The 72,089-nt window shown below is 40.9% G+C and overlaps 1 protein-coding gene across 8 annotated transcripts; it reads left to right on the top strand.

The window, feature by feature from the left end:
• Nucleotides 1-7,184: 7,184 nt before the first annotated feature.
• On the top strand, nucleotides 7,185-33,847 carry LOC109794222 (beta-glucuronosyltransferase GlcAT14A). 8 transcript variants are annotated; one of them, XR_014428320.1, is made up of 6 exons: nucleotides 7,264-7,900; nucleotides 8,413-8,488; nucleotides 8,575-8,690; nucleotides 22,983-23,487; nucleotides 31,937-32,257; nucleotides 32,419-33,847. XR_014428320.1 is itself a non-coding variant. In XM_083061252.1 (5 exons), the coding sequence occupies exons 1-5, from the start codon at nucleotides 7,405-7,407 to the stop codon at nucleotides 26,336-26,338; spliced, it is 1,257 nt and encodes a 418-aa protein (XP_082917378.1). In that variant the 5' UTR covers nucleotides 7,260-7,404; the 3' UTR covers nucleotides 26,339-29,415. The 8 variants fall into 8 exon arrangements, 5 of the variants coding, with proteins under 5 accessions (XP_082917380.1, XP_082917381.1, XP_082917382.1 ...); XM_083061252.1 differs by lacking the exons at nucleotides 31,937-32,257; nucleotides 32,419-33,847 and adding an exon at nucleotides 26,275-29,415 and having other exon boundaries at nucleotides 7,260-7,900; XM_083061253.1 differs by having other exon boundaries at nucleotides 31,937-33,847.
• The last annotated feature ends 38,242 nt before the right edge of the window (nucleotides 33,848-72,089 follow it).

A 72,089-nucleotide genomic window follows, 5' to 3' on the forward strand; every position in this document is an offset into this window, starting at 1 on the left:
AAGCCTAGGCTACCATTTAGGGTATTTTAGGCAAGATATTGTAGTGTTTAAAAATCATTCTTTTCATTGTCTTAGTCATAGTGTTATTACATTCTTAGGTTTTACTTCTAGGTTATGCTTAGGAGAGGAGCCTATTTCTACTTTTAGGGAGTCTAATTTTGATAGTTTATTTTTTCTTAGGCTAGATATAAGGACTCCTCTTAGGATCCATAATCCATTTTCTCATCATAAACATGTCACCTCTTATACATGGTTTGTTGTGTATGTAGGTGATGTTTCTTATTCCATGCATCCTCGTGATTTGAGGACAAATCCTTTTCAAGAGGGAGGGGATGATGGAATCATGCCTAGGAAGGCAAGAGGTGACATATTGAAGGAGCCAAGAGGAGTTGGCTAGACATGAAGGTTTGGGCCAGTCAGGGCCCAATGGGCCTGATGGGCCTGGGAAGGCCCAAGTTTTACTTTTCATGGGCCATATTTTGTTATAGCTATTTTCATATGTTTTGTATACATCATGTTAGTATAGGTATCATATATTTTGGTCTTGTATTTTGGACCACATAGAGTAGCATTTTAGGTTTTAGGCTTGTTGGGCCTAGTTTTGGGCTTCATGGGCCTTTGGGCTTTTGGTACCCAATATTGGGCTCATTTTCATTCTTGTAATTTTTCCTTTCCATTGTATTTGTTTTACCATTGTATTTAGGTCATTAGATTAGGAATATACAAGAATTACTTAAATAGGTAAAATAGGTTAAACTAGGTTTAATTTGGAAGTCATTTAAGTTACATTTGAGTCACATGTTTAGCACCATGGGTGGCTGAACATGTGCCACTCAAATTAACCCTAAATAACTCTCAAATCAAACCTAAATGCATCTAGGCACCTAAATTTTCGGACTAGCACATGGGAGCCAAAATTTGAATTCAAATTTCAAGTTTGAATTCAAATTTTGGGCGCCACATGTAGCCTTGGATTTAGGCGCCCAAAGTTGCACACTTGGAACCCTACTTAAGTGATTCTTCCACTCTTTGTATTCACTTTTGAGAATAATGAAATTTGAGAGCTTATTCAGCCAAATTTCGTTCAAGAGTCACCATGAGAGAAAGCTTCACCTTAGGAACCCTTCTAGGATTTCCTCCTCTTTGAAGTGAGCTTTCCCTTGCACCTTAAGCTTGAATGCTTCCATCCAAGGCTTAAGCCTATTCCAACCGAGAATCATCCTTCTTCAAGTGTTCATAGCTGCGGATTCAAGTCTCCTTTGAAGAGATCCAAGCCTAGGCAAATTCAAGGAGAAGAACATCCTTCACTCCTCCTTACTATTTCCATCACCTGGAGAGGGCAAACTCACGCTACCAAAGTGACCAGAAGCACGGAGGTATGCAACCCTGGGGAGGGCAAACCGCAGACCCTGGAGAGGGCAAACTCACGCTACTGAGGTTGTCAGAAACACCAAAGTATGCACGATCCTGGAGAGGCGACGACTAATACTCAGCTACCCCGTCGTCAGAAACACGGAGGTATGCAGCTGCCGAGGTTGTCAGAAACACCAAGGTATGCAACGAGCCTGGAGAGGCGACGACTAATACTCAGCTACCGACGTCGTCAGAAACACGGAGGTATGCAGCTGCCGAGGTTGTCAGAAACACCAAGGTATGCAACGAGCCTGGAGAGGCGACGACTAATACTCAGCTACCGACGTCGTCAGAAACACGGAGGTATGCAGCTGCCGAGGTTGTCAGAAACACCAAGGTATGCAACGAGCCTGGAGAGGCGACGACTAATACTCAGCTACCGACGTCGTCAGAAACACGGAGGTATGCAGCTGCCGAGGTTGTCAGAAACACCAAGGTATGCAACGAGCCTGGAGAGGCGACGACTAATACTCAGCTACCCCGTCGTCAGAAACACGGAGGTATGCAGCTGCCGAGGTTGTCAGAAACACCAAGGTATGCAACGAGCCTGGAGAGGCGACGACTAATACTCAGCTACCCCGTCGTCAGAAACACGGAGGTATGCAGCTGCCAACGTCGTCAGAAACACGGAGGCATGCGGACCCTGGAGAGGGCAAACTCACGCTACTGAGGTCGTCAGAAACACCGAAGTATGCACGAGCCTGGAGAGGCGACGACTAATACTCAACCTGGAGAGGCTACTCAACAGTTTTCCCACCTGAAGACACTACAAGTTGGAAGGGTGGCTCACTCCCCGGACAATTGGGTCAACTCCTTTACTTGTCAACCGGTACACCAAAAAGCCATTCGACTAAGTAAAGGGGGGGCAGCTATAGACCCCTAAAATTGTCCGGGTCGGAAATAAAGCTCCAAGACTCTCAAAGACCGAAGGAAAGTCAGCCGGAAGGACTCTTGGAAGACCCTAGGATGATTCTTTGTAGGTCTAGAAGTCTTAGAATAGCTTAGAATAAGGGTGTGCAAGGATTGGAGCTCAATACACCCTCCCAGAGGTTCAGTACGGCCGTACTGGGCCATTTGAATTGCAATACGGCCGTACTGAACTCAATACGGCCGTACTGAAGTTTTTGAACTTCAGTACGGCCGTACCAAATTCAATACGGCCGTACTGTAGTTCAAAAACCCAGTACGGGCCGTATTGACCTCCCAGGCCGTATTGCGCCTTCAATCCTATAAATAGGACGTCATTGGCACGTCCTTCCACACTTTTTACACATTCCTCAACCCTCCTACTGAGTATTCTTGGGTTTTTGAGCTTTTCTCTGCCCTAGATATCTCTCCGGGAGCCGATCCGACGAAGTTCTTGAGTCATGAGCCATTAGCTTGAGATTCGAACAAGTCGAAGGGAAATCTCTTTGATTTCCATAGTAAAAATTTGTCTTTAGGGGAAAGGAGCGAGCGGACGTGTAGTGGGAAGGAGCGCCAAAAAGCCTCTTAACGTTGTTCTGATATATATAAAAGCCCGCTTCGGAGGTTTCTTTCTAAATCCTTTCTTTTACCGCTTTTATTGATTTTTGATTGTCGCATTGCATGTTTAGAGCTTTCATCATGTAAATATTTAATCTATAATCATTTCTAATAAATAGGGGTAATTTAGTAACTTTATACTATTATTTATGAAATAATCCGTCATAGGGAACCCGAAAGGGGCGTTGTGGGGTGCTAACACCTTCCTCGCACGTAACCGACTCCCTTACCCGACTCTGGTTGTAGTGGCCAAAGTTGATTTATGAAAATCAATTGCCTTGTATCTTTTTCCAATGTTTTGAGTAAAATATTGGTGGCGACTCCAAGAACCCTTCTTTTTACGAAAACCGCTAATCTATGGAGGGTCCCGTTTGGGATTAACATAGGTCGGTGAGAATCATTTAATAAATATTGTTAGTTCGATGAGGTCTCAGTTTGAGAATAAGTCGTTCTAACAATCCAACATTTCTAAAACTAAAAAGAGTCCAACCATCGTCGCGAATGCCAACGTCCGTTTCGGCGGGTGGCGACAATCTGCAGGTAATACCTTCGTGGATAATATATTTTTGCGAATTTTAAAATTCGCAAGAAATTTTCCTGCGAAATTTCTTGCGAAAAAAATTCGCAAAAAAAAAAATTGCAGGAAAGTTTCCTGAAAAATAAAATTCACAGGAAACTTTCCTGCGAATTTTTTCGCAAGAAATTCTGCAGGAATATTTTTTACGAAAAAAATTAAAGAAATTACTATAAATTCTATCAATAATTCTTCAACTTTCAAATGTTCACATTGAATTCATCCGAAGCATTTGTTTCCATGCCTCCAACATGTGATACATAATCTTTTTAAATTCTAAGGTTGTAGATTATAAGCCTAACACTCAACCATACAAATCAACTTGTAAGGTAAGTGTTGCAAATTTTGCAAATTTTTACCATGAAAAAAAAAATTTCTATGATTATTCGTAAAAAAATTGCAAATATTTTTTTGCAGGAAAATTCGCAAAAAAAATTTACAAATATTTTTTTGCAAGAAAATTTGCAAATAATTTCTGTAAATAATTTTTTACAGAAAAATTTGCAAGAAAATAATACTTTTCTAGTAGTGATTAATTATTTCGAGTATGGTCTTCTGTGAAAGGAACAAACATCTTCGTTAGTTTAACCTAAAAAATTTACTGGATATTTTTGCTTCTATATATAAAATCAATTCAAACAAAATATCATATTTGGCTAACAAAGCAATGTATGCAATTAGAAAACACGAGTCTAATTTTAGTGGTGTTATTATTCAAAAAATGAAAATTTCACTTCCATAACTCATATAATAAAGGCTAGCATTTATGATTGGCATAAACTAATGAAAAAAATAAAAACTGTAATTTTATTTTAAGAAACACTTAAAGTAACTTAGGTATCAAACATTTCTTTAGGTAAGTATTTTCTATTAAAGAAGAGTATCGATCGTTTTATAAAAGTTTTTTGTAGTTCTTACATAGCTTTTCCGGAGTGGGATTTTGTGGAAGCTAGCTAGTTGGTGTGACATAACCTCATTAAAGAAGATCACACTACTTGCCATGGTACACCAGCTCTAACTGTGAGTGATAATGACGACCAACACAAGGGCAATGGATCAAAATCAAGGGTCATTTTAGTAACTATACCACAAAGAGCTAAAAATCTGGATATTTCTTTTTCAAGTTACAGACATCATAATTCCATCAGAATATGAGTCTCAACCTCCTTTTGGTAAGGCATAACTCTAGGAGAAAGACACTAGGAAGAGCAATATCATTTTGGAGTTTAATTAGAAAATATATGTAAAAAAAAATTTACACGGTTACTTAATGATTGATAGTATGTATGATAGAATTATTGATTTTTATAATAAATATATTTGAAGTAAATTCTAACTAGCTAATAATATATATATATATATATATATATATATATATATTTTTATACAAAAGTGTGTGAAAATTAAACTCATAATTTAGAACATAAAAAAATGATAGGGATGATTTGTGTGGTAAATATGCAAGAGTTTGTGAATATAAACGTTTAGGATTTAGGGTTTAGGCATAACTTTAAGATAAAAAATACTTGGAAGAGCAATATTATTTTGGAGTTTAATTAGAATATATATGTTAAAAAAAAATTTACACCATTACTTAATCATTGATAGTATGTATGATAGAATTATTAATTTTTATAATAAATATATTTGAAGTAAATTCTAACTAGCTAATAATATATATTTTTTTATACAAAAGTGTGTGAAAATTAAACTCATAATTTAGAACATAAAAAATATGATAGGTCTGATTGCATATTGCTTAATGATTTGTGTGGTAAATATGCAAGAGTTTGTGAATATAAACGTTTTTTACGTATAAATATCATGCTTGTTTGTTTAATTTTTTTCTTTTTTAATATAATAAATAATTTTGTTATTTATATATTTGTCTAAGTTTATACTGTTTATTTTAATATAAAAAAATTGTTTTTTTATTTTTTTAAAAATATTTTTTTATCATGTACTTTTCTTTGCTCTATCTTTAAGTTTTTAGCGTTAATTTTTTCGCAACGTTATTTTCGTATTAGTGGTGTGAATTTATTAAATTCATGTGAAGGTAATATTTTTGCTTTTTTAGACGGCTATGTGCCACTTAATCCATGTTTTACTTAATGATTTGCTATGCAATTATCAATACAATTTAAATGTTCATTTATATAACATTTTGTTATAGTAAATATTGATTATTTAAAAAATTATCTAGACTTTTCATTTTTTTTCCTCTCAACCCACTAAGTGACACATCACCATTCATAAAACTAAATAAATTACCCTTATAAGTCCATGTCATTCACATTGAACGTTACAAAAAATTAATGACAAAGATTAAAAATAATTAAAAAAATGTAAATATATGAACTAAAAAAGTTTATCATAAGCTATATATAGGAACTTAAAGATAAAATAAGTAAAATTGTAGATATTAAAAAAGTATTTTAATTTTTTTTAAGTAAATCTTGTGTATTTCTTAAATAATTACTTTTTTAAAAAGTATATCATTTAGGAATAACATTTTAATTTTAAATAAACTGGCCAATAGAAGTGATATAATTGCTTGTCGCATAGGATTTGTTCGTTTAAATTAAAAATAATTGATTAAAAACATTAATTTATTTTTTAGCGATTTTTAATTAAGCTAAAATTGATAAGTGTTTGTTTACAATCATTAAAAAAAACACTTTTTAACTAAAATTACTTTCCTTATTTTTTTTACATTCTTCTCTCTCTTATGCCATAGTTGATTTTTTTTTATAAAAAAAAAAAAGAAAAACAATAACTAGATGTTTATTAAAAAAAATGCAGGTTTTTTTTTTTTTTGCTTTTTGTTTTCCTGCTTCTGCTGTTTTAAAAAAAGTTTACATGTAAAAATTTCCAATAAGCGGTTGTTTCATTAAAAAGATTTCTAAACCAAATTGAAACAGACATACCCAAGATGCAATGTACATACTTCTGTCATTGTGACTAGGGGTGGGTATGCGGACCGGTCCGGCCCGTTTAAGGCCCGGTTCACGAAGTCCGCATTTTTAACGGGCCGGATAAATCCGGTCCGCGAAATAAATGGACTTAAATGTCCGTATCCGGCCCGTGAAACCCGCGGATAAACGGATAAGTCCGCGGGCCCAAAATCTAAATTGTTTAAATGAATATTGACTCAGATTTTAAATTTCTTTTCCTTTATTTAACTTATGAAAACATGAGGAAAAAAAAAAAATAAAATGATATAAATATACTTCTAATAATAACATCAAATATTGTAAATAATAAATAAAAATATTAAATAACAAAGTTTACACATTCTAAATTTCTAATAGAAATATTTAAGTCTCAATGCCTTTAAAATTTAAAGTCCAAGCATACCAACTATTAACCAAATATTAAAGCCTTACTACCTTAAAACTTTAAAAGTCTTAATACACAACCAAACAAATATAAAACATTTGTAAGTCCAAGTACATCAAAGTCTAAATACCTTAAAACATCAAAGTCTTAATTAATATCTTAAAAACAAACATAAAATATTTGTAAGTCCAATTACATCTATCAAATATAATCAAGCATCTTCAATAATAAAATTTGAGTCCACATTTAAACGGGTAATCCGCGGGCTCGCGGATTAAATCCGCAAAATCCGCGGACTAAACGGGCCGGACCTAAAAAGTCCGTATGATTATACGGATTAAAAAAAATGGGTCCATTATCCGTGAAGTCCGCGGACTTACGGACCGGTCCGCGGTCCATATACCCACCCTTAATTGTGACAAGTTTCAACCTTGTTTTCAAAGAAAAGAATCCAAAACTATGTTAACCACACACTTCCCGGTTTCCACTCCCATATATATATACACTCTCCACACAAGCCCCAGGTGTTAACCATTTAACTACCCCTTCATAAAATGTCCATCAAAATTTTCCTTGTTTCTTTCATTCTAACCTCACTATTGTTCTTTCTTATTTTCATTCCCACAAGATTAACCATAACCATACCCAACTCCACTTTCAAGCCTTCTATGAGCTTCTTCAACACCACCAATGCCACCAATTCATACCCAGTTACATTTGCCTACTTGATATCTGCTTCCAAAGGAGATTCTGGGAAGCTCAAAAGGTTGATGAAGGCTTTGTACCATCCTGGGAACTACTATTTGATTCATTTGGATTATGGGGCACCAGAGGCTGAGCATAGGGATGTGGTTGAATATGTGGCCAAGGACCCTGTTTTTGGTCAATTGGGGAATGTTTGGGTTGTGGGGAAACGTAATTTGGTCACTTATAGAGGACCAACCATGATTTCTACCACTCTACATGCTATGGCCATGCTTCTTAGGACTTGTCAATGGGATTGGTTCATTAATCTTAGTGCCTCTGATTATCCCTTGGTTACACAAGATGGTATGGTGAGTGGCCTTTAATGTTTATGCCAATTGGATTTGGATCATTCGATTTGTTCTTACTTTCCATAAAACATTTCAATTATTCTAATTATTATTACTAGTAGCACACAATGTCTCAGTTTCAAATTGTTATTGTCGTTATAGTTTTTATAGATTTGAAGAAAAAAAAAATAACACATCTCTCTTAACACATTCATTTATTGATTTAAATTTATTGAAAATTACAGGATCAGAATAAATAAAAGGTCATTAAAATATGACACGAGACATATCAAATTTATGATTTTGATTAAATTTTAACTTATCAGGTGAAGTGTATTCATAAGAGTATGTGAAGGGCATATGGCTAGCATTTTTCTTTATTGTTGTAATGATTTTATGGCATCAAATTTTTTGATGTGGAGTGAAATTCAAAATTATGATTGAGTTTGTGAAACAATGTTGCCAATGGTGATTTCATATCATGATGATTGACTCAAAGTTAAATGAATGAAAATTTCCAATTTGCAGATATGATCCAAGCTTTTTCTCATGTTCCAAGGCATATCAATTTCATCCACCATAGCAGTCAATTGGGTTGGAAACTGTAAGCACCAAGTTGTATATATATTTGTTTAGGTACAAGATTTTCTGTCTTAACCCAAAATTTTAACCTTTTATACCCATTTTCAGGTACAAGAGAGGGAAGCCAATAATTATAGATCCAGGGCTGTATAGCCTCAAGAAATCACATATTTGGATGGCCACCAAGCAAAGGAGTATCCCAACATCTTTTAAACTCTATACAGGTGTGTTTTCCTCCTTCAAACCTTTAACATTATTTTTATGACTCTGCTGCTTTTGTGTTGCATGTATCCAATTACCATGCATTTTTAGTTTACCTTTCTTGTAAAATATTTAAGTACTAAATGTCTTATACAGAGCATGTGATCCTCTGAATTAATCTGCATAGGATACTCGTTTTCCCATGGTTCGTCCATCAAGGTCATAGTTTATTTTGATCTGTTGGGTCTATTTTATATTTAGGCAAATCTAAGGTACACTATCTCAGTAATTTTTTTGTGATGATTTTTTTTTTAACTAAAATTAAGATTTTGGCATTAACTATGGATTGATGCCAAATTCTAATCATTTGATTTAATTATTTAATTGATTGATCTAGATATAGTTTATTTCTACTTCAAAAAACTACTTATTTTTACTTTTTTCTATACATATAATTTTAATCCGTGTTAGTTTTTGGTATCCAAAATATTTAGAACTAAAATGAATTAAAAACTGTACACATAGAACTAAAGTAAGTTAAAAAAAATGTATGTATAAAAATTTGGACGAATAATATATTTTAAAATATAAGAATTAAATTAGTAATTAAATCTTCGGATTTTTATTAGAGTATATACAAGAGATATAACACTTACTTTATTTTCCTTCTGTACCCGGTGAGATTAATATTGTAACCTATAGAAGAATCTAGTTAGCGTTCTATATAATTGGGTTTAACATTTGAACCCCTCAAATTAGATAATGTTATAACAAATAAAACAATTTTTTTATAAGATCAATATCAAATTTGTGCCGAATAATAAAATAGAAACCAGGAGTCTAACACTCGTCAAAAACTACGTGAGAGGTCAAGGGTTCCATCATGAATTCTCTAGATTCAATTAATTACTTCCAAAATGTCCAATTTTTTTGGTTAGGGGTCATTTGTCTCGAAGGTAAATTATTTTGGTTGTGCTAGCGTGAGAATATATAATGAGCGTGTTTAAATACAAATTTTAAAATATCTCTAAAATAAATATTTTCTATTTTTAATAAAGAAACTCTAAAGACACACCTAATTTGTATTTAAACATATTCGGAATATGCATAATGTGCTTCTAGAACTTTGCCTAATGTTATGGTTCGCTGAGTGAAAGAAATATCACAACTTCTTTGATACACATATACCTACCAAAATCACGAATCTAGTCAGTGGCATGATGATTATTACATGGATGACGCTGAAATTGAAGTGAACTAGAAGGAAAATTTTACAGAAGACCTGAATACATGGTAAAGAAATGAGTGAGAATTCAAAGGTGGCACAGAAAATACCAAGTTTTTCTTTCTATTTTTTTTTTAATGTGATCGTGTGGCACATAAACTAGGATTCAAACTGTCTTGATTTTAATTTATATTAAATAGAATTTAATTAATATAATTTTATAATTACTATTTATATTAAAATTTTTATTTTTATATTTAAAAAAATATTTAATTAATGTTAAAACAAATATAAAATAGATATAAGTATATTCAATATTGAAAAGATAAAAAAATAAGAACACATATCTCACACCCACCAAATATAATAGTATAAATAAATATATAAAGAAACTCATATGCACCCGGAAACCTTGTTACCTCGGAAAATTTGGAAATTCGAAATGTCAATTCCCGAAGACATGTGATGCTGTACGGTTTGCACATGGACATTATGTTAATGATGATAATATGATATAAATGATGCACATTTCCTATCTCTTCCTTCACACTACTTTCATTTTTTTTATAATACTCATTTAAAGATATTGTATACAGATAAAAATATAATAAATGTTCATTTTTTTTATAAAATGATTTTAATATTTTTAGTATAATTTTTCTTTATTTTTTTATTTCATAATGAATGCATTAGTTGTCATGTGTAAATTATTTAAAAATTAAAAAATACATAAAAATATAATTAATATTTAAATTTTAAAAAATAAATAAATAGAAAAAAAAAATACTTAAAAAATCAATCCATAAAAAAGAACTGAGGAAGTATTGCTTTCTTGGCCTTGCAATTCGCGTGTTTTGGGCTCGTAGAGAGGGTGCTATCAGTATTTGTCGTTTAGGCAATGCGTGTCTTCGATAATTCCATATTTTACGCTCTTTCGTGAAAGAGCTTGTGGATCATAGATGAATAGTTTGGGAGAGAATTCGTTTGGAATAAATTTATCAAGAAGTGCTTTTATAGTAGAAAATAATTAAAAGAAAAATTAAAATAATTTTTTTATAAAATAAAATTAGTTTATGATAAATTAATTTGTAAAAAATCTTTAGTATTATTTAAAAAAAAAGTAATTTGTGTATAAACTAAAGTTTATTTACTTGTTTATTTTGAAAATATTTTTAATGAAACTTATCCAGAATAATTCTCAGTGTACTGGACCTATTTTTTTTTATTTTTTTTTGTGTGGAACCTTATATGCATTATATGTTCACATAAGTTGTAAAATTTTTATATATGATCAAAGTTATTTTTCCTTTAACTGTATTTGTTCTTTAAATTCCGACCCACGTGATTTCTCATCCAAACAATTTAATCATGTTATATGTTGTCACTGTCGGTAAGTATTATTAGAGAGCTGCAGAACAAGATGTGCCCTAGGTCCCTGCCATCATGACTGTAATAAAATAATGACATATTTGATTGCCATTGTAAGAAAACATAAATGTTGGCTTAAAAGAAGCTAGTGATGGGCTCCATTTGTGATCTGTAAAGTAACTAATTAATGTATGAGGATTAAATAAGGATGTTTAATTATCCAACCTTTTAGCATCTATCTTACTCATCACCATTCACCAGTGGCACTTTAGTGTAGTTTGTTTGCTCTGCCATATGCTGTGTTTTTCACGCAGTGTATGAGTTCAATTATTACCATGTTAGTGAGTTTAAGCTTAAAAGTTTAAAATCACTTTGTTCACTTATATACTTCATTTTTATATTTTACTAGTGTACTAGTAAGCACCCTTTCGGTCATGCAATAGGTCGAAAGGGGCGCCCAAACTAATGAAACGCACCAATTGGCACCCCTTCGATCGGACGATGGGCCGAGAGGGGGGCCCGAACCAAGGAACCACACCAACTGCCCCCTCAGGACAGGAAATAGACCGAAAGGAATGCCTTAGCCGAATGAAACACAACACCCCTTCGGCCCCACGCTTGGACGAACACCCCTTCGGCCCCAAGCTTGGCCGAGCACTCCCTCGGTCTCGTGAGTAGCCAAAAACCCAGAGAAGGGGTATGAAACTATTCAAAACACCCCTTCGGCCCCAAGCTTTGCCGAACACCCCTTCGGCCCTAAGCTTGGCCGAACACCCCTTCGGCCCTAAGCTTGGCCGAACACCCCTTCGGCCCCAAGCTTGGCCGAATACCCCTTCGGCCCCAAGCCTGGCCGAACACCCCTTCGGCCCCAAGTCTGGCCGAGAACCTGAAGAAAGAGCCTATGATAAACACGTGGCAAACCAACTGCCTACTTGGCATTAATTACCATACTAGATTAAGACAGGATTAAGGTTAAATCATGTATTACCCATTTCCCAAGGATGAAGGCCCATCAGGCCCACATATGTCACTATAAATATACAGGTGGTGTGACATAAATGAGGTACGTTACTATTCCCACTAGCACATTTATTGCTCTAAACCGAACACTGACTTGATCGTCGGAGTGCCTTTGCAGGTACCCTCCCCACCATTCGGAGTTAGTAATTCGGTCGGCACGGAAGACTCGGAAAGACTCGAAGGCAGCTAAGAAAGAAGTAAGGAGACAAGTGTTCTCACGCAGGAACATTTTGGCGCCCACCGTGGGGCCGAAGCTAGAACGGTTTTCGACCCCGAAGTTAGAACGGTCTTCGACCCCGGAGCGAGATGGTACTTACGAGAAGTCAGCAAGAGAACGTTGCCACAGAATACCCCTACGGGATGCCCCGGGACAATCCTAGGCAACAAGCTAATCAGAACGAAGATGGAATGGAAGAGTCATACGTGGACCGGTCTCAACAGCCTAATCCGTCATCGGCCATCGAGCAACTGAAGGCCGAAATGATGGAACTCAGGAGGCTTCGAGAAAAAGATGCTCACGAATTATCGGCCCTGAGAAGAGAAAATGCCGAGCTCAGGAGCGATAATCGGACATGGCACCCGTCGCACGATACACGCAACCAGTCGACCCGGGACCAAGGTGAATCGTCTGGATGGTATAAGGAAGTCAATGTTCCTCGCCCATCAGGTGGACCAGCGACAACGCAAGACCAACAACGAAGACAGGGAAGGACTCCATTCACGCCAGAAATTGCCGGGGCTCGTTTGCCCGACAATTGGAAAAACCTGACCCTGGAAAAATACGACGGAACCACCGACCCTGAAGAGCATTTGGATGTTTTCGTCACCCAGGTCGGCTTATACACAGACGAGGACGCTATTCTTTGCAAAGTCTTCCCCACATCCTTAAAGGGACCGGCACTCAACTGGTTTACCAGGCTTCCACCCGGGACCGTGGACTCTTTCACGTCCTTGTCTTCCCGCTTCGTGATACAATTCGCTACGAGCCGTCCGCACCAACTCACCTTGATCGCGTTGGTCAACATTCGCCAAGAGAAGAAGGAACCTCTTAGAACTTTCATGGAGAGGTTTGGAAAAATGACACTATCTATTCGCGATTTGGACCCAGCCGTTGCCATGCATCACTTAACCACAGCATTACGACCTGGCCCATTCGTCAATAGCTTGTGTAAAAAACCACCCCGAGACCTTGACGACCTGAGACAAAGAGCCACGAAATACATGCAGATGGAGGAATTGGCTGAATTTAGAAGTCAAAACCGACCCGACTTGTTTCTCGCCAAAAAAGAAAGTGACAAGGAGCTCCCCAGACCTCGTCCCCGAGACACCACCAACCGAGAGAAGAATAACAGAGGTCCAAGGTACATGCAATACACACCGCTTAACACGAGTAGGGCCAAGGTGTTGGAACAGGCGTTAGCTACGGAAGTACTAGCTGTTCCCCGAAGAGCCATGACCCCGCCTCACGCCGACACATCCAAGGCGTGTCAATTCCACAGGAATAGAGGACACACTACTGAAGAGTGCTCCGCCCTTCGGGATCGTATTGAGGATCTCGTTAAAGCCGGACATCTCCAAAATTTTGTTCGAGGAGATAACATGAGAAACAGTTATCGTACAGGCAGGGAGGAGGACCGAAGAGAGAATCGAGAACGAGCACCCCCAAGGCACCGATCCCGTGAATGCAGCAGGTCTCAAGAAAGAAACACTCAACAGCGAGACCGAAACCAACCCAGGCGAGTTATAAACACCATTGCGGGAGGCTTCGCCGGAGGAGGGAGTTCTTCCTCGGCCCGGAAAAGACACCTAAGGGCAATCAAATCGGTTAACACCATAGGACGGGCAGCTGCTATTCGTATGCCCCCTATCACATTCACTGATCAGGATTTTCAAGGCGTCGACCCAGTGCAAGACGACCCCATGGTCATCAGTGTGGAAATTAATAACTGCATTGTAAGAAAAACTCTTGTCGATCAGGGAAGCTCGGCTGATATCTTATACTGGAAAACTTTTGAACAGCTCGGCATCCCCGAACAGGAATTGACGCCTTACGATGAACCTTTGGTGGGATTCTCCGGTGAACGAGTGGACACAAGGGGAACAATAGATCTGTACACCTATTTCGGAGACGACCAACAGAGACGAAGGATAAAAATACGGTACGTTGTGGTAAGCGCTAACACGTCGTATAATATCCTCTTAGGTCGACCTTTCCTGAACAGGCTTAGAGCCATCGTCTCTACCCCTCACTTAGCAATGAAATTTCCGTTGGAAGAAGGCAAGATCATTACATTGCACGCCGATCAAAAGACAGCCCGCGAATGTTACCTGGCCAGTCTAAAGGTACAACCGACTCCGAAGACGACCCGACGCCGAGACGTCAATGTCATTGGAGATATTGGTCAATGCAAAATTGAGGACTTAGAACTTGATCCCAGAATAGAAGACGAACATAGGGTTGAGCCGACGGAAACGACAGTCCCTTTCCAGCTCGGGAAGGTGGAGGACCAAGTTACATACCTAAGTTCCCAATTAACAGATGACGACGCGGAAAACATTAAACGAGTCTTGTTGATGTATTCAGATTTGTTCGCTTGGACAGCAGCCGATATGCCGGGCATCGACCCTAGCTTCCACTGCCACAGACTCTCGGTTTGCCGAGATGCCAAGCCTATCGCCCAGAAAAAGAGAAAAATGGGGGGAGATAGATCTCAAGCGATAAAAGAAGAGACTGCCAAATTACTTCAAGCCGGATTCATAAGGGAGGTTAAGTACTCCACATGGTTGGCCAACGTGGTGATGGTTAAAAAATCCAATGGGAAGTGGCGAATGTGCACAGACTACACGGATCTGAACAAAGCATGCCCAAAAGATGCTTACCCCCCTGCCCCACATCGACGCATTGGTCGATGGAGCGGCCGGTCATCAGAGATTAAGTTTCCTAGATGCATATTCGGGGTATAATCAGATACCGATGTACCCCCCAGACGAAACCAAGACCGCATTCATCACAGACTCAGCTAATTTCTGTTACAAGGTAATGCCATTCGGCTTGAAGAATGCAGGGGCCACATACCAGCGCCTCATGGACAAAATTTTTTCTCAACAAATTGGGGGGTGTTTGGAGGTCTACGTGGATGATATGGTGATCAAATCCAACTCCGCCGCTGATCATTTAAGAGATCTGAAAGTGATTTTCGACGAGGTAAGGCGGCACAACATGCGATTGAACCCAGCTAAATGCACCTTCGGAGTAGCAGGGGGAAAATTTCTCGGCTTCATGTTGTCAAAGAGAGGCATAGAAGCCAACCCGGATAAGTGTCAGGCCGTTATCAATATGAGAAGCCCTCTTAATGTAAAGGAAGTGCAACGCTTAGCCGGACGAATCGCCTCCCTAGCCCGATTCCTGCCCTGCATGGCTGACCGATCCAGACCCATTATGTCCCTACTAAAGAAAGCCACCAAGTTTAAGTGGACCGATGAATGTGAATCCGCTTTCCAAAACTTCAAGACGATACTAACTGCTCCACCGTTGCTTGCCAAACCCGACCCTCAGCTGGACATGATAGTGTACCTTTCGGTCTCAGATAAAGCCATCAGCACTGTATTAGTGCAAGAAAAAACAGAGCAAAGGCCGGTATACTTCATCAGCAGGGTCTTACAAGAGGCCGAAACGAGGTATCAACATCTCGAAAGGACCGTTCTCGCCCTTGTGCATACAGCCCGGCGTCTCCGACACTACTTCCAAAGTCACAGGATACTGGTCCGAACAGATAGCCCCATTGCAAAAGTCCTACGAAAGCCCGAATTGGCCGGAAGGATGGTTGCTTGGTCCATCGAATTGTCGCAATTTGATATTCGTTTTGAGCCAAGGGGACCCATCAAGGCGCAATGTATGGCCGACTTCATCAACGAATTCACTTCGCCGGTAACCCCAGAGCCACACTCATGGACACTACACGTGGACGGATCGTCCAACCAACACGGCAGCGGCGCCGGTATCATTTTGGAAGGACCGGGGACAATAATAATAGAACAATCATTGCAGTTTGGATTCAAAGCCTCTAATAACCAAGCAAAATACGAGGCCCTTCTCGCGGGACTAAGGTTGGCCGCCGAACTCGACATCACTAAGCTCCAGTGCTTTAGCGATTCACAAGTGGTAACCGGGCAAGTTAACGGCACTTTCCAGATCAAAGATCCGACTTTGCTATTATACTTTCATGCTTTCCATAAGCTAAAAAGCAACTTCGAAGAGGTCCGAGTCACGCACACTCCCCGGGAACACAACCTTAGGGCTGACCAACTAGCTAAACTCGCTAGTAGCAAGAAAACCAGCCATTTGCGTAGCGTGATACAACAACAGTTACTTAGCCCGAGCATCAATGAAACTGAATGCCTGAAGATTGATCAGGGAAGCCCGTGTTGGATGGATGCCATAGTAAACCACCTTCGGACAGGGGAAGTGCCCGAAGACCCCCTAGAAGCGAAGAAAATGAGGACCACAGCCGCGCGGTATACGTTGATTGCCGGAGAAATGTATAAGCGAGGCATTTCCTCCCCCTTGTTGAAATGCCTCACTCCCGAGCAGGCAAGCTATGTTCTCCGAGAAATTCATGAAGGAGTGTGCGGAACTCATTCGGGAAGCCGGACTCTCGCAACAAAAGTGATTCGGGCCGGTTACTACTGGCCCACCTTGAAAACCGATTGTGCTAAGTTTGTACAACATTGCAGGCAGTGTCAACAACATGGACCTCTGACGCATCAACCTCCAGAGGAGCTCCATCCTATAACCACTCCATGGCCATTCTCTGTTTGGGGCATGGACATTCTCGGACCATTCCCGCCGGGTAGGGGACAAGTGAAATTCCTGGTAGTGGCTGTAGATCACTTCACTAAGTGGATCGAAGCAGAAGCGTTGGCTACTATTACGGCCAACAATGTCCAAAAGTTCTTCTAGAAGAATGTCCTCACACGTTTCGGAATCCCATACGCCTTGATAACAGATAATGGTCTACAATTCACCGATCGACGCTTCAATGAATTTTTGACCGAGTTAGGTGTCAAACATAAGATGACCTCGGTCGAACATCCCCAATCCAACGGGCAGGCTGAAGCGGCAAACAAAGTCATCTTAAAGGAGTTAAAACGACGACTTGGACAAGCTAAGGGATCCTGGCCGGATCACTTACCGGACATCCTATGGGCATACCGGTGCACCCCACAGAGTTCAACCAGAGAGACCCCTTTCCGGCTGACCTACGGCACAGATGCAATGATCCCGGTTGAGGTGGGGGAACCTTCACTAAGGCGAACACAGTTCGATGAAGACACCAACCGGGAGGCACTCAACATTGAGATGGATTTGGTGGAAGAGATCCGAGACCGAGCTCTCATCAATATGGAGGCATGTCGCACCAGGTTAGCAAAGAAAGTTCGAACCAAAGTAAAACCAAGGGAATTTCAGGCTGGGGATCTCGTGTGGCGAACTACCGGAGAAGCAAGAAAAGACAAGGCTCAGGGCAAACTTGCACCTAATTGGGACGGCCCGTTTCGCATAATGCATAACTTGAAAAACGGAGCCTACAAGTTGGAAGAGCTCTCGGGAAAAGCTATTCCCCGAACATGGAACGCAACGCATTTGAAACATTATTTCAGTTAAATAGTATGTAATTGTTTCGGTGTACTCTTTTCCTTCCTCAGGTTTTGCCCTCTATAAAAATGTGAAAGAGGTTTTCCTGGGAAAGGTTTTTAACGAGGCACCATATCAATGAAACAAGCTCTTTCGAATCATTCATTTGCCCAATTTAATTACAAGTTAAATCATGCATGCCCTCCCGAACTACCTCGTTCGGCCAAGGATGAACAATCACTTCCCTCCCGAGTACCTTAACTCGGCCAAGGATGAAGTAACATTCCCTCCCGAACTACCTCGTTCGGCCAAGGATGAACAATCACTTCCCTCCCGAGTACCTTAACTCGGCCAAGGACGAAGTAACATTCCCTCCCGAACTACCTCGTTCGGCCAAGGATGAACAATCACTTCCCTCCCGAGTACCTTAACTCGGCCAAGGACGAAGTAACATTCCCTCCCGAACTACCTCGTTCGGCCCAGGATGAACAATCAATTCCCTCCCGAGTACCTTAACTCGGCCAAGGACGAAGTAACATTCCCTCCCGAACTACCTCGTTCGGCCAAGGATGAACAATCAATTCCCTCCCGAGTACCTTAACTCGGTCAAGGACGAAAGCTTATTCCCTCCCGAGTACCTTAACTCGGGCAAGGACGAAGTAACATTCCCTCCTGAACTACCTCGTTCGGCCAAGGATGAACACTTGTCCCCTCCCAAGTACCTTAACTCGGTTAAGGACGAACACGTGTTCCCTCACGAACCATGTGGATCGGTTAAGGATGATTCAATAATTCCCTCCCAAGCAAACCTCACCCGGCTGAAAGACATCTCAACTTTATCGTTCAAATGGAAGCAAATCTCCATAGAAAAACCGATTCATTTGAAAGCACAACGTCTACTTAAATGCGCAAGTATAAAAAAGTCCAAATAAGAACTAAAACTTCATTCAATTCAAAAGCGGCGCTCATGGCCGGGGGGGTACAATCGAGTATGGCTCATCCGGCCCAAGGAATCAAAAAAGAAACAAAAAATATACCCTATCCATATACACCATCAACAAAACAGATGTATGAATCCAAAACAGAGGCTGCCTAGTCAGCATTGGTGGTCTGCTCGGTCTCGTCATCATCATTCAGAGTGGTTCCAGGATCCTCTGCCGGGGCCGATCGGGGTGGGGCCGCATCATCCGGCTCAAGGTTATCCGGCGCCTCGGCAAAATCCATGAATTCCCCCTGAAAGAAGTCCTTGCTCAATTCGAAAGAAAAGTCAGGGGGAAAAGCGCCGAAGTGGGTTGCCTGCCGAACGGCATGCCAAAACCCCTCCTCGTGCTCCTTCACGATCTTGCCTTCGCACTCGGCCCGGAAGGCGGCCATTGCAGCTTCTGCCTCGGCCTTGGATTGTTCCTCCCGAGCAGCAACCTCTTCCGCCTCTCGGACTCTTGCTTCTTCAGCCGCCAAGGCCCGAGCCTCCATCTCCGATAAAGCCCCTTTCAACCGGGCAATTTCAGCATCAGATGCAGCCTTGTCACTTGTGAGCGCCTCTTGGGCCGAGAGGGATTCTTGAAGGGCCGCCTTAGAGTCCTCCAAACTCTTCTGGAGACTATGCAGCTCGCCCATCGGCTCCAAAGCCATCTTTCTAAAAATAGTCGTCGCTCGGACATGTAACTCACATGCCATGGCCCATTGCGCCGAGGGAGTGGCCGCGTCCAGCATCATGTGACCTTGGGCCGACAGAAGATCTGATGACATCACCCTTGCCGGCCGGATCTCCTCGGACAAAAAGTCCTTAGCCACAATGGCCGAAGGGACCGCCAAATCCGACGAAGGACCTTCGACCCTGCGTTGCTTTGGCCGCGAGCCTTCCGGACCAGCCGCATCAGGTTTCTTCTTCCCCTTGTCTTTTCTCTTCCTGCTCTTTGGATCGGGAAGAGCAATGACAGGGGGCGTCGGTCGGGGGGCCTCCATGACCTGCGGCTGAGGATCAATCGAGACACTACGATGATCTTCGGCGGAGGACCCAGCCGGAGCCTTGTTCCTCATCAGCTGCCGATAAGACAAGCCTAACCCTTGCTGCGCCATCCAACCTGCAAAAATACAACAAGTCACAAATCAACCTAACAAGCACGAGCAACAGCAAATAAAAACAACACATACCCTCTAGCTCAAAACGAGGCCGAGGCGACTTGGGAAGCAGCACCAGGAACCGAGACGGGATGCACTTCGGCAATCCCTTAAGAACGCTTAAAGCCGACAGCTCGGCGTCGGTCATCATATCCTCAGGAAAGTCATCATACTTCCGAGGTTGACGAGTCCAATAGAAGGGAAAAAGAGGCTTCCCGTCGGCATCGTAAAAATAATTTCTACCGACTACAGGGTCTATGATCACCTTCACAAACCCTGCTTTAAAGTCCTTAAAGGACGATGTGAAGGGCGTCAACAACGGTCGGTCAGGATTCCGAATCAACGACAACCACTTCACGGTTTTATTAGACGGACGCGTACAGAAAAAATGTAAAAATAAACCTACAGTCGGCTCTACATAATGATATTTACATAACACCCGAAACGCTTGCATATAAGCCCACGCGTTCGGGTGCAACTGGGTCGGAGCTACGTTTAATACACGGAGGACCCCCATCTGAAAATCATCAAAAGGGAGCGACATCCCTAACTCCCGGAAGAAACACTCGTACATATAAAAGAAATCCCCCTGACCTTCCCGCTTCGCAAGGAAAACCAGATCGAGCTCCCCAGGGCCTTCGGCCCGGCATCGTCGAAGCATGATCGGATAAGGGTCCCAACCTTCCCATCGGCCCAACGTGCAAAGGCCAAGGAGGCGTATCACGGCAGCCCTCTCATGAAAACGGGAGAAGTAGGCCGCCACTTCACCATCAACCCAGTCGTACCCGGGGACCTCACAGGGGGGAAATTTTTGCCTATAATCCCCGGGACTCATTTCGGCATCGGGCAATTCCGACCCAGAGGAACTCCCCGATTCCCCACTTCGCTCGGGGCCCGACTCACTAAGACCCCCAATCGCCTCTACTTCGGCGTTAAACGCCAACATCTCGGCATCCGGATTTTGGGCCGAACCCCCATCGCTGGCCGAGGACCCTGATGACAAGGTGACACCTTCGGTGGCCATTATCACACAATAGATAAAAAACAAAAACCAACCTTTTGGGAGTATTCGGCTCAGTGAAGAAAATATACAGAGGCCGTGTAGAGAAAGCTTGAAAAATGAAACCCCACTTCAACACTTTATATAGACTACTCGAGGCCACCCAAAAGGCTCACAATAAATGCCCCTGAGCCCCAAAGGACACAACCCTAGGCACGAAACCCAAAGGCGGCGGTAACATGCAACGGTCACTATCTTGACGACACAACTCCCCAAAAATGCATAACCCCCTACGTTCTAAACCCTAAATCTCCCCGAGCCTCTAAGTGTAAAACCCCTTCGTCTTGCATCCTTGGGCTTGGGGGGGGTAGTGTACTAGTAAGCACCCTTTCGGTCATGCAATAGGTCGAAAGGGGCGCCCAAACTAATGAAACGCACCAATTGGCACCCCTTCGGTCGGACGATGGGCCGAGAGGGGGGGCCCGAACCAAGGAACCACACCAACTGCCCCCTCAGGACAGGAAATAGACCGAAAGGAATGCCTTAGCCGAATGAAACACAACACCCCTTCGGCCCCACGCTTGGACGAACACCCCTTCGGCCCCAAGCTTGGCCGAGCACTCCCTCGGTCTCGTGAGTAGCCAAAAACCCAGAGAAGGGGTATGAAACTATTCAAAACACCCCTTCGGCCCCAAGCTTTGCCGAACACCCCTTCGGCCCTAAGCTTGGCCGAACACCCCTTCGGCCCTAAGCTTGGCCGAACACCCCTTCGGCCCCAAGCTTGGCCGAATACCCCTTCGGCCCCAAGCCTGGCCGAACACCCCTTCGGCCCTAAGTCTGGCCGAGAACCTGAAGAAAGAGCCTATGATAAACACGTGGCAAACCAACTGCCTACTTGGCATTAATTACCATACTAGATTAAGACAGGATTAAGGTTAAATCATGTATTACCCATTTCCCAAGGATGAAGGCCCATCAGGCCCACATATGTCACTATAAATATACAGGTGGTGTGACATAAATGAGGTACGTTACTATTCCCACTAGCACATTTATTGCTCTAAACCGAACACTGACTTGATCGTCGGAGTGCCTTTGCAGGTACCCTCCCCACCATTCGGAGTTAGTAATTCGGTCGGCACGGAAGACTCGGAAAGACTCGAAGGCAGCTAAGAAAGAAGTAAGGAGACAAGTGTTCTCACGCAGGAACAACTAGTTAACAAGAAATCTTTAACACACTCGATTTATGTTTAAGACTGCAGATGACTTGTTAAGCTTAATAATAATGATTAATTACTAGGACAAATTCTCATGAGTTGAAATCTAATTCAATTTTATGAAATTAGTTTATTTGGTAATAATTGTTTTCTATTTATTTTATTCATACCACTAATTAATATAAAATTTTCAACATATATGAATTAGATATTTTGAACGTAAATTTGTATGATTAAACATTTGTAAATAATATGATAATTCTGAGTAATTTATAAATTTAACAATAATTATATATCATCTTAAGAAAATAAGTTGTAAATCTAACTTAATATTAAAAAAATTATTATAAAATGATGATCATTTTCTATTTATATATTATATTTTAGTCATATATATTTTTAGTCAATGTGAGAATGTGAGATGTTTAATACAATATGTTATATTAGTAGATTCCTTTAACATTTCAAAGCTTTTAAAATATGTTTAAATATATTAAATACTTCATTTCATATAAATATAATTATATTACATTGTATTATACATTCTAACGCAGCATGCATTATTACCTTTCTTGGTAACATTTTAAATATTAGTATATTAAATACTTTATTTCCTATAAATATGATTATTACATTGTATTATACTTCTAACCAAGCATGCATAACCTTTCTTGGTAAAATTTTAAATATTAGTTAACTAACTTGATGCTATCACTAATCTTCCAAATTCAGGTTCAGCTTGGACAATACTATCAAGATCATTCGCAGAGTATTGCATCATTGGGTGGGAAAATTTGCCAAGGACCCTTCTCCTCTACTACACAAACTTCGTGTCATCCCCAGAAGGGTATTTCCAAACGGTTATATGCAACTCCAAGGACTACAAGAACACCACAGCAAATAGTGACCTACACTTCGTTGCTTGGGATTACCCTCCAAGACAACACCCAAGGACACTAGGGCTCAAAGATTATAGGAAAATGGTGTTGAGCAACCGTCCATTTGCAAGAAAATTCAAGAAAAATGACCCTGTTCTAGACAAAATTGATAGAGAACTTTTGAAGAGGCATCGTGGGCAATTTTCTTTTGGGGGATGGTGCTCAAAGGGTGGAAGAGAATGCCCTAGTTTGAAAAGTGAGCATTATGGTGTTCTAAAACCTGGTCCAGCCTCCAAAAAATTGAAAGCTCTCCTTTCGTATACTCTCTCTCGTGAGGTTTTTCGCAAGAAACAATGCCGGTAACTTTTACTTCATTTTCCGTACTTGATCACTCTCAAAGATTGTCCTAATATTAGAAGTGTACAATTTTTAACGTGTGGTTATTACATGTTGAATTTTATTAAATTAAAAAATATATTAAGTAAAGCCTATAACATTTTAAAATTACTTGATACTTTATTAAATAAATTTTATTTAACGTATGGGACCCTCTTAGATTTGAGGCAAATATTAAATAATCTGAAACCACCCATAATAAGAATTTATTATAGAATCACAATTATATTTTTTATTTAAATAAAATAAATATGTTTTAATTTTAATTTTTATAATTTTTTATTTTTATCTCTTTAAAAATTTAAAGTTATTATTATTTATTTATAATGTTTATTTTAATGTAGATAAGTAATATATGTTTTTACGATTTATAAATTTTTTTAAAGTCTCGCACACTAACTTAATATAAAATATAATTGTAAGTGCCACGATCACACACCATAAGATGAACACAAAAAATGTTAAAAATTATTACATGATACTAGAAATTAAAAAAAAAATCAATCCTAAAAGAAAAAAAAAATAACTTATAGAAACTAAATTAAAAATAACTCATTTTACAAATACTAAAAGTATATATAACTCATTATTAACCTATTTATGATACATATATTATCCTTATTTGTTTATGTATCAAATAATATATATGTATTACTAATAAATAAAAAATTTATATATATTATTTATATATATATATATATATATATATATAAACTAATAATTTGACAAATATAAATTAGTATACATTATAGTATACTTTATAAAAATATAAATATATTAGGTAAGATTTAAATACGTTAAATAAAGTTAGTTTAAAAGTATATGATATAAATATAAATTTTAGTAACTAAAATATATAAGTTAGATGCTCAATACTTATATTTTATATTTCTAATTAACATTCTTCTAAGATATTTATATTGATAAAAAAAATTATGCACCGACTATATAAAATAGTTTTTCATTGTTATTTAATCACAAATTATAACTTATTGTAAGTTATTAACTTGCACACTAATAATCTCAAAAGTTATATAAATAGTAATTTTTTAATTAGTTAACAGTATAAAAATTTCACACTGATTAGTGATGATGCATTACAATTCTACCCATATGTATATTCAATATATATTTATATTTATTAAATTATTCATTTTTCTATTAATATATTATTAGTATTAATTTATCAATTATATTATTAATGTTAATAATAATATGTTTGTGGAGAAAAGATAAATACTAGAAGGGAAGCTGAATAGTGAATATCAAAAACTCGTACTTTTCACAAGAGTGTGAAGTAGTATCCGCAACACATGAAGTGTTGAAAAAGTAATCAAAAGAACGATGAAAAATTATACTGGTTCTTCTCAAACATAGAGACTACGTACATCCAATTTTCAATCCAATTATATTGAATTCCACTAACTTTCTTAAAGTTACAAGTATTTTTTTCCAAGCCACTTCTAGCTCTATTACAAGTGTTCTTTGACTAGCCTTTTCAAGTCAAGCCTTTTCAAGCTTTACAAAAAGTATTCTTTGACTGGTTTCTTCAAGCTATTATCCAAGTATTCTTTTACAGTCAAACCTTTCCAAGCTCTACAACAAGTGTTTTTTCACTAGTCCTTTCAAGCCACTATCCAAGTATTCTTTTACAGTCAAACCTCTCTAGGCTCTACAACAAGTGTTCTATGATTGGCCTCTTCAAGCCACTACCCAAATATTATTTTACATTCAAGCCTCTCTGAACTCTACCTTATTGTAGGCACCCAATTTCGTCTAGGGTACCCAAACCAAGGACAAAGGTCTACTAGAGCGAAACAAAAAACCCTTAAGGGGTCTAACGCGTTGGGCAGTAGTTTTGTTATGATAATATCTCTTGTTAAATAAATAATTTTGACGATCTGACCATTGAAATTAAAGGTCAATGTATTGAGAAAATATCATCCAAAATGGTGAAAGACCCTTCTTTTGAGTTACATCAACCCTCATCAGGAAATAATCATCATAATGACCAAGGGCTTCTACAATTCTATGGAACACGTGCCTTTACATTCGAAATCTTCGTCGAAATTGAGCATCTGTCTAAACTGAATTCTCAAAGAAGTGATCATTGAACAATCGATTGTGCCCTTCTTCAGGACATCGATCAATCATCATTCTTTTTTTTCCTTCGACGAGTAGTGTTGTCAGATTGTTGTTGCATCTCAAGTGCTATTCTCATTATTTGTTCGTCGGTGTTGTCTTCAAGTTCCTCATCTATAACTTGCTCAAACAAAGCATCAAAGTCTCTATCGAAATCCATTTTGTGGTAAACTAAAGTGTTAACTTTGGGAGAGAATAGGAAGAAACAAATAGATTTTGAGGAAAAAAGACAAGTAGGTTTTGATAATGAGATACAACAAATGTGTATCAATTATATAGTGTCATAAAAAATGGCTAGTTTGCAATGGCTAGTTATAACAACTAGTTTCATAAGCATAAGTGAGAAAATAGTTGCAACAAATTAAATTCAATTACAATAAAACTAGTCTAATTTGCGATAATTAAAATTACAATTGTATTTATTCTCCTAATTTACGCCTAATAAAATTACAAGCCAATTCGTGATCTTTGAGTTGCTTCTTAGTCATCCTAGATGTGTCCTTCATGAGAATGTCATACATTGCACTAAAGTTAGTCGTCTCCTTCGCTTCAACCTATTTCTTTACTGTAGCACTTCTTTCTAACATTGCTTTTGTCATATTATCCAGCTCCTTTTTGTTGGAAGATGTTTCGTCAACCTTTACTTTACTCTTTCTTTTCAATGCCTTTTGACCTATTGGATGAGAAATTGGTGTTGTTGGGTCATATTCTTCACAATCATTGATGGAGGAGGCCCATGGACTAAGGGCCCAACTACTAGAGCCATGACAAGGATGATGCATGAAGAGTGGGCCCAAGCCCAAGGAAAGCCCACTACTTTATTTTGTTGGGCTTTGTTTCAAGCCCATTAGATTAGGGTTAGCATAGGAGTGGGCCTTAGTGCCATGTATTTCTTTTGGGCCTTGTATTTTCGGCCTAGTAGTGTAGGAATGTCATTTAGAGGTCATGTGAATTTAGGGTTAATTAGGTTACATGTGAATCTCCATTAGCATGTAATTAGAAGCACATTTGGAGTGCATTTCGGCCATGTGCTACACATGCACAAGGTGTGATCCGAAATGCAACTCAAATAGCTTCCTAATTACATGCCAAATGAGTGCACATGGGGAGGTGGCCGGTTGGCACCAAAATTTGAATTTTAGAATTCAAATTTTGGCGCCTAGAGTTAAGTTAACCATACCATGGTTTTACTTAACTCTAGGTGAACCCAACTTAAACCCTTAACCTAATTTCTATTATAAATACTTGTATGACCGGATTGTAGGATACTTTTGGATGATATATTGATGAGATTTCTTACCATAGAAATTGCCTATCCGAAAGTCACTCTCCTAAACTCTACCCTACTTGAGATCCTCTCCTTGTAGAGTTAGGAAAGCATTCCTTCTTCCGGACTTAGCTAGACGCAAGCTAGAGTCACATTGGAGCTTCTTGGAGCCTCCATTCCTTGTCAATCTTCCAAGGAACCGAGGAGCATTGAGGGAATTCTTGAGGATTTCCAAGTGGAACCTCATCAAGTGGTATCAAGAGCTTCGGTCTTCAAGAGATAAGTCATCTTCTTGAATTTTGATCCGTGGTTCAACTTGTCATCTTGTGTTCTTATTGTTCAATGTTTGAGTTCATGTCATTTTAGAGTTGATTCTTTCCTAGATCTATTTTCTTGTCTTAAAATTGATGGATCTAGTTTTGGATTTGCTTGAGTGATTCATATATGCATTTTACTTTGAATTGCTTCCATGAATCATGCTCCATTCTCTTGTGCTTAATTAGGAATTTTCTGCCTAATAGCCTTTGAATTTGTTTGAGTCATCTTTGCATCTTATTCGGTCATTTAAATGCTTGAGTCTTTTATTTTTAAATCCATGTCTAGTAGGTTTGTGTAGTTCTTTTATGTTCATCTATCTTAGCTATGCTTGTTGATCCTTGATTTTTGATTTGCACCTTGAAACCATTTTCTGGATTTGGCCGAGATCCATTTCTTTTCTTTGGTATAAGCTCATGAATTTTTGTTTCATTTTTGAGTTCATAAACTACTATTAGATCATTAGTAGTTTTCTTAGAATTTTAGGCTTCCAAAATTTTGAAAAAAATGTCTTACACAAAAATTCTTCAATCCGTGAGTGTTTGATCTTGTATCATTGGTGTGTGCTGAAAAATTGTGTTAGGATTGTAATTTGAATTTGAAAATTGGAGCCAAAACCGTGCATGTGCTACATAAACCAACCAAGCAACAAAAGCATGTCACATGTTCATTACATTTTGAACTAATTTGTGTGGCATTTGAATTTCAATTTGAATTCGGTTTTGGTGTTTCACTTAAGGTGTGACCGAGAGTTTGTGAGGTTCTTTTAAAGAAAAAGGCAACTCCTAAGATTTAAAAAAAAAAGAAAAAAAAGAAAAGTTCAAAATCAAAAGTGAATTTAAAAAAAAAAATATGCTAAACCTAATTTGAAAAGTAAAAGCCAAATTAAGGAGTTTAATTTCTCAATTTGTTCTTCTCGGTTTCTACTTGTTTTGGAGTCATTAAAAGGAATTTTCAGCTCACCTATTTTTGAGTGTTTGGTTTTGTGCATCTACTCTAGAACCTTTCTTAGGTTTGTTCTTCCTTGACCTAGTTTAATCTTGTCTTGTGTGTCGCCACCGGCCCAAACGGGCCTCGGCGGTCGCGAAGACGGTCGAGCTCGCTTTTTATTTTAGTTTTGAAAATGTATTGGATTATTAGAACGACTTGTTCTCAAACTGAGACCTTGTCGATCTTATCCAATTTATTTATTAAAAGTCTCACCCATCCATATTAATCCCAAGCGGGACCCTCTATGGATTAGTGGTTTTCGTAAAAGGAGGGTTCGTGGAGTCGCCACCAATGTTTTACTCAAAACATTGGAAAAAGGGATAAGGCAATTGATTTTATAAATCAACTTTGGTCATTACAACCAGAGTTGGGTAAGGGAGTCGATTACGCGTGGGGAAGGTGTTAGCACCCCACAGCGCCCCTTTCGGGTTCCCTATGACAGATTATTTCTAAAATAACAGCGTAAAATTACTAAATTACCCCTATTTATTATAAGCGATTATAAATTAACTATCTACATGATGACAGTTAAATATACAAACAGAAAGCAGTAAAAGGAAGGATTTTAAGAAGAAAACCTTTGAAGCGTGCTTTTATATATTTCGTAAAAATGGGAAGCTTTTTGGCGTTCCCTCGCTCTACAAGCCCGCTCGCTCCCTCCTATAAAATTTTGACTATGGAAATCCGGAGGATTTCCCTTCGACTAGGTTCGATCCTCAAGCAAAATGGCTCGGGGCTCAAGAACTTTGTCGGATCAACTCTCCGAGTGATTTCTAGGGCAGAACACTGCTCAAAAACCCCAGAATACTCAAGGAGAGGGTTGAAACTCTGTGAAAAAGTGTGGAATGACGTCCAATTGACGTCATATTTATAGGGAATAGGCGCAATACGGCCTACAGAAGCAATACGGCCGTATTGAAATTTTTGAACTTCAATACGGCCGTATTGAGTTCAATACGGCCGTATTGAAATTCAGAAATTTCAATACGGCCGTATTAAGTTCAATACGGCTGTATTGAAGCTTCAATACGGCCGTATTGATTTCAGTACGGCCGTATTGAAGTTTCAGAAACTTCAATACACCGTATTGAGTTCACGGCGGCCGTATTGAAGCTTCAATACGGCCGTATTAAGTTCAGTACGGCCGTATTGGGCTTCATTCCCTCCACTTCCTTATTTTGAGCTATTCTAAGACCTCTAGACCTACAGAGAACCCTCCTAGGGCCTTCTAGGAGTCCTTCTGGCTGATCTTCCTTCAGTCTTCGAGAGTCTTCAAGCTTTATTTCCGACCCGGACAATTTTAGGGGTCTACAGCTGCCCCCCCTTTACTTAGTCGGACGGCCTTTTGGTGTACCGGCTGACAAGTAAAGGAGTTGACCCAATTGTCCGGGTGATGCGCCGACCTTCTGACTTGTAGCGTCTTCCGGTGGAAAATTGTTGAGTAACCTCTCCAGGTTGTTGCATACCTCGGCGCTCCTGACAACCTCGGTAGCTAAGTTTACCCTCTTCAGGTCCTGCCTCTTAACATTCAGCAGTGTGAGTTTACCCTCTCCAGGTCCTGCCTCTTAACATTCAGCAGTGTGAGTTTACCCTCTCCAGGTCCTGCCTCTTAACATTCAGCAGTGTGAGTTTACCCTCTCCAGATCCTGCCTCTTAACATTCAGCAGTTGAGTTTACCCTCTCCAGGTCCTGCCTCTTAACATTCAGCAGTGTGAGTTTACCCTCTCCAGGTCCTGCCTCTTAACATTCAGCAGTTGAGTTTACCCTCTCCAGGTCCTGCCTCTTAACATTCAGCAGTGTGAGTTTACCCTCTCCAGGTCCTGCCTCTTAACATTCAGCAGTGTGAGTTTACCCTCTCCAGGTCCTGCCTCTTAACATTCAGCAGTTGAGTTTACCCTCTCCAGGTCCTGCCTATTAACATTCAGCAGTTGAGTTTACCCTCTCCAGGTCCTGCCTCTTAACATTCAGCAGTGTGAGTTTACCCTCTCCAGGTCCTGCCTCTTAACATTCAGCAGTTGAGTTTACCCTCTCCAGGTCCTGCCTCTTAACATTCAGCAGTGTGAGTTTACCCTCTCCAGGTCCTGCCTCTTAACATTCAGCAGTTGAGTTTACCCTCTCCAGGTCCTGCCTCTTAACATTCAGCAGTGTGAGTTTACCCTCTCCAGGTCCTGCCTCTTAACATTCAGCAGTTGAGTTTACCCTCTCCAGGTCCTGCCTCTTAACATTCAGCAGTTGAGTTTACCCTCTCCAGGTCCTGCCTCTTAACATTCAGCAGTGTGAGTTTACCCTCTCCAGGTCCTGCCTCTTAACATTCAGCAGTTGAGTTTACCCTCTCCAGGTCCTGCCTCTTAACATTCAGCAGTGTGAGTTTACTCTCTCCAGGTCCTGCCTCTTAACATTCAGCAGTTGAGTTTACCCTCTCCAGGTCCTGCCTCTTAACATTCAGCAGTGTGAGTTTACCCTTTCCAGGTCCTGCCTCTTAACATTCAGCAGTGTGAGTTTACCCTCTCCAGGTCCTGCCTCTTAACATTCAGCAGTGTGAGTTTACCCTCTCCAGGTCCTGCCTCTTAACATTCAGCAGTTGAGTTTACCCTCTCCAGGTCCTGCCTCTTAACATTCAGCAGTTGAGTTTACCCTCTCCAGGTCCTGCCTCTTAACATTCAGCAGTGTGAGTTTACCCTCTCCAGGTCCTGCCTCTTAACATTCAGCAGTTGAGTTTACCCTCTCCAGGTCCTGCCTCTTAACATTCAGCAGTGTGAGTTTACCCTCTCCAGGTCCTGCCTCTTAACATTCAGCAGTTGAGTTTACCCTCTCCAGGTCCTGCCTCTTAACATTCAGCAGTGTGAGTTTACCCTCTCCAGGTCCTGCCTCTTAACATTCAGCAGTTGAGTTTACCCTCTCCAGGTCCTGCCTCTTAACATTCAGCAGTTGAGTTTACCCTCTCCAGGTCCTGCCTCTTAACATTCAGCAGTGTGAGTTTACCCTCTCCAGGTCCTGCCTCTTAACATTCAGCAGTTGAGTTTACCCTCTCCAGGTCCTGCCTCTTAACATTCAGCAGTGTGAGTTTACCCTCTCCAGGTCCTGCCTCTTAACATTCAGCAGTTGAGTTTACCCTCTCCAGGTCCTGCCTCTTAACATTCAGCAGTGTGAGTTTACCCTCTCCAGGTCCTGCCTCTTAACATTCAGCAGTGTGAGTTTACCCTCTCCAGGTCCTGCCTCTTAACATTCAGCAGTTGAGTATAGTTTGTCTCCACAGTCCACAATGCTGCTTCGACGGTTTGTTTTTCTGATTTTGTGCCGCTGAGGGCTGGATAACGCAGGGATCCGTCTAGGGGATGTGCAGTCATTCATAGGTTTCTGTGCCCCAACTTGCATTGCATTGTTGGTACCCATGGGGAATTTTTGACTCCTTGAGGTGTAGACACAGATGCTCTCTCTTTGAGCGATGCCTTATGTTTGGCTGACGTCCTTTTGACGTAGGTGGAGTATCCCGGTTGTCCTTATTCGGGTATCTCTTTTGGATTTTCTGATTTTTGCTGCCTCTGTGTAGGCTGTTATCCACTGGGGATTTTGTCATTCATTTCTTGACTGGCCTCTTCTGTTAGGCAAATAACCTTGATGTTTGGTGCTTGGCTGGATGCCGCATTCCGCTTGGGGAATATTTATTGATATTTTTTTTGATTTTTCTCCTTTTGCAGGGATGCCTCTGAGTAGGCGATTGGGGAATGAGGGATCTTATGTATCCCAGAGTATTATTTATGAAGCCTCTGCAGGCTTAGCCTCACTCAACACTTGAGTTGGAGAGCTATCATCACTGAGGAAGTTTAAGTCCTTTGACTTGGATATTCTGCTTGGGAGATCGTACTTCCATTGGGAATTTTGTCGATTTTGCTTTGATAGCTCTCGCTGGGATTTTTCCGTGAGCTTGAGCTGAGGTTCCCTCTGGGGAGTATTATTTCTGCGAGCCTCTCCAGGCTCAGTTATTCTGCATACTATGGAGGATGTGGAGTATTATTTTGGTAAGCCTCTCCAGGCTTAGTTATTCTGTACAAACTGTTTGTTGGATTTTCTATATCCTTGCCTTTTTTCATTTTCGGCTTTTTCTGTATTTTGCCTTTTCTTCTGATTTGGCTTTTTCTGTATTTTGCCTTTTTTTATGTTTTTGGCTTTTGCTGTACAGAAATTAAAAGTGCTAAAGAAATTAAATTCAGTTATTATGAGAGAGTATTATTTCGGCGAGCCTCTCCAGGCTCAATTATTTTGTAGGAGTATTATTTCGGCAAGCCTCTCCAGGCTCAATTATTCTGAAGGAGTATTATTTCGACAAGCCTCTCCAGGCTCAATTATTCTGTATGACGAGGGAGTATTATTTCGGCGAGCCTCTCCAGGCTCAGTTATTCTGAGAGTATTCTTTCGGCAAGCCTCTCCAAGCTCAGTTATTCTGAGAGAGTATTATTTCGACAAGCCTCTCCAGGCTCAGTTATTCTGTGGGAGTATTGTTTCGGCAAGCCTCTCCAGGCTCAGTTATTCTGTGGGAGTATTGTTTCGGCAAGCCTCTCCAGGCTCAATTATTCTGTGGGAGTATTGTTTCGGCAAGCCTCTCCAGGCTCAGTTATTTTGAGAGTATTCTTTCGGCAAGCCTCTCCAGGCTCAGTTATTCTGTATGATGCTGTTGATTTTCTGAATCTTTGCATTTTGCTTGCTGCTGTCATACACAAGCAATTTTCTATTTTTCTATTTTATGTAATTGCCTCATGATAAGGTCTTTGAATGTGCAACTAATATGTGTGATGCATGCAATACAATTTTTTATTTTTGTTCATTTATTTAGAAAAGTGAGTGGCTCTCCCTATCCTCTTCTTCTTGGAGGACTTTCTGTCATTGACGCGAGGGAGTATTTTTATGAGCCTTTATGCAGGAGATCTATGGATTTTATAGGAACCCCTCCAATTTTCTTTATTTGACCGATTATTAAGAGAGTTTCGTACAATTTTTGAAACATCAATTTAGAGGCATAATCACATGGTCAAGAGAGAAAAGAAATGAATAGATATTTTATTGATATTCGCAAGTGTTTTTACAGAAAGATATACAGAAGGAAATTTATGAAGAATGGCTGGCCAGGGTAGGCTATATACATTGGGCTTAACAATTATATCTGTAATTGTTGCTCTTTACGTTCCCCTAATTGCTTCGGCCTGAGCCAGGAGTGTAAATGCTGCAAGATGCTTGCTTCTAGAAGATAATCACTTGAATCGCCTTTCGGTTTTCGATTCAAGCGATCGTTGCTTGCTTTGCTTTTACATCTTATTCTTTTGCCCCTAACTTTTGCCTAGGACGTATCCTAGCGGGGATGATTTTGCCGTTGTTTTGCCTAGTACCCTTGTACTGGCGGGCTTTTTATTTTACCCTAACTTTTGCCTAGGACGCCCTTTTTGGGTTTTCATCCTAGCGGGCCTATGCAAGCAACGTCTTCAAGCATAGTACTTCTTTACCACGTCAGTGTTGACTAAGTATCGAAGTTCTTTTCCATCCATGTTTGTGAGGATCAATGCTCCTCCTGAGAAAGCTCGTTTTACCATGTACGGTCCTTCGTGATTTAGGGCCCACTTTCCGATTTTGTCCTTTTGAGTTGGTAGTAATTTCTTCATTGCCAACTCTCCCTCATGGTAGACTCGAGGGTGGACTTTCTTGTCAAAAGCCTTTTTGATCTTCCTCTGATAGGCTTGACCATGGCATATGGCGTTCAGCCGTTTCTCTTCAATGAGGTTCAACTGGTCATACCGGCTTTGAACCCATTCTACCTCGGAAAGTTTTGCTTCCATGATTACTCTCAGAGAAGGTATTTCGACTTCAACAGGCAGAACTGCCTCCATTCCATAAACAAGGGAAAATGGAGTAGCTCCTGTGGATGTACGTGCTGAAGTCCTATAACCATGGAGAGCGAAGGGTAGCATCTCATGCCAGTCTTTGAATGAGACAACCATCTTTTGTACTATCTTCTTGATATTCTTATTGGCTGCCTCGACTGCCCCATTCATTTTTGGTCGGTATGGGGAAGAGTTGTGGTGTTGGATCTTGAACTCTTGGCACAGTTCTTCCACCATCTTGTTATTTAGATTGGATCCATTATCAGTGATGATTTATTTCTCCATGCTTCCACTAGATTATTCTAAAATCTTTTGGGACAAGAGAGAAAAGAAGGGAAAGATATTTTTGTTTTGAAGTTTGTGTTTTAGAAGGGATTTATTTTTCAAAAATGGTTTTTGTAAGAATGTTTGGCCAAGGTAGGCTTATGTGTTTAGGCTTGTTTGATTAAACATTTATGAAGTTAAGAAAATCTTTGTTTATTGACGTTGTGATTTGACAACTTAGATAACTTCCCTTGAACCTTTCTTTTTGAATTCGGTTCATGGTACCATCATGGATTTATTTTGTTTTTTGATTGTCCTTATTTTTGCCTAAAACACCCTTTTGTGGCGTTTTAGCGGACCTTTATTTTTGTTTATTTTTTGTAACCCTAACTTTTGCCTAGGTCACCCTTTCGTGGGATTCCTAGCGGGTCTTTTGCTCTTATTTTTGCGCAGTCCCCTTTTTTTGAGTTTCCTGCCGAGCTTCTTTTATTTTGAAAGGTTTCTTTTTACCCATGATGGCACTTGTCAAGGCCAAGGGAAGGTGCTCCAAGTTGTCACACACACCTCCACATAAAAATGATGTGGGCTTATTATTATTAAGATGATTTTAACCTCATTCATGTTTATTCAAACAGGGTTAAAAATAATGTGGTTTAGAATTTTATTATAAGCAAGAAAAGAAGCAATGAAGAATGATTTTATTATAATCATAGTGGAAACATTAGTCTTTATTTCATCACTGATATGGGTCCCAATGTTGACCTCTTCTATCTCTCGGCCTTGCCCCAAATTCACGGTCTCTAATTTCTCTTGACACGGTTGGAGTAGACGAGTTTCTTGATCTAGCAGTCTTTGCAGATCCGGAGAGATGGTCTCCTCATCACTGTCCAACTCAACCCGTTTATCCTCAACTTTCGGATCCCGGTCAGAGCGAACAATTACAGACATAATTATTTTATTGGTTCTGTTTAGGTTTAGAATTATTAATGTTAATGAGAGAGAGAGAAAAGAACAAAATAAGAGAATAATGTGTGAAATATGCCTCTTTATTGATATATGTATGTAGAACTGTACAAAACCCTTATTTACATGAAAAGGTTCTCATGATCTCGGGTACAGATCATGAGTCCCTAAAAGAAAAAAGTGGAGGGGCCCTATCATGGCTTGTTATTCTCTCTAGTCCTGTTTTGGCCGAGGATTCTTGCTCACGTCGGGCGCTATCGAATCAAAAGTGATCCACCCGGCATCAATAAGGTCTTGGACCTTATATTTGAGAGCTCTGCAGTTCTCCGTTGAATGCCCTGATGTCCCCGAATGGTATAAACATTTGTCTTGTGGTTTGTACCAACTGGGATGAGGTGGATCAATCTTCTTTAGTGGAACGTAAGCTAGAAGACGTGCTTCCACTAGCTTCGGCAGGATGTCGCTATATGTGGTCGGAAGTTTATCAAACTTCTTCACAGGTTTGAATTGCGATTTTCCTGACTTCGAAGTGGAAGAAGACGAAGAGATGGTTATGGCACTGACTTCTCTCTCCTTCTTCTTCCCAAAGGTCTTCTTAGCTTTAAATGATTGGGAAGGTTTAGCTAGCTTCCCGCTTTTCAGCTCTTGTTCCACTCTTCCTCCAACATGATGGGACTCATGGTCACTGTGCTCAGCCCCTTGTATGTTGTGGTGACGCATGAGTTCCATCATTTGCGCCATTTGCTCTTTGAGCTGTGAGAGCTCGGCTGTAAGCTCCTTATTTCGTTCCTCCAACGCGTCCATTTTCTTGTTGAGCTGAGAGAGCTCGGTTGTGAGCTTCTTATTTTGCTCCCCCAGCGCTTCCATCTTCTTGATTTTCTGCGCGCGTGTGAGGACAGAGAGATGACCAGCCACTTTCTAAAATGAATGTTTATTCTAATTAGCTTATTTATGATATGAATACACTCTCGATGTGAGCTTGATAATCTTTCATCTTTAAGGCGCTGCCTTTTTAAGATGAAAGTTTATCACCCTCCCTAGCCTATGATTTCTCCACAACGGAGAATCTCAATAGTCACGGGTCTCTTTCACTTACATCGAGAGGGTATTAGTGAACCTATAAATAATGATGAGGATGCATGAGGTATTATTGATAATGATGCCTATGCTCCTTACTTTTATTATATTTTCACACATGGTTTTTCCTCTCATGTCATGGTATTTTCATGCATGGGTATTATTCTTAGACCTTATTACGAGGTTTTTTATTAATGCACAAACAATTGCACATAAGCATTCACACAAACAATTCACTCATCCACGAACAGTCACGAGCGAATCACGAGGTAGGGGTATCCTGCAGAAATGGTGCATATTCAAGGTGGTTCTAACTGTTCTCACCAGTCCAAGGCCCCCAAGGTGCCCCCATTATAGGGACCCAATTCCTCTCATCGTAGGTCGATGGAAAGCTCCAACGCACCGTCGGACTCAAGTTCATGGTTATCACCTTGAGTGATGTTTTCCGACAACGGTCTACGGGCACCTATAGACCCATTCGACAACCGGCCGTACTAACATCCACTCCCTATGGTTAATCACTCATGCCCCCGGGTATAGAGGGAACTGTTGTGTGCAAAGGTTTGTGTGCAGTTTTTATTTCAAACAATTGCGTAAATTTAAAAATACAACAGTTATTAAAGCCATATAATAAATCATGTTATCATACAAACAAGGGGTAATGAAGTAATTTTAACTATTATTTGTTAAAAATAATCTGTCACTAAATGGGACTGACTCTCGAGACTTCCCCAGTGGAGTCGCCATCTGTCGCCACCGGCCCAAACGGGCCTCGGCGGTCGCGAAGACGGTCGAGCTCGCTTTTTATTTTAGTTTTGAAAATGTATTGGATTATTAGAACGACTTGTTCTCAAACTGAGACCTTGTCGATCTTATCCAATTTATTTATTAAAAGTCTCACCCATCCATATTAATCCCAAGCGGGACCCTCTATGGATTAGTGGTTTTCGTAAAAGGAGGGTTCGTGGAGTCGCCACCAATGTTTTACTCAAAACATTGGAAAAAGGGATAAGGCAATTGATTTTATAAATCAACTTTGGTCATTACAACCAGAGTTGGGTAAGGGAGTCGATTACGCGTGGGGAAGGTGTTAGCACCCCACAGCGCCCCTTTCGGGTTCCCTATGACAGATTATTTCTAAAATAACAGCGTAAAATTACTAAATTACCCCTATTTATTATAAGCGATTATAAATTAACTATCTACATGATGACAGTTAAATATACAAACAGAAAGCAGTAAAAGGAAGGATTTTAAGAAGAAAACCTTTGAAGCGTGCTTTTATATATTTCGTAAAAATGGGAAGCTTTTTGGCGTTCCCTCGCTCTACAAGCCCGCTCGCTCCCTCCTATAAAATTTTGACTATGGAAATCCGGAGGATTTCCCTTCGACTAGGTTCGATCCTCAAGCAAAATGGCTCGGGGCTCAAGAACTTTGTCGGATCAACTCTCCGAGTCATTTCTAGGGCAGAACACTGCTCAAAAACCCCAGAATACTCAAGGAGAGGGTTGAAACTCTGTGAAAAAGTGTGGAATGACGTCCAATTGACGTCATATTTATAGGGAATAGGCGCAATACGGCCTACAGAAGCAATACGGCCGTATTGAAATTTTTGAACTTCAATACGGCCGTATTGAGTTCAATACGGCCGTATTGAAATTCAGAAATTTCAATACGGCCGTATTAAGTTCAATACGGCTGTATTGAAGCTTCAATACGGCCGTATTGATTTCAGTACGGCCGTATTGAAGTTTCAGAAACTTCAATACACCGTATTGAGTTCACGGCGGCCGTATTGAAGCTTCAATACGGCCGTATTAAGTTCAGTACGGCCGTATTGGGCTTCATTCCCTCCACTTCCTTATTTTGAGCTATTCTAAGACCTCTAGACCTACAGAGAACCCTCCTAGGGCCTTCCAGGAGTCCTTCTGGCTGATCTTCCTTCAGTCTTCGAGAGTCTTCAAGCTTTATTTCCGACCCGGACAATTTTAGGGGTCTACATTGTGTCATCTATATTCACTTCTTCTATTCTAATCTTCTTTCCTATAACTCTTCCATACTTGTCTTTGTTTGAATTCATCATGGAACTCAAATGTGACTTATGCTTGACCTAGTTTATCTCCTTAGAAGCTAGTTCTACAAGGGTCATCAAAAGAGGACTAAGAAAATGAGGAGGAAAGGGAAAAGGAGGCTTTCGGATTTGGCTATCAAACACCAAACACTTGTGGCTGGAAATTTGAAGTGGCTGGCCTAGCAATTCCATGAAGACTTCTTGGAGATTCAATTGAAGATTGTACTTAAATTTTAAAAAAAAAATTGTATAAGCATTAGTGACGGATTTTAGTGACCGATTTTACCTTACTAATTTGAATTTTGTTGCAAAATTTGGTCACTAATCCATCACTAATTCTTTGTGGCTGTTTTTAATACTTTATTTTAGCCACTTGTTCTTAGTTGTTTATACTTTGTATTTGGCCATTTCAAGGAGTGTCTTGGAAGTGTCTTTGGTACACAACCATCTCTCCTTAGGAATAGAATTTTCGTTAGTACTTGGTGGGAGTGGTCCTTGATTGATCTTTGGTATCTCTCAAGCTCTCACCTTAGGACACGTTTAGGTAGTTTAATTTTTGTTGCTTAATCCTTGTTTTACTTGCTTTTATACGGCTAGCTTATCATAGTTCATAAAAAAAAACATCCAAAATAATTTTCATTGAAAAGAATTTGGTAAAGATTAACTACAAAGGGGATTAGTAATTTTTACTTGAAGAGGCTTGGTTTTTAAGTGGCTCTTAGTAGCTCACCTCCCTCCAAAGTTCAATTTGTATACATAATCCTCTAAGTACTTAGTCTTAACCTTGCATAAAAGCAATTGCTTTTCAAAGTTCATTCATAAAAAATAATCTTTCACCTATAATGGAAGAATTTTCTACTCCTCATAGTGATACTAATTCAAGTGACAACAAAAGTTTTACTAAATTGTCACGTGAATTAAGATCACTAAAACTATGGAAAGAGCAAGAATTACAACAAAAACTTGAAAAAGAAGCTCAATTTGCTCTAATGGAGGAGGAAATTCGTTTATTAAAGGAGAAAGATAAAAGAAAACATCACCATGGTCAACATAGTTCCTATGCTCATAGTTCCACACTAGGAGAGTCAATGTATAATAGCCTAGCCTTAGGAGATCATTATCAACCACCTCCTAGGTGAATCCATAGGAACTCCACAACAAGGGAATCTAGGGTAGATCTCCCTTATTTTCATGGAAAAGATGATGTGGAGGGATACCTAGACTGGGAAATGAAAGTGGAACAAATCTTTACTTGCCACCAAGTAAGTGAAGAAAGAAAAGTTTCCCTAGCCACTTTGAGTTTTCAAGGTCATGCCATGTATTGGTGGACCTCTCTTGTGAGAGATAGGCGTCTCCATAATGAACCTCCAATTCAATATTGGAATGAATTAAGGAGTGCCTTGAGGAGAAGGCATATACCCTCTTATTACACTAGGGAGCTTATCAACAAGCTCCAAAGACTCCATCAAAAGAATATGACTGTGGAAGAATATAGACAAACAATGGAGTTGTACATCATGAGGGCTGGCATTAGAGAAGAGGAAAATATTACCATTGCTAGATTTTTGAGTGGATTATCCTATGAAATAAGAGATAAGGTTGAGCTTCTCCCTTATAGGGATTTGGATGATTTGGTTCAACTTTGCATAAAGGTTGAACAACAAAATTTACGAAAAGGTTTTAAAGTAAGCTCATACTCATCTTCTTTTTCTAAGGATAACTACAAGAGGGAAAGTAAGAAAAATGATTTTGACAAGAAAAATACTTCTTCCTCCAAAAATCTAGATAAAGGTAAAGAAAAAGATAAAAAAACAAACACCTCATACACTAACACCAAGTCTAGTGACATAAAATGCTTTAAGTGTCTTGGGCGAGGCCACATTGCTTCTCAATGCCCTAACAAAAAAGTGATGATTCTAAGGGGCCAAGACATTTATAGTAGCCATGATGAAGCTACTACTTCTTCATCTTCAAGTGAGGATGAAGAAGAAGCAAGTGAAGAAGAGTCATGTGAGGTTACTTATCCTTATAATGGGGAACTTCTTATGATGAGAAGGGTCCTCAATAACCAACCTAGTGATACACAATCCCAAAGAGAGAACATCTTTCATACAAGATGATGGAAGGTGGCTTAGTTCCATGCACGCCCTTGATCTTGGTTCAACAAGGGAGACTCCAAAAGATGATGAAAAATGAAGGAGATGGTGGCGGAAGCACAAAGGTGAAGGTGAAGAGGGTTTGCTCAAGGTTGTTTCATCCAAGTGTAGGATGAAACCTATTTAGGGTTTTGCTTTTATGGTGGAGATGGGAGGAGGTTAGCCAAAGGCAACCTAGTGCTAAGGAAAAGGTTGGTGTTTAGGGTGATGGAGGTGGCGCACAAGGTGTATGGGAGGTGTTTGGTGGGGTGTTGCTCCTTTTGGCTAGCTCACTTCACTAAGGTTGGTGAAGGCCACCCAAGGTAGGCCAAACTCACTCACTCACGGTGGTGGAAGGAGGAGGAGAAGGGGAGGAGGCCGTGGAGTTCCTAGAGACTAAGGAGAATGACAATGAGGCAAAATGCACACTCAATATCATTAATATCCAAAGTATTTACAAGTGGTGGGGTGTTGGGTATTTATAGGAGGGGAGGCATCTAGGGTTGCATTTGGAGTAGGCAAATGCATTCCAAATGAAATGCAAATGAACCCTAGATGCAACTTGGTGGCCAAGGATGGAATCTTTGGGTTTAGATTGGCTATATCTAGGTGCATGATAAGACCATGCAACCTTTGCCCTCCACTTGGGCCTAAGCCTTTCTATCACCAAAAATAGACCCAATAAGCACCAAAAATGTGTCACCCTCTAATTAACACCCTAGCCCAAAATTAAAAACCCTAATAATCTAGAGCACCCCATAATACAAGGGTAAAATGGGAAATACAAAAGAAAATAAATTCTAAGTCCTAAACACCCCAAAATACAAGGGTAAAATTGGAAATACAAGTAAAATAAATTGTATGACTAAAATACCCCAAAATACAAGGGTAAAATAGGAAATTAAAGACAAGGGCAAAATAGGAATAAAGAAATAAATGCTATAAAACCTAGGAGCTAAGGTCCAAAAATGGCCTTACTATCCCATTCCTCTTGCCTCCTTTAGTATATCACCTCTTGGTCTTCTCGACCTTAGTGTTATTCCATCATTCCCTCCCTCTTGAAAAGGATTTGACCTCAAATCAAGAGGTTCTTTATGGTGGACGTCATGACTAACAAAAACATAAAAGTAAGCATGAGAGGTAATAGTATATGATATAGCTGGAAAGTGCATCCTAAGAGGAGTGCCACTAAAAATGCTAAAAAGATTTTCTAAACTAAAAAGACTAGACTCCCTAATGCTAAGGATAGGATCCTCCCCATGATGAAGTCTAGGTGTATAACTAAAACCTAAAAAGGTAAAAAGACTAAAACTATAGCACACTAATGCATTAGTCCTAAAAACTAGAACATCTTGCCTAAAGTACCCTATGTGGTAACCTAGGCATTTCCTAGAAAACAAAGGAAATACAACTAGAAAATTTCCTAAGCAATTTTGGATTATATTATTTGTTGGATAGTTATGAAAAGAATTTGTCACAAGGAACCTTGAAGGTTCATATGTTATATCCAACAAATAATATATTCCATAAATTGGGTGCATTATTGACACAACTAAGGTAGGAAAAGTCCTACACAAAGGAAGGCTATCTACCTTGGGCACCACCAAGGAAGTAGCACAAGAAGTGGAACTAAGTGAAGTCCATTTCTTCTTCACTAAATCTTGAAGTTGAGATTCTTTTTCTTTAAAAAGGGTTTGTTTTTGAATCTCCACTTCATGACTAGTGGCAACATGGGAGAAAGAGTTGAGGTCTTGATGAATAAAGAGAGTTTCTTTTAAATCATTTTCAATGGGAAAGTGACTCTCTTCAAGCATAAGCCCTTTGGAGGAAACATTATCCTCCTTACTCTTCTCTAAGAGTGTTTGTTGTTTTTCATTTTCTAACCACTCTTGAACTTTTTCTATGCTTTTCTTCATTTTTTCTTTCTTTTCTATTTTCTTTTCTTTTTCTTTTCTTCTAAGTTCTTCCTCTCTTTTTGTATTTTCCTCCTCATGCATACTCCTAGGGACTCTAACTTCTTTTCCTATTTGAGATCTAGTTGGAACAATCCTAGGTTTCGATCCACTAGTTTCTACCAACTTTGCAAGTAAATTTCTTATTTCCTCATTATTCTTTTCAAACTCTTTTTCTTTTTGTCTTAATTCTTCCTCTCTTTTTATATTTTTTTTTAGGTACTCCTTGAGTTGCCTAAGTTCATCCCTAACACTATACCTAGTACTATAAGAATTATGACCATGTACACTAGAATGCTCACTCATCTTTGATCAAAAGGTTTTCACAAAATTTTCACAAAGAGTTAAAAAAAAGGTTTTCACAAAGATTGAGTGATAAAAAGGTTTTCACAAAAAGTTTTAAAGGTGCAAGATAAGTAGAAAAGGCCTAAGTATACAAATTGAACCTTCAAGGGGAGGTGGACTACAAAGAATCACTTAATAACCAAGCCCTTTTCAAGTAAAAATTACTAAGCCCTTTTTACCTTTCTTACAAAAACAATTTTGACACTACCAAGTGTGTGTGTGCATGTAGACCCCTAAAATTGTCCGGGTCGGAAATAAAGCTTGAAGACTCTCGAAGACTGAAGGATAATCAGCCAGAAGGACTCCTCGAAGGCCCTAGGAGGGTTCTCTGTAGGTCTAGAGGTCTTAGAATAGCTAAAAATAAGGAAGTGGAGGGAAAAAGCCCAATACGGCCGTACTGAACTTAATACGGCCGTATTGAAGCTTCAATACGGCCGTACTGAAGTCAGTACAACCGTATTGACACTTCAATACGACCACTGCGAACTCAATACGGGCGTATTGAAATTTCTGACTTTCAATACGACCGTATTGAACTCCAATACGACCGTATTGAAGTTCAAAAATTTCAATACGGCCGTATTGGCCCTGTAGGCCGTACTGCGCCTATTCCCTATAAATATGACGTCAATTGGACGTCATTCCACACTTTTTCACACAGTTTTGACTCCCTCCTTGAGTATTCTGGGGTTTTTGAGCAGTGTTCTGCCCTAGAAATCTCTCTGGGAGTCGATCCGACGAAGTTCTTGAGCCCCGAGCCATTTTGCTTGAGGATCGAACCTAGTCGAGGGGAAATCTTTTTGATTCCCTTAGTAAAAATTTTGTTCTAGGAGAGCGAGGAGCGGGCTTGTAGAGCGAGGGAACGCCAAAACGCTTCCCAGTTCTTTCAATATATAAAAGCACGCTTCAAGAGGTTTCCCTTCAATCCTTCCTTTTACTGCTTTCTGTGTGCATATTTAAACTGTCATCATGTAGATAGTCAATTTATAATTGCTTAGAATAAATAGGGGTAATTTAGTAATTTTATACTGTTCTTTTAAAAATAATCTGTCATAGGGAACCCGAAAGGGGCGCCGTGGGGTGCTAACACCTTCCCCACACGTAACCGACTCCCTTACCCAACTCTGGTTGTAGCGGCCAAAGTTGATTTTTAAATCAATTGCCTTATCCCTTTTTCCAATGTTTTGAGTAAAACATTGGTGGCGACTCCACGAACCCTCCTTTTGCGAAAACCACTAAACCATGGAGGGTCCCGCTTGGGATTAATATGGATTAGTGAGACTTTTAATAAATAAATTGGATAAGATCGACAAGGTCTCAGTTTGAGAACAAGTCATTCTAATAATCCAATACATTTTCAAAACCAAAATAAAAGAGTCCAACCATCCTTCGCGAATGCCGAAAGCCCGTTTCGGGCCGGTGGCGACAGATGGCGACTCCACTGGGGAAGTCTGAAGAGTCCGTCCCATTTAGTGACAGATTATTTTTAACAAATAATAGTTAAAATTACTTTATTACCCCTCACTTGTATGATAACATGTTTATCTATTTGGCTTTAATAACTGTTGTATGTTTAATTTTCCGCAAATGTTTGAAATAAAATTGCACACAAACCTTTGCACACAACAGTTCCCTCTATACCCGGGGGCATGAGTGGTAATCCATAGGGAGTGGATGTTAGTACGGCCGGTTGATGGGTTTATAGGAGCCTATGAGACCGTTGTCGGAAAACATCACTCAAGGTGATAACCATGAACTTGAGTCCGACGGTGCGTTGGAACTTTCCATCGACCTACGACAAGAGGAATTGGGTCCCTATAATGGGGGCACCTTGGGGGCCTTTGACCAAGTGAGAACAGTTAGATCCTCCTTGAATATGCACTTTTCTGCAGGAGACCCCTACCTCGTAATTTGCTCGTGACTGTTCGTGGATGAGTGAATTGTTTGTGTAAATGCTTATGTGCAATTGTTTGTGCATTAATAAATAACCTCGTGATAAGGTCTAAAAATAATCCCCATGCATAAAAAACCATGACATGAGAGGAAAGACCATGTGTGAAAATATAATAAAAGTGAGGAGCATGTACATCATTACCAATAAGACATCATGCATCCTCATGAAAACATACATTTTAGGATCACCAATACCTCTTGACATGAGTGAAAGAGACCCATGACTATAGAGTTTCTCCGTTGGGGAGAAATCATAGATAAAGAAGGGTGGTAAACTTCCGTCTTAAAAAGGCAGCGCCTTAAAGATGGAGGTTTATCAAGCTCATGTTAAAGAGTGTATGCATTCCATAAAATAAACTAACTAAACATTCATTTTAGAAAGTGGCTGGTCATCTCTCTGTCCTTACGCGCGCACGGAAAATCAAGAAAATGGAAGCATTGGAGGAGCAAAACAAGAAGCTCACAACCGAGCTTTCACAGCTTAAAGAGCAGATGGCGCAAATGATGGAACTCATGCGTCATCACAATATCCATGATTCTCATCATAGTGATCATGGGTCCCATCATGAGGGAGAGGAAGAAGAGCATGAAAAAGATCCTCCAAACGCCGTACCCCTTGGGGCAGGAATTATTATAAAAGAGCCCGAGGTCTCAAAGGAACAATTCCATGCCCTCGAGGATCGGCTAAGGGCTATGGAGGGGCATGACTTTGACATTAAGGACGCCGCCGACATGTGTTTAGTGAGGGACATTCAATTCCCTCCTAAATTTAAAGTGCCAGATTTCCCAAAGTACGTGGGATCGACTTGCCCTAAAAGTCATCTCACCATGTACTGTCGCAAGATGGCTGCATATGCCACAAATGAAAAGCTCTTGATCCACTGCTTTCAAGAGAGCTTAGCTGAAACTGCACTTAACTGGTATATGCAACTAGATGGAAATCTAGTTCACACATGGAGGCAGTTGGCCGACGCCTTCCTCAAGCGCTATAAATACAACATCGACCTAACACCCGATAGGTCAGATCTTCAAGCCTTGAGTAAAAAGAACGATGAATCCTTCAAGGCATACGCCCAACGTTGGAGGGAGTTGGCGGCACAGATAGAGCCCCCGCTGTCGGATAAGGAGACGGTGTCCTTATTCATCAACTCGTTGACTGGTCCCTATTACGATAAAATGATAGGGAACACAACGACACTCTTCTCGGACATCATCACCATTGGAGAAAGGGTGGAACAAGGACTTAAAAGTGGAAAGCTGGCTAAGCCTTCCCAACCATATGAAGCTAAGAAGGCCTTTGGGAAGAAGAAAGAAGGAGGAGTCAACGCTGTAACCATTGCTCCGTCTTCTTCCGCTTCGAAGTCAGGAAAATCGCAATACAACTCTGTGAAGAAGTTTGACAAACTTCCGACCACTTATAGCGATCTCCTGCCGAAGCTAGTAGAGGCGCGTCTTATTGCTTACATTCCACCAAAGAAGGTGAATCCACCCTACCCCGATTGGTACAATCCACAAGACAAATGTCTATACCATTCGGGGGCACAGGGGCATTCAACGGAGAACTGCCGAGCTCTCAAGTATAAGGTCCAAGACCTTATCGACGCTGGGTGGGTCACTTTCGATTCGACGGCGCCCGACGTGAGCAAGAATCCTCTACCGCAGCAGGAGTAGAGAGAAGGGCAAGCCATGATAGGGCCCCTCCACATTTTTTCTTTTAGGGACTCATGATCAGTACCCGAGATCATGAGGACCTTTTCATGTAAATAAAGGGTTTTATACAGTTTTACACTCATATATCAATAAAAAGGCATTTTTCACACATTATTCTCTCATTTTGTTCTATTCTCTCTCTCTCATTAATATTAATAAACTCTAAACCTAAACAGAACCAATAAATAATTATGTCTGTGATTGCTCGCTCTGACCGGGATCCGAAAGCCGAAGGTGAATGGGTTGAGCTGGACAGTAATGAGGAGACCATCTCTCCGGATCTGCAAAGACTGCTAGATCAAGAAGCTCTTCTACTCCAACCGAATCAAGAAGAATTGGAGACCGTGAATTTGGGGCAGGGTCAAGAATTGAAAGAGGTCAACATTGGGACCCGTATCAGTGATGGAATAAAAACGCAATTAATTCAATTATTGAGGGAATACAAGGACGTATTTGCATGGTCGTACCATGATATGCCCGGGTTGGACTCCAACATCGTCGAACACAAGTTGCCCTTAAAAGAGGGGTTTCGACCTATTAAGCAAAAGCTTCGACGAATCAAGCCCGAATGGTCCTTAAAGATTAAGGAGGAGGTGGAAAAACAATTGGACGCGGGATTCTTGGTTGTATCCCAGTATCCCGAATGGCTGGCTAACATTGTGCCAGTCGTCAAAAAGAATGGGAAGGTTAGAGTGTGTGTTGATTATAGGGATTTGAATCGTGCCAGTCCAAAGGACGATTTTCCCTTGCCCCACATCGATACACTTGTGGATCACACCGCCACAAACACACTCTATTCCTTTATGGATGGATACTCGGGGTATAATCAAATCAAGATGAATATAGAAGACCGCGAGAAAACTTCTTTCATTACACCCTGGGGAACTTTCTGCTACAGGGTGATGCCTTTCGGACTTAAAAATGCGGGGGCCACCTACCAACGAGCGATGGTGACTCTATTCCACGATATGATCCACAAAGAAATTGAAGTATACGTGGATGACATGATCGCAAAGTCAAAAGACGAAATGGACCACATCCAATATTTGAGAAAATTATTCAATCGGCTTCGTAAGTATCAGCTTAAGCTAAACCCGGCTAAGTGTACTTTCGGAGTTCGGTCGGGTAAGCTTCTTGGGTTCATCGTCAGTGAAAAAGGCATAGAGGTTGACCCCGATAAAGTAAAGGCAATAATGGAAATGCCTCCTCCTAAAACTGAGAAAGAAATTAGAGGATTCCTCGGCAGGGTGAACTACGTCGCAAGGTTCATCGCACAGTTGACTGACACGTGCAAACCAATATTCAAGCTGTTGCGCAAGAATCATTCCGAAACTTGGGATGAGAATTGTCAACGAGCTTTTGACAAGGTCAAACAGTGCTTGGCCAATCCACCAATATTGGTGCCACCTGTCGAGGGAAGGCCATTAATCCTCTATCTGACAGTGCTTGATGAGTCCATGGGAGCCGTGCTAGGGCAACAGGACGAAACTGGAAAGAAAGAACAAGCCATCTACTACCTGAGCAAAAAGTTCCTTGATTATGAAACCCGCTACACGCCATTAGAAAAGACTTGCTGTGCGTTGGCGTGGGCAACACAAAGGCTCAGGCAGTACATGATAAGGCATACTACTTGGTTGGTTTCCAAAATGGACCCAATTAAGTACGTGTTCGACAAGCCAATAATCACTGGGAAGATCGCCCGATGGCAAGTACAATTATCAGAATTCGACATCATACATGTCACACAAAAAGCCATCAAAGGCAGTACCCTAGCTGATTATCTAGCACATGGGCCGACCAATGATTATCAATCCCTTCAGGATGATTTCCCCGATGAACATATAATGAGTATACAACATGAAGATCCCAAGAACGATGCGTGGACCATGTATTTTGATGGAGCCTCCAACATGCTTGGACAGGGGATTGGGACAGTGTTAATCTCCCCACAAGGAAAGCATATCCCTCTAACAGCAAGACTCAATTTCGACTGTACAAATAATATGGCCGAATACGAGGCTTGCGCGTTAGGAATCCAAGCGGCTATCAACAATGGTATCCTCAAACTCAAAGTATTTGGAGATTCGGCTTTAGTCATCCATCAGCTACGAGGTGACTGGGAAGTCCGAAATCCTAAACTGATACCATATGTTGAGCATATCAAAGATTTGACACAATTCTTCCAAAGTATCATCTTTGAATACATTCCAAGGGAGGAGAATCAGTTTGCTGACGCCCTTGCTACGCTCTCATCGATGTTCGCCTTGGATAAGGAGCATGAAATGCCCATCATCAATATCCGGCGGCACGATAAGCAAGCGTTCTGCCTACTGATAGATGAAGCTGTTGACGATCATCCATGGTTCCATGACATCAAACAATATCTGTCAAAAGGGGAATATCCTGATATGGCCAGCGATAATGATAAAAAGCATATCCGAAGAAGGGCCATGGGATTTCTGTTGATTGGAGAAACCCTCTACAAAAAGAATTATGACTCGGTCTTATTGAGATGTATAGACCAAGTCGAAGCTCAAAATGTAATCAAAGAAATACATGAGGGGGTTTTCGGTACCCATATTCCCGGGCCTGCAATGGCTAAGAAAATCCTCAGAGCAGGATATTATTGGTCGACCATTGAAAGGGATTGTTACCAATACGTCCGGAAATGCCACAAGTGTCAAGCATATGCCGACAACATTCATGTCCCACCAACGCCACTTAATGTTTTGGCTTCACCATGGCCATTCGCAATGTGGGGCATGGATGTTATTGGACCCATCGAGCCAAAGGCATCCAATGGACATAGGTTCATCCTTGTGGCCATTGACTATTTCACCAAATGGGTAGAAGCGGCATCGTATGCTCATGTGACCCGAAAGGTGGTAACATCTTTTATCAGAAAGAATATCATATGCAGATACGGTATTCCCGACAAAATCATCACTGATAATGGATCCAATTTGAACAATAAGATGGTGGAAGAACTGTGCAAAGAGTTCAAAATTCAGCACCACAACTCTTCCCCATACCGACCAAAGATGAATGGGGCAGTTGAGGCAGCCAATAAGAATATCAAGAAGATAGTACAAAAGATGGTTGTCTCATTCAAAGACTGGCATGAGATGCTACCCTTCGCTCTCCATGGTTATAGGACTTCAGTACGTACATCCACAGGAGCTACTCCATTCTCCCTTGTTTATGGAATGGAGGCAGTTCTGCCGGTTGAAGTCGAGATACCGTCTCTTAGAGTAATCATGGAAGCAAAACTTTCCGAGGCAGAATGGGTTCAAAGTCGATACAACCAATTGAACCTTATCGAAGAAAAACGACTGAACGCCATATGCCATGGTCAAGCCTACCAAAGGAAGATCAAAAAGGCTTTTGACAAGAAAGTCCATCCTCGAATCTACCATGAGGGAGAGCTGGTGATGAAGAAATTGCTACCAGCTCAAAAGGACAAAATCGGAAAGTGGGCCCCAAATTACGAAGGACCATACGTGGTGAAGCGAGCCTTCTCCGGAGGAGCATTGATTCTCACAGACATGGACGGAGAAGAACTTCGATACCCAGTCAACGCTGACATGGTAAAGAAGTATTATGCTTGAAGACGTTGCTTGCATCAGCCCGCTAGGATGAAAACCCAAAAAGGGCATCCTAGGCAAAAGTTAGGGCAAAACAAAAAGCCCGCCAGTACAAGGGTACTAGGCAAAACAAAGGCAAAATTATCCCCGCTAGGACACGTCCTAGGCAAAAATTAGGGGAAAAAGAATAAGATGCAAAAAGTAAAGCAAGCAACGATCACGTGAACTGAAAACCGAAAGGCGGTTCAAGTGATAATCTTCTAGAAGCAAGCGTCTTGCAGTATCTACACTCCTGGCTCAGGCATCTCACCCGAAACAACTAGGGAAACGGGAAGAGCAGCAATTACAAATATAATTGTTTAAGCCAAAAATGTATAGCCCACCTCGGCCAGCCATTCTTCAGAAATTCCCTTTGTAAATCTTTCTGTGTAAACATTTGTGAATATCAATAAAATATCCATTTGTTTCTTTTCTTTCTTGACCTTGTGATTATGCCTTTAAATTGATGTTTCTAAAAATTGTACGAAACTCTTAATAATCGGTCAATAAAAGAGGGGTTCCTGTAAAATCCATAATCTCCTGCATAAAGGCTCACAAAAATACTCCCTCGCGTCAATGACAGAAAGTCCTCCAAGAAGAAGAGGATAGGGAGAGCCACTCACTTTTCTAAATAAATGAACAAAAATAAAAATTGTATTGCATTTGTGCATCACACACATTAGTTGCACATTCAAAGACCTTATCATGAGGCAACTGCATAAAATAGAAAAATAGAAAATTGCTTGTGTATGACAGCAGCAAGCAAAATACAAGGATACAGAAAATCCAACAATCAGTTTGCACAGAATAACTGAGCCTGGAGAGGCTTACCAAAATACTCCTCATCCTCCACACCAAAGAATAATTGAGCCTGGAGAGGCTCGCAGAAAGAATACTCCCTCAGAATAATTGAGCCTGGAGAGGCTCGCAGAAACAATACTCTTCCTTCAGAATAGTTGGGCCTAGAAAGGCTCGATTCCCCAGAGATATCTCAAGCTTACACTCACGGGCCAAATTCCCCAGTGAAAGCTATCAGAATGCGATCAGCGAAATCCCCAAAGGAGGCCTGATCATCCAAGAAAAATGTCTAAGGACTTTAAACTTCCCCAATGGAGGATAGCTTTCCAACTCAAAAGCGATGGGTGAAGCTAAGCCTGAAGAGGCTTTCTAAATAATACTCTGGGATGAATAAAAACTTCAAATCCCCAATCGCCTACTAAAGAGGCATTTCTACAAAAGGAAGACCAATAAACTATTCCCCAAGTGGAATTTGGCTCTCAGCCTAACAAATGAACGTCAAGATGATCTGCCTAACAAAAGAGGCCAATCAACATCAATCCTCAGTGGATGATCGCCTATCCAAGAGGCATCCCCACAAAAGGGGAAGAAAATCAAAAAGATTAATAAAATTCCCCAAGCGGAATTTGGCATCCCGCCAAAACATCGAACATCAAGACTATCTGCCTAACAGAAGAGGCCAGTCAAAAAAAATCAACATGTCAACATCCCTAGCGGATAACAGCCTACACAGAGGCAACAAAATCCAAAAATTAAAAAGAGTTACCCGAATAAGGATAACCGGGATACTCCACCTACGTCAAAAGGACGTCAGCCAAACATAAGGCATCGCTCAACTCAGAGAGAAAGAGCATCTGTGTCTACACCCCAAGGAGTCAGAAATTCCCCATGGGTACCAACAATGCAACGCAAGTTGGGGCACAGGAACCTGTGAATGACTGCACATCCCGTAGACGGATCCCTGCATTATCCAGCCCTCAGTGGCACCAAAATCAAAATCAACATCCGGAATCCCCAGCGGATAACAGCCTACACAGAGGCAGCGAAAAATCAGAAAATCAAAAAGAGTTACCCGAACAAGGATAACCGGGATACTCCACCAACGTCGAAAGGACGTCAGCCAATCATAAGGCACCGCTCACATCAGAAAGAGCATCTTTGTGTCTATACCCCAAGGAGTCAGAAATTCCCCAAGGGTACCAACAATGCAATGCAAGTTGGGGCACAGGAACCTGTGAATGACTGCACATCCCCTAGACGGATCCCTGCGTTATCCAGCCCTCAGCGGCACAAAAATCAAAAAACAACCGTCGAAGCAGCATCGTGGACTGTGGAGACAAAATCATCACCAAATCCCTGGAAAGGAGATATTCACGCTACCCCGTCGTCACAAACACGGAGGTATGTAGCTTCCGGCTCGGGCAATGAGCGAAGCTATCTCTGGAAAAGGGGTACTCACCGCTTACCGTTGTCACAAAGGTACTTAGTTTCCGGCTCAAACAAAGAGTGAAGCTAAGCCTGGAAGGACGGTACTTACAGCTTCCAGCTTGGGCAACAAGCAAAGCAAGGCCTGGAGAGGCAAAACTCACACTGCTTACCGTTGTCACAAGGGTACTTAGCTTCCGGCTCGAACAAAGAGTGAAGTTAAGCCTGGAGAGACGGTACTCACAGCTTCCAGCTTGGGCAACAAGCAAAGCAAGGCCTGGAGAGGCAAAACTCACACTGCTCACCGTCGTCGCAAAGGTGCTTGGTTTCCGGCTCGAACAAAGAGCGAGACTAAGCCTGGAGAGGCGGTACTCAACCATCAGCGTCATCAGAGGCGCGTTGATGTCCAACTTCCGGCTCGAGCGTCGAGTGAAGTTGACCTTGGAGAAGGTAAACTCAGCTACCGAGGATGTCAAAAGCGCCGAGGTATGCACCCACCTGGAGAGGCTACTCAACATTTTTCCACCGGAAGACGCTACAAGTCAGAAGGTCGGCGCAATACCCGGACAATTGGGTCAACTCCTTTACTTGTCAGCCGATACACCAAAAGGCCGTCCGACTAAGTAAAGGGGGGGCAGCTGTAGACCCCTAAAATTGTCCGGGTCGGAAATAAAGCTTGAAGACTCTCGAAGACTGAAGGATAATCAGCCAGAAGGACTCCTCGAAGGCCCTAGGAGGGTTCTCTGTAGGTCTAGAGGTCTTAGAATAGCTAAAAATAAGGAAGTGGAGGGAAAAAGCCCAATACGGCCGTACTGAACTTAATACGGCCGTATTGAAGCTTCAATACGGCCGTACTGAAGTCAGTACAACCGTATTGACACTTCAATACGACCACTGCGAACTCAATACGGGCGTATTGAAATTTCTGACTTTCAATACGACCGTATTGAACTCCAATACGACCGTATTGAAGTTCAAAAATTTCAATACGGCCGTATTGGCCCTGTAGGCCGTACTGCGCCTATTCCCTATAAATATGACGTCAATTGGACGTCATTCCACACTTTTTCACACAGTTTTGACTCCCTCCTTGAGTATTCTGGGGTTTTTGAGCAGTGTTCTGCCCTAGAAATCTCTCTGGGAGTCGATCCGACGAAGTTCTTGAGCCCCGAGCCATTTTGCTTGAGGATCGAACCTAGTCGAGGGGAAATCTTTTTGATTCCCTTAGTAAAAATTTTGTTCTAGGAGAGCGAGGAGCGGGCTTGTAGAGCGAGGGAACGCCAAAACGCTTCCCAGTTCTTTCAATATATAAAAGCACGCTTCAAGAGGTTTCCCTTCAATCCTTCCTTTTACTGCTTTCTGTGTGCATATTTAAACTGTCATCATGTAGATAGTCAATTTATAATTGCTTAGAATAAATAGGGGTAATTTAGTAATTTTATACTGTTCTTTTAAAAATAATCTGTCATAGGGAACCCGAAAGGGGCGCCGTGGGGTGCTAACACCTTCCCCACACGTAACCGACTCCCTTACCCAACTCTGGTTGTAGCGGCCAAAGTTGATTTTTAAATCAATTGCCTTATCCCTTTTTCCAATGTTTTGAGTAAAACATTGGTGGCGACTCCACGAACCCTCCTTTTGCGAAAACCACTAAACCATGGAGGGTCCCGCTTGGGATTAATATGGATTAGTGAGACTTTTAATAAATAAATTGGATAAGATCGACAAGGTCTCAGTTTGAGAACAAGTCATTCTAATAATCCAATACATTTTCAAAACCAAAATAAAAGAGTCCAACCATCCTTCGCGAATGCCGAAAGCCCGTTTCGGGCCGGTGGCGACAGTGCACGCACCCCTAGTAGGCAAAAGAATTAAGCCTTCTAAACGTTTTGGAAGCAAAAGTAAAAATCCTAGACAATTATACTAGTAAAACTATAAAGCATGCAATGGAAAGCAATTTAGAACATACACTAGTCGAGGTCCTAGTGAAGGTTTTCAAATCACCTTCTCTACACGCTCTAAAACCCAAGTTGAAGAGGTTTAAAATGGCCAATTACAAACCAAGAGAAAGAAAGAGAAGGCGTAAAACAAAGTTGGCCGAAAACAAGAAAGCAAAGTAAAAGATGAAAGCAAGAAATTTAAGTCTTCAAAAACTCCTTCTCTTTGGCTCCTTCACAAATAGCAAACATGTTAGCACCTCTCCAAAGTGTTTACTCTCCTTTTGGTTTAGTGAAAACCCTTCCAAAGGCTAGGTTGGGTTTTGGTTCACTCCTCCACTCAATCCACCAAAGGATTGCTACTTTGCTAGATAGGTGCTTCACCTACAATCAATGAAAACCAACCAAGAGCAAGAGTTCCAAAAAGATAAAACTGAAAAGGCACAATTAGGAAAGCTTAACTCAAAGAGAATTTATGGAGACAAACAAAAGAGGCCAAAAGAAAGACAAGCAAAAAATTAAGACTCAATCAATAAAGGATAGCACTCAAAAGAATAAACCTAGAATGGCACTAGAATGGGTTTGTGTTTAAGTTTCACTTGCTTAAGTCTTTTAATGTTTTCGGTCCAGCCAAGGTATAAGTCCCAAAAATATGTCCAAATTGTCAAATGTCCAACTCCAAATGCAAAGGGAATGGTCCAAGTCCACAAGTCTAGCAACAAGTCCTTTTTGTCCAATATTTTTTTTTGTTCTTGTTCTTTTTGGGTTCACGGCCTTTTGCTTTTTAATTGTCCTTGGGTCAATTTTTTTTTTTTTTTTTTTAACTTTTTCAGCCCAATTAGTTGCTTAGGTTTTGCACTTGTGGTGGCACAAAAATTAGGTCAAAAATATGTAGCATAGGAGCAAGACAAGTGGTGCATCCTTAGAGGTTCTTTAAGGAATATTTTGAGTGGAATTGGTTTTGTACTATTTAGGTCAAGTTGTTTTAGCACAAAATATCCAGCACCTCTTAGATTCTTTTAGGGTTCTTGGAAAACAAGAAAGCAACTTAGACAAGTGAAAATGCAAGGGTAAAGATGGGCGGTTTTTCTAGCATGTGCAAGAAGGTTCACACATGGAAAATCATGGCAACATAGAACATGCTAGAAGCTATTAGCATGCATGAATGACCTAGATAGGAATTCTATATGACACGCCCACTTAAGATGTATGCATCATGGTATTTTTCATGTTTTCATGCAAGGTGTTTGGGCACATACATGGAAAATATGTAAGACAAAATATAGGAAGTAAAAAATGACAAAACAATAGGTAGATTCAAAAAAGAAAAATGCATGAACATGTAATACTCAACCTAGCATAGAAATATGACAACCTAACAATGGAACCTAAAACATGGAAGGTTCAAGGAAAACAAGTATGAACCACACAAAAATATTCGGTTAAGAGAGAAGAAGAAGAGAAATGACCGAATACCAAAAAAAAAAAAGAGAACAAAGAAGACTCAAAGGGAAATAAGGAAGGAAAACATTTACCCTTGAAGAACCATGGCTCTAGATACCACTTGATGGAAGGTGGCTTAGTTCCATGCACGCCCTTGATCTTGGTTCAACAAGGGAGACTCCAAAAGATGATGAAAAATGAAGGAGATGGTGGCGGAAGCACAAAGGTGAAGGTGAAGAGGGTTTGCTCAAGGTTGTTTCATCCAAGTGTAGGATGAAACCTATTTAGGGTTTTGCTTTTATGGTGGAGATGGGAGGAGGTTAGCCAAAGGCAACCTAGTGCTAAGGAAAAGGTTGGTGTTTAGGGTGATGGAGGTGGCGCACAAGGTGTATGGGAGGTGTTTGGTGGGGTGTTGCTCCTTTTGGCTAGCTCACTTCACTAAGGTTGGTGAAGGCCACCCAAGGTAGGCCAAACTCACTCACTCACGGTGGTGGAAGGAGGAGGAGAAGGGGAGGAGGCCGTGGAGTTCCTAGAGACTAAGGAGAATGACAATGAGGCAAAATGCACACTCAATATCATTAATATCCAAAGTATTTACAAGTGGTGGGGTGTTGGGTATTTATAGGAGGGGAGGCATCTAGGGTTGCATTTGGAGTAGGCAAATGCATTCCAAATGAAATGCAAATGAACCCTAGATGCAACTTGGTGGCCAAGGATGGAATCTTTGGGTTTAGATTGGCTATATCTAGGTGCATGATAAGACCATGCAACCTTTGCCCTCCACTTGGGCCTAAGCCTTTCTATCACCAAAAATAGACCCAATAAGCACCAAAAATGTGTCACCCTCTAATTAACACCCTAGCCCAAAATTAAAAACCCTAATAATCTAGAGCACCCCATAATACAAGGGTAAAATGGGAAATACAAAAGAAAATAAATTCTAAGTCCTAAACACCCCAAAATACAAGGGTAAAATTGGAAATACAAGTAAAATAAATTGTATGACTAAAATACCCCAAAATACAAGGGTAAAATAGGAAATTAAAGACAAGGGCAAAATAGGAATAAAGAAATAAATGCTATAAAACCTAGGAGCTAAGGTCCAAAAATGGCCTTACTATCCCATTCCTCTTGCCTCCTTTAGTATATCACCTCTTGGTCTTCTCGACCTTAGTGTTATTCCATCACAAGATGTAACATTTCAAACAAGGCTTGTTCTCTCATAGTGGATAGTGGATCTTGGTGCAATTGTTGTAGCACTAGGATGGTTGAGAAGTTGGGATTGACTACCACACCCCACCCAAAACCTTATCAACTTCATTGGCTTAATGATGATGGGGATATGGTGGTCAACCAACAAGTGGAAGTAGAGTTTTCTATAGGGAACTATCAAGATAAAGTTAAATGTGATGTAGTTCCTATGGAGGCTTGTCATATTTTATTGGGTAGGCCATGGCAATTTGATAAACAAATTCATCATGATGGCCTAACTAATAAAATAACTTTCACTCATAAGGGTAAAAAGTTTGTACTTCATCCTTTGTCACCTTCACAAGTGATAGAAGATCAAGTACAAATGAAAGCCAAACGTGAGCAAGAAAAAGGAAAACCAAAAAAAGTTGAAAAAAAAAAAAAACTTCTAAAAATTGATGAAAAGGAGGATTCTAGAGAGATTAATGTTCCCTCTCTAGAGATAGTTCAAAAAGAGAGTTTTCAATCAAAACCTTTAAATAAAACTTCTCTCTTTATTGAACCATCTTCTCATATCCTCATGTGTAGAGGAACATTAACTTGCACTGCCACATCTTCTTTGAACACTTCTCTACCTCTTGAGGTGAAAAATCTTTTAAATCAATTTGATGATATATTTCCCAAGGAAGGTCCAATGGGACTTCCACCTTTTAGGGGAATAGAGCATCAAATAGATCTTGTGCCTGGGGCTAGTCTTCCAAATAGACCAGCTTATAGGACAAATCCACAAGAGACCAAAGAGATAGAGAAGCAAGTACAAGAGTTGTTGGAGAAGGGTTGGATTCAAAAGAGTCTAAGCCCTTGTGCTGTACCAGTCATCTTGGTGCCAAAAAAAGATGGAAAATGGAGGATGTGTTGTGACTGTCGAGCTATCAACAACATCACCATCAAATATAGGCACCCAATTCCTAGGCTTGATGACATGCTTGATGAATTGCATGGGTCATCCATATTTTCCAAAGTAGATCTTAAGAGTGGCTATCACCAAATTAGAATCAAAGAAGGTGATGAGTGGAAAACCGCTTTTAAGACTAAATTTGGACTATATGAATGGTTAGTAATGCCTTTTGGGCTTACTAATGCACCTAGCACATTCATGAGGTTGATGAATCATGCCCTTAGGGATTGCATTGGGAAGTTTGTAGTTGTTTATTTTGATGATATTTTAATCTATAGCAAAAGTCTAAGTGATCATGTAGATCACCTAAGGCAAGTTTTTCTTGTCCTTAGAGACAATCACTTGTTTGCCAATGTCGACAAGTGCACTTTTTGTGTAGATAATGTTATTTTTCTAGGTTTTGTGGTGAGTAAAAATGGGGTTCATGTGGACCCCGAGAAAATCAAAGCCATCCAAGAATGGCCTATTCCTACTAATGTAAGTGAAGTTAGGAGCTTCCATGGATTGGCAAGCTTTTATAGGAGATTTGTTCCTAACTTCTCTACATTAGCTTCCCCTCTCAATGAGTTGGTGAAAAAGGATGTGGTCTTTGAATGGACGGAAAAACATAACTTAGCTTTTCAAGATCTAAAGCATAAACTTACTCAAGCACCTGTTCTAGCTCTGCCTGATTTTTCTAAAACTTTTGAGCTAGAATGTGATGCTTCTGGACTTGGCATAGGCGCTGTGTTGTTACAAGGTGGTCATCCCATAGCTTATTTCAGTGAAAAACTTCATGGGGCTACCTTGAACTACCCTACCTATGACAAGGAGTTATATGCTTTAGTTCGTGCCCTTCAAACTTGGGAACATTATCTTGTGACCAAGGAATTTGTCATTCATAGTGATCATGAATCACTTAAATATTTGAAGGGTCAGCATAAATTAAATAAAAGGCATGCAAAATGGGTTGAGTACCTTGAACAATTTCCTTATGTCATCAAATATAAAAAAGGCTCTACAAATGTAGTGGCTGATGCTTTGTCTAGACGACATGTGTTATTAAATATCCTAGGTTCTCAAATTCTAGGATTTGATGATATTAAGGATTTGTATGAGAAAGACCTTGATTTTGCTAATTTTTATTCTTTATGTATTCAAAAACCTTACCAAGGTTACTATATTTCTGAGGGGTTTCTTTTTAAAGAAAACAAACTTTGTATACCCCAAGGATCTATTAGGAAACTTTTGGTTAAGGAGAGCCATGAGGGTGGGCTCATGGGGCATTTTGGAATGGAGAAAACTCTTTCACTTTTGAAAGAGAAATTCTTTTGGCCTCACATGAAACGTGTTGTCCAACGGTTTTGTAGTAGTTGCATTGCTTGTTTACAAGCAAAGTCTACCACAAAACCTCATGGATTATACACCCCCTTGCCCATCTCTTCTTCTCCTTGGGTAGACATTTCCATGGATTTTATCCTTGGATTGCCTAGAACTCAAAGAGGGAAATATTCCATCTTTGTGGTAGTGGACCGTTTTAGCAAAATGGCACACTTTATTCCATGCCACAAAGTGGATGATGCAAGTCACATTGCTAAATTATTCTTTCAAGAAATTGTGAGACTTCATGGGTTACCTAAAACTATAGTTTCAGATAGAGATGTTAAGTTCCTAAGCCACTTTTGGAAAACTATTTGGGCTAGGTTAGGAACTAAACTTCTATTTTCTACCACATGTCATCCCCAAACTGATGGGCAAACTGAGGTAGTCAATAGGTCTCTAGGGACTATGTTGAGGGCAATCCTCAAAGGCAATAAAAAGTCATGGGATGACTATCTCCCTCATGTGGAGTTTGCCTATAATAGAGTGGTTCATAAGACCACTAACATGTCTCCTTTTGAGATTGTTTATGGTTTTAATCCTCTCACTCCATTAGATTTATTACCTCTACCCGATGTTGCTTCCTTTATTCATAAAGAAGGCACCTCTAGGGCTGAGTTTGTCAAGAAATTACATGAGAGGGTTCGAACTCATATTCAATCCCAAACTGAAAAATACCAAAAATATAATAATAAGGGTAGGAAAGAGGTTATCTTCAAGGAAGGTGACTGGGTTTGGCTCCACCTTAGGAAGGATCGGTTTCCTTCCAAACGAAAGTCCAAACTTAGTCCTCGAGGGGATGGTCCTTTCCAAATCCTTAAGAAAATCAATAATAATGCCTATGTCCTAGATCTCCCTTCTGAGTATGGTGTTAGTTCTAGTTTCAATGTTGCTGATTTGTCTCTTTTTACAGGACTACCCACACAAGAGGACGATGCTTTGGATTTGAGGACAAATCCTCTTCAAGAGGGAGGGGATGATGGAGGAGGCCCATGGACTAAGGGCCCAACTACTAGAGCCATGGCAAGGATGATGCATGAAGAGTGGGCCCAAGCCCAAGGAAAGCCCACTACTTTATTTTGTTGGGCTTTGTTTCAAGCCCATTAGATTAGGGTTAGCATAGGAGTGGGCCTTAGTGCCATGTATTTCTTTTGGGCCTTGTATTTTCGGCCTAGTAGTGTAGGAATGTCATTTAGAGGTCATGTGAATTTAGGGTTAATTAGGTTACATGTGAATCTCCATTAGCATGTAATTAGAAGCACATTTGGAGTGCATTTCGGCCATGTGCTACACATGCACAAGGTGTGATCCGAAATGCAACTCAAATAGCTTCCTAATTGTAGACCCCTAAAATTGTCCGGGTCGGAAATAAAGCTTGAAGACTCTCGAAGACTGAAGGATAATCAGCCAGAAGGACTCCTCGAAGGCCCTAGGAGGGTTCTCTGTAGGTCTAGAGGTCTTAGAATAGCTAAAAATAAGGAAGTGGAGGGAAAAAGCCCAATACGGCCGTACTGAACTTAATACGGCCGTATTGAAGCTTCAATACGGCCGTACTGAAGTCAGTACAACCGTATTGACACTTCAATACGACCACTGCGAACTCAATACGGGCGTATTGAAATTTCTGACTTTCAATACGACCGTATTGAACTCCAATACGACCGTATTGAAGTTCAAAAATTTCAATACGGCCGTATTGGCCCTGTAGGCCGTACTGCGCCTATTCCCTATAAATATGACGTCAATTGGACGTCATTCCACACTTTTTACTCAGTTTTGACTCCCTCCTTGAGTATTCTGGGGTTTTTTGAGCAGTGTTCTGCCCTAGAAAACTCTCTGGGAGTCGATCCGACGAAGTTCTTGAGCCCCGAGCCATTTTGCTTGAGGATCGAACCTAGTCGAGGGGAAATCTTTTTGATTCCCTTAGTTAAAATTTTGTTCTAGGAGAGCGAGGAGCGGGCTTGTAGAGCGAGGGAACGCCAAAACGCTTCCCAGTTCTTTGCAATATAAAAGCACGCTTCAAGAGGTTTCCCTTCAATCCTTCCTTTTACTGCTTTCTGTGTGCATATTTAAACTATCATCATGTAGATAGTCAATTTATAATTGCTTAGAATAAATAGGGGTAATTTAGTAATTTTATACTGTTCTTTTAAAAATAATCTGTTATAGGGAACCCGAAAGGGGCGCCGTGGGGTGCTAACACCTTCCCCACGCGTAACCGACTCCCTTACCCAACTCTGGTTGTAGTGGCCAAAGTTGATTTTTAAATCAATTGCCTTATCCCTTTTTCCAATGTTTTGAGTAAAACATTGGTGGCGACTCCACGAACCCTCCTTTTGCGAAAACCACTAAACCATGGAGGGTCCCGCTTGGGATTAATATGGATTAGTGAGACTTTTAATAAATAAATTGGATAAAATCGACAAGGCCTCAGTTTGAGAACAAGTCGTTCTAATAATCCAATACATTTTCAAAACCAAAATAAATGAGTCCAACCATCCTTCGCGAATGCCGAAAGCCCGTTTCGGGCCGGTGGCGACAGATGGCGACTTCACTGGGGAAGCCTGAGAGTCAGTCCCATTTAGTGACAGATTATTTTTAACAAATAGTTAAAATTACTTTATTACCCCTCACTTGTATGATAACATGTTTATCTATTTGGCTTTAATAACTGTTGTATGTTTAATTTTCCACAAATGTTTGAAATAAAATTGCACACAAACCTTTGCACACAACAGTTCCCTCTATACCCGGGGGCATGAGTGGTAATCCATAGGGAGTGGATGTTAGTACGGCCGGTTGATGGGTTTATAGGAGCCTATGAGACCGTTGTCGGAAAACATCACTCAAGGTGATAACCATGAACTTGAGTCCGACGGTGCGTTGGAACTTTCCATCGACCTACGACAAGAGGAATTGGGTCCCTATAATGGGGGCACCTTGGGGGCCTTTGACCAAGTGAGAACAGTTAGATCCTCCTTGAATATGCACTTTTCTGCAGGAGACCCCTACCTCGTAATTTGCTCGTGACTGTTCGTGGATGAGTGAATTGTTTGTGTAAATGCTTATGTGCAATTGTTTGTGCATTAATAAATAACCTCGTGATAAGGTCTAAAAATAATCCCCATGCATAAAAAACCATGACATGAGAGGAAAGACCATGTGTGAAAATATAATAAAAGTGAGGAGCATGTACATCATTACCAATAAGACATCATGCATCCTCATGAAAACATACATTTTAGGATCACCAATACCTCTTGACATGAGTGAAAGAGACCCATGACTATAGAGTTTCTCCGTTGGGGAGAAATCATAGATAAAGAAGGGTGGTAAACTTCCGTCTTAAAAAGGCAGCGCCTTAAAGATGGAGGTTTATCAAGCTCATGTTAAAGAGTGTATGCATTCCATAAAATAAACTAACTAAACATTCATTTTAGAAAGTGGCTGGTCATCTCTCTGTCCTTACGCGCGCACGGAAAATCAAGAAAATGGAAGCATTGGAGGAGCAAAACAAGAAGCTCACAACCGAGCTTTCACAGCTTAAAGAGCAGATGGCGCAAATGATGGAACTCATGCGTCATCACAATATCCATGATTCTCATCATAGTGATCATGGGTCCCATCATGAGGGAGAGGAAGAAGAGCATGAAAAAGATCCTCCAAACGCCGTACCCCTTGGGGCAGGAATTATTATAAAAGAGCCCGAGGTCTCAAAGGAACAATTCCATGCCCTCGAGGATCGGCTAAGGGCTATGGAGGGGCATGACTTTGACATTAAGGACGCCGCCGACATGTGTTTAGTGAGGGACATTCAATTCCCTCCTAAATTTAAAGTGCCAGATTTCCCAAAGTACGTGGGATCGACTTGCCCTAAAAGTCATCTCACCATGTACTGTCGCAAGATGGCTGCATATGCCACAAATGAAAAGCTCTTGATCCACTGCTTTCAAGAGAGCTTAGCTGAAACTGCACTTAACTGGTATATGCAACTAGATGGAAATCTAGTTCACACATGGAGGCAGTTGGCCGACGCCTTCCTCAAGCGCTATAAATACAACATCGACCTAACACCCGATAGGTCAGATCTTCAAGCCTTGAGTAAAAAGAACGATGAATCCTTCAAGGCATACGCCCAACGTTGGAGGGAGTTGGCGGCACAGATAGAGCCCCCGCTGTCGGATAAGGAGACGGTGTCCTTATTCATCAACTCGTTGACTGGTCCCTATTACGATAAAATGATAGGGAACACAACGACACTCTTCTCGGACATCATCACCATTGGAGAAAGGGTGGAACAAGGACTTAAAAGTGGAAAGCTGGCTAAGCCTTCCCAACCATATGAAGCTAAGAAGGCCTTTGGGAAGAAGAAAGAAGGAGGAGTCAACGCTGTAACCATTGCTCCGTCTTCTTCCGCTTCGAAGTCAGGAAAATCGCAATACAACTCTGTGAAGAAGTTTGACAAACTTCCGACCACTTATAGCGATCTCCTGCCGAAGCTAGTAGAGGCGCGTCTTATTGCTTACATTCCACCAAAGAAGGTGAATCCACCCTACCCCGATTGGTACAATCCACAAGACAAATGTCTATACCATTCGGGGGCACAGGGGCATTCAACGGAGAACTGCCGAGCTCTCAAGTATAAGGTCCAAGACCTTATCGACGCTGGGTGGGTCACTTTCGATTCGACGGCGCCCGACGTGAGCAAGAATCCTCTACCGCAGCAGGAGTAGAGAGAAGGGCAAGCCATGATAGGGCCCCTCCACATTTTTTCTTTTAGGGACTCATGATCAGTACCCGAGATCATGAGGACCTTTTCATGTAAATAAAGGGTTTTATACAGTTTTACACTCATATATCAATAAAAAGGCATTTTTCACACATTATTCTCTCATTTTGTTCTATTCTCTCTCTCTCATTAATATTAATAAACTCTAAACCTAAACAGAACCAATAAATAATTATGTCTGTGATTGCTCGCTCTGACCGGGATCCGAAAGCCGAAGGTGAATGGGTTGAGCTGGACAGTAATGAGGAGACCATCTCTCCGGATCTGCAAAGACTGCTAGATCAAGAAGCTCGTCTACTCCAACCGAATCAAGAAGAATTGGAGACCGTGAATTTGGGGCAGGGTCAAGAATTGAAAGAGGTCAACATTGGGACCCGTATCAGTGATGGAATAAAAACGCAATTAATTCAATTATTGAGGGAATACAAGGACGTATTTGCATGGTCGTACCATGATATGCCCGGGTTGGACTCCAACATCGTCGAACACAAGTTGCCCTTAAAAGAGGGGTTTCGACCCATTAAGCAAAAGCTTCGACGAATCAAGCCCGAATGGTCCTTAAAGATTAAGGAGGAGGTGGAAAAACAATTGGACGCGGGATTCTTGGTTGTATCCCAGTATCCCGAATGGCTGGCTAACATTGTGCCAGTCGTCAAAAAGAATGGGAAGGTTAGAGTGTGTGTTGATTATAGGGATTTGAATCGTGCCAGTCCAAAGGACGATTTTCCCCTGCCCCACATCGATACACTTGTGGATCACACCGCCACAAACACACTCTATTCCTTTATGGATGGATACTCGGGGTATAATCAAATCAAGATGAATATAGAAGACCGCGAGAAAACTTCTTTCATTACACCCTGGGGAACTTTCTGCTACAGGGTGATGCCTTTCGGACTTAAAAATGCGGGGGCCACCTACCAACGAGCGATGGTGACTCTATTCCACGATATGATCCACAAAGAAATTGAAGTATACGTGGATGACATGATCGCAAAGTCAAAAGACGAAATGGACCACATCCAATATTTGAGAAAATTATTCAATCGGCTTCGTAAGTATCAGCTTAAGCTAAACCCGGCTAAGTGTACTTTCGGAGTTCGGTCGGGTAAGCTTCTTGGGTTCATCGTCAGTGAAAAAGGCATAGAGGTTGACCCCGATAAAGTAAAGGCAATAATGGAAATGCCTCCTCCTAAAACTGAGAAAGAAATTAGAGGATTCCTCGGCAGGGTGAACTACGTCGCAAGGTTCATCGCACAGTTGACTGACACGTGCAAACCAATATTCAAGCTGTTGCGCAAGAATCATTCCGAAACTTGGGATGAGAATTGTCAACGAGCTTTTGACAAGGTCAAACAGTGCTTGGCCAATCCACCAATATTGGTGCCACCTGTCGAGGGAAGGCCATTAATCCTCTATCTGACAGTGCTTGATGAGTCCATGGGAGCCGTGCTAGGGCAACAGGACGAAACTGGAAAGAAAGAACAAGCCATCTACTACCTGAGCAAAAAGTTCCTTGATTATGAAACCCGCTACACGCCATTAGAAAAGACTTGCTGTGCGTTGGCGTGGGCAACACAAAGGCTCAGGCAGTACATGATAAGGCATACTACTTGGTTGGTTTCCAAAATGGACCCAATTAAGTACGTGTTCGACAAGCCAATAATCACTGGGAAGATCGCCCGATGGCAAGTACAATTATCAGAATTCGACATCATACATGTCACACAAAAAGCCATCAAAGGCAGTACCCTAGCTGATTATCTAGCACATGGGCCGACCAATGATTATCAATCCCTTCAGGATGATTTCCCCGATGAACATATAATGAGTATACAACATGAAGATCCCAAGAACGATGCGTGGACCATGTATTTTGATGGAGCCTCCAACATGCTTGGACAGGGGATTGGGACAGTGTTAATCTCCCCACAAGGAAAGCATATCCCTCTAACAGCAAGACTCAATTTCGACTGTACAAATAATATGGCCGAATACGAGGCTTGCGCGTTAGGAATCCAAGCGGCTATCAACAATGGTATCCTCAAACTCAAAGTATTTGGAGATTCGGCTTTAGTCATCCATCAGCTACGAGGTGACTGGGAAGTCCGAAATCCTAAACTGATACCATATGTTGAGCATATCAAAGATTTGACACAATTCTTCCAAAGTATCATCTTTGAATACATTCCAAGGGAGGAGAATCAGTTTGCTGACGCCCTTGCTACGCTCTCATCGATGTTCGCCTTGGATAAGGAGCATGAAATGCCCATCATCAATATCCGGCGGCACGATAAGCAAGCGTTCTGCCTACTGATAGATGAAGCTGTTGACGATCATCCATGGTTCCATGACATCAAACAATATCTGTCAAAAGGGGAATATCCTGATATGGCCAGCGATAATGATAAAAAGCATATCCGAAGAAGGGCCATGGGATTTCTGTTGATTGGAGAAACCCTCTACAAAAAGAATTATGACTCGGTCTTATTGAGATGTATAGACCAAGTCGAAGCTCAAAATGTAATCAAAGAAATACATGAGGGGGTTTTCGGTACCCATATTCCCGGGCCTGCAATGGCTAAGAAAATCCTCAGAGCAGGATATTATTGGTCGACCATTGAAAGGGATTGTTACCAATACGTCCGGAAATGCCACAAGTGTCAAGCATATGCCGACAACATTCATGTCCCACCAACGCCACTTAATGTTTTGGCTTCACCATGGCCATTCGCAATGTGGGGCATGGATGTTATTGGACCCATCGAGCCAAAGGCATCCAATGGACATAGGTTCATCCTTGTGGCCATTGACTATTTCACCAAATGGGTAGAAGCGGCATCGTATGCTCATGTGACCCGAAAGGTGGTAACATCTTTTATCAGAAAGAATATCATATGCAGATACGGTATTCCCGACAAAATCATCACTGATAATGGATCCAATTTGAACAATAAGATGGTGGAAGAACTGTGCAAAGAGTTCAAAATTCAGCACCACAACTCTTCCCCATACCGACCAAAGATGAATGGGGCAGTTGAGGCAGCCAATAAGAATATCAAGAAGATAGTACAAAAGATGGTTGTCTCATTCAAAGACTGGCATGAGATGCTACCCTTCGCTCTCCATGGTTATAGGACTTCAGCACGTACATCCACAGGAGCTACTCCATTCTCCCTTGTTTATGGAATGGAGGCAGTTCTGCCGGTTGAAGTCGAGATACCGTCTCTGAGAGTAATCATGGAAGCAAAACTTTCCGAGGCAGAATGGGTTCAAAGTCGATACAACCAATTGAACCTTATCGAAGAAAAACGACTGAACGCCATATGCCATGGTCAAGCCTACCAAAGGAAGATCAAAAAGGCTTTTGACAAGAAAGTCCATCCTCGAATCTACCATGAGGGAGAGCTGGTGATGAAGAAATTGCTACCAGCTCAAAAGGACAAAATCGGAAAGTGGGCCCCAAATTACGAAGGACCATACGTGGTGAAGCGAGCCTTCTCCGGAGGAGCATTGATTCTCACAGACATGGACGGAGAAGAACTTCGATACCCAGTCAACGCTGACATGGTAAAGAAGTATTATGCTTGAAGACGTTGCTTGCATCAGCCTGCTAGGATGAAAACCCAAAAAGGGCATCCTAGGCAAAAGTTAGGGCAAAACAAAAAGCCCGCCAGTACAAGGGTACTAGGCAAAACAAAGGCAAAATTATCCCCGCTAGGACACGTCCTAGGCAAAAATTAGGGGAAAAAGAATAAGATGCAAAAAGTAAAGCAAGCAACGATCACGTGAACTGAAAACCGAAAGGCGGTTCAAGTGATAATCTTCTAGAAGCAAGCGTCTTGCAGTATCTACACTCCTGGCTCAGGCATCTCACCCGAAACAACTAGGGAAACGGGAAGAGCAGCAATTACAAATATAATTGTTTAAGCCAAAAATGTATAGCCCACCTTGGCCAGCCATTCTTCAGAAATTCCCTTTGTAAATCTTTCTGTGTAAACATTTGTGAATATCAATAAAATATCCATTTGTTTCTTTTCTTTCTTGACCTTGTGATTATGCCTTTAAATTGATGTTTCTAAAAATTGTACGAAACTCTTAATAATCGGTCAATAAAAGAGGGGTTCCTGTAAAATCCATAATCTCCTGCATAAAGGCTCACAAAAATACTCCCTCGCGTCAATGACAGAAAGTCCTCCAAGAAGAAGAGGATAGGGAGAGCCACTCACTTTTCTAAATAAATGAACAAAAATAAAAATTGTATTGCATTTGTGCATCACACACATTAGTTGCACATTCAAAGACCTTATCATGAGGCAACTGCATAAAATAGAAAAATAGAAAATTGCTTGTGTATGACAGCAGCAAGCAAAATACAAAGATTCAGAAAATCAGCAGCATCATACAGAATAATTGAGCCTGGAGAGGCTTGCCGAAAGAATACTCTCAAAATAACTGAGCCTGGAGAGGCTCGCCGAAATACTCCTCATCCTCCACACCAAAGAATAATTGAGCCTGGAGAGGCTCGCAGAAAGAATACTCCCTCAGAATAATTGAGCCTGGAGAGGCTCGCAGAAACAATACTCTTCCTTCAGAATAGTTGGGCCTAGAAAGGCTCGATTCCCCAGAGATATCTCAAGCTTACACTCACGGGCCAAATTCCCCAGTGAAAGCTATCAGAATGCGATCAGCGAAATCCCCAAAGGAGGCCTGATCATCCAAGAAAAATGTCTAAGGACTTTAAACTTCCCCAATGGAGGATAGCTTTCCAACTCAAAAGCGATGGGTGAAGCTAAGCCTGAAGAGGCTTTCTAGATAATACTCTGGGATGAATAAAAACTTCAAATCCCCAATCGCCTACTAAAGAGGCATTTCTACAAAAGGAAGACCAATAAACTATTCCCCAAGTGGAATTTGGCTCTCAGCCTAACAAATGAACGTCAAGATGATCTGCCTAACAAAAGAGGCCAATCAACATCAATCCTCAGTGGATGATCGCCTATCCAAGAGGCATCCCCACAAAAGGGGAAGAAAATCAAAAAGATTAATAAAATTCCCCAAGCGGAATTTGGCATCCCGCCAAAACATCGAACATCAAGACTATCTGCCTAACAGAAGAGGCCAGTCAAAAAAATCAACATGTCAACATCCCTAGCGGATAACAGCCTACACAGAGGCAACAAAATCCAAAAATTAAAAAGAGTTACCCGAATAAGGATAACCGGGATACTCCACCTACGTCAAAAGGACGTCAGCCAAACATAAGGCATCGCTCGACTCAGAGAGAAAGAGCATCTGTGTCTACACCCCAAGGAGTCAGAAATTCCCCATGGGTACCAACAATGCAACGCAAGTTGGGGCACAGGAACCTGTGAATGACTGCACATCCCGTAGACGGATCCCTGCATTATCCAGCCCTCAGTGGCACCAAAATCAAAATCAACATCCAGAATCCCCAGCGGATAACAGCCTACACAGAGGCAGCGAAAAATCAGAAAATCAAAAAGAGTTACCCGAACAAGGATAACCGGGATACTCCACCAACGTCGAAAGGACGTCAGCCAATCATAAGGCACCGCTCACATCAGAAAGAGCATCTTTGTGTCTATACCCCAAGGAGTCAGAAATTCCCCAAGGGTACCAACAATGCAATGCAAGTTGGGGCACAGGAACCTGTGAATGACTGCACATCCCCTAGACGGATCCCTGCGTTATCCAGCCCTCAGCGGCACAAAAATCAAAAAACAACCGTCGAAGCAGCATCGTGGACTGTGGAGACAAAATCATCACCAAATCCCTGGAAAGGAGATATTCACGCTACCCCGTCGTCACAAACACGGAGGTATGTAGCTTCCGGCTCGGGCAATGAGAGAAGCTATCTCTGGAAAAGGGGTACTCACCGCTTACCGTTGTCACAAAGGTACTTAGTTTCCGGCTCAAACAAAGAGTGAAGCTAAGCCTGGAAGGACGGTACTTACAGCTTCCAGCTTGGGCAACAAGCAAAGCAAGGCCTGGAGAGGCAAAACTCACACTGCTTACCGTTGTCACAAGGGTACTTAGCTTCCGGCTCGAACAAAGAGTGAAGTTAAGCCTGGAGAGACGGTACTCACAGCTTCCAGCTTGGGCAACAAGCAAAGCAAGGCCTGGAGAGGCAAAACTCACACTGCTCACCGTCGTCGCAAAGGTGCTTGGTTTCCGGCTCGAACAAAGAGCGAGACTAAGCCTGGAGAGGCGGGTACTCAACCATCAGCGTCATCAGAGGCGCATTGATGTCCAACTTCCGGCTCGAGCGTCGAGTGAAGTTGACCTTGGAGAAGGTAAACTCAGCTACCGAGGATGTCAAAAGCGCCGAGGTATGCACCCACCTGGAGAGGCTACTCAACATTTTTCCACCGGAAGACGCTACAAGTCAGAAGGTCGGCGCAATACCCGGACAATTGGGTCAACTCCTTTACTTGTCAGCCGATACACCAAAAGGCCGTCCGACTAAGTAAAGGGGGGGCAGCTGTAGACCCCTAAAATTGTCCGGGTCGGAAATAAAGCTTGAAGACTCTCGAAGACTGAAGGATAATCAGCCAGAAGGACTCCTCGAAGGCCCTAGGAGGGTTCTCTGTAGGTCTAGAGGTCTTAGAATAGCTAAAAATAAGGAAGTGGAGGGAAAAAGCCCAATACGGCCGTACTGAACTTAATACGGCCGTATTGAAGCTTCAATACGGCCGTACTGAAGTCAGTACAACCGTATTGACACTTCAATACGACCACTGCGAACTCAATACGGGCGTATTGAAATTTCTGACTTTCAATACGACCGTATTGAACTCCAATACGACCGTATTGAAGTTCAAAAATTTCAATACGGCCGTATTGGCCCTGTAGGCCGTACTGCGCCTATTCCCTATAAATATGACGTCAATTGGACGTCATTCCACACTTTTTACTCAGTTTTGACTCCCTCCTTGAGTATTCTGGGGTTTTTTGAGCAGTGTTCTGCCCTAGAAAACTCTCTGGGAGTCGATCCGACGAAGTTCTTGAGCCCCGAGCCATTTTGCTTGAGGATCGAACCTAGTCGAGGGGAAATCTTTTTGATTCCCTTAGTTAAAATTTTGTTCTAGGAGAGCGAGGAGCGGGCTTGTAGAGCGAGGGAACGCCAAAACGCTTCCCAGTTCTTTGCAATATAAAAGCACGCTTCAAGAGGTTTCCCTTCAATCCTTCCTTTTACTGCTTTCTGTGTGCATATTTAAACTATCATCATGTAGATAGTCAATTTATAATTGCTTAGAATAAATAGGGGTAATTTAGTAATTTTATACTGTTCTTTTAAAAATAATCTGTTATAGGGAACCCGAAAGGGGCGCCGTGGGGTGCTAACACCTTCCCCACGCGTAACCGACTCCCTTACCCAACTCTGGTTGTAGTGGCCAAAGTTGATTTTTAAATCAATTGCCTTATCCCTTTTTCCAATGTTTTGAGTAAAACATTGGTGGCGACTCCACGAACCCTCCTTTTGCGAAAACCACTAAACCATGGAGGGTCCCGCTTGGGATTAATATGGATTAGTGAGACTTTTAATAAATAAATTGGATAAAATCGACAAGGTCTCAGTTTGAGAACAAGTCGTTCTAATAATCCAATACATTTTCAAAACCAAAATAAATGAGTCCAACCATCCTTCGCGAATGCCGAAAGCCCGTTTCGGGCCGGTGGCGACACTAATTACATGCCAAATGAGTGCACATGGGGGGGTGGCCGGTTGGCACCAAAATTTGAATTTTAGAATTCAAATTTTGGCGCCTAGAGTTAAGTTAACCATACCATGGTTTTACTTAACTCTAGGTGAACCCAACTTAAACCCTTAACCTAATTTCTATTATAAATACTTGTATGACCGGATTGTAGGATACTTTTGGATGATATATTGATGAGATTTCTTACCATAGAAATTGCCTATCCGAAAGTCACTCTCCTAAACTCTACCCTACTTGAGATCC

Source organism: Cajanus cajan, chromosome 1 (assembly GCF_000230855.2).
Source record: "Cajanus cajan strain Asha chromosome 1, NIPB_CcT2T_4, whole genome shotgun sequence".
NCBI lineage: Eukaryota > Viridiplantae > Streptophyta > Magnoliopsida > Fabales > Fabaceae > Cajanus > Cajanus cajan.

Excerpts from the sequence above, each read along its gene's own strand:
- LOC109794222 (XM_083061252.1), top strand. The coding sequence starts at position 7,405 with ATGTCCATCAAAATTTTCCTTGTTTCTTTCATTCTAACCTCACTATTG. Across the intron at positions 8,489-8,574 it reads AGTCAATTGGGTTGGAAACT|GTACAAGAGAGGGAAGCCAA; the intron begins GTAAGCACCAAG and ends ACCCATTTTCAG. Across the intron at positions 8,691-22,982 it reads ATCTTTTAAACTCTATACAG|GTTCAGCTTGGACAATACTA; the intron begins GTGTGTTTTCCT and ends TTCCAAATTCAG.